Below are 72,089 nucleotides of genomic sequence, written 5' to 3'. Positions count from 1 at the left end.
TGGGACCCAATCCTATCCAGTGATGATGCAGCCACAATGCAGCCCCAAGGTAAGGGAACAAACATTTCCATATCTTCAGGAGGCCACCGTGACTGCTTCCTCCCACCACAGGATGCTACACATGCCCCATTTGCATGGGTGCATAAGTGCTGGATAGTTGGATCAGATTGGGCCCTTGGTCCTCCTACACGTGCATATCCATACATGCCTGTGCGTGTGTTGAACTGAAATAACAGCTTCTGGGGGACCTTGTATTGGCAACCTTCAGTCTCGAAAGACGATGGTATCGCGCTCTGAAAGGTGGTTCTGGAACAGCGTCTAGTGTGGCTGAAAAGGCCAATCCGGGAGTGACAATCCCTTCCACACCGGGAGGAAGTGCAGTCTGTCCCTGGTCTGTCTCCCTGGCTATGGGCCTTCCTTCTTTGCCTCTTAGCCTCAGACTGTTGGCAAAGTGTCTCTTCAAAGACACTTTGAAGTCTGGGGGACCAATCAGCATTGAAACCATGGTATTTCATCCTTTCATCCTTTCCTTTCATGCGTATTTCATCCTTTCCTTTCATGCTACAACTTCAGCAAAAACGGCTCCATGTTAAGCTGCTTCAGGAGGGAAGCTCACATTGGCACTAATGGGAGCTTCCATCCTGGAGCTCAAGACAGCTGGAGGGGCATTTTCATCAACAGCATGTAGAGAGAAAGGGTTAAATACCCCCTTCCTCAGGCACCCAGGTCCATTCTGGATCCCCCTGCAGCTGCTGTTTATGTGTTTTAAAATGAACATATCCACATTTAAATATGTGGTTTCACTCTATTGGTTAATTAGACAAATTCATGAAGTGCACATCTACAGGTTGAGCTGTGCCTCCACGGGCCTCCAGAGGCTCTTCCGAGGCCCGTGGAGGCTATGCCTTCACAGGTCTCAGATGCATTTGGAGCTCAATGGACCCTGAAATCCATGTGATTTGATATCATGCGGAATTTGGTACTCACAAGGGGTCCAGGAATGGAACCTGTGTTCCATTCCTGTGTTGCCAAATCTAAGAATGAAGTCTGTGCATTTCAGAAAACCTCTGATCAGCAGGAGTGTGAGGACAAAAAACAGCAGATGACTGTGGCTTTCATGGCCTCCTTGTGAGCATTCCAGAGTCATTGAGGTGGCTTTTCTCTCCTCTGCAGCATTCTGACATGTCAAACTGCACCTAGAGACGTCCTTCCTTTACACAACTATTAAAGTTAACTCTGCTTTAAATATAAAGAAACAGCACTGGAGCAACAGGAACCAATAGAGCTAGTCACATGAAAAGATTTGGCTTTACTGCACCTAACATCATGATAACTTCATTAGAATCTTTATCCCTTCTAGACAAACACCTCTGGAATTTATCAATTACTCTTTTGCCCTGGATCATCCTAGCATAACATGACAAACTCTGCTGACTCGGACCAAAAGCTAACATAAGCCACTATCTTTTTCCTACAATGGCCATCCTGATGGTTCTAGGAAACCTACAAGAGGTAAGGACAGAATAGCCTCCTCTGCTGTTGCACTTCAGTAAGTAATAATATACACTGCCTCTGAATCTGGAGGTTCAAGTTAGCCATCATGACTGATCGCAAATAGATCTCTCCTCTGTGAAATTAACTAATCCCCTTTCAAGCCATCTAGCCAATGGCCATTACCACATCTTGTAGCAGTGAATTCTATAAATTAATTACATGCTCTGTGAAGTATCTCCTTTTGACCATTCTGAACTTACCTCCATTTCACTGGGTGATGTTGAGTTGTAGCCGTATTCAGAGAAGACATATTTTGCAAATTAGCCTCTAGTTTTGATGTTGGTTGGACTCCTTCATTCTCTCAGTTGAAAGGTCCTACAGAACCCAAACGGAGCTACTGAGGATGACATGCCAAATTCAAACCTATTCATTTGTCTTTTGCCATTTCTTGCTGAAAGGAAAAGACATTTCAGCCTCAAGCTATGTCCCCGAGTATAGGCACATATGAAATTGCAGCAACCACAGTAGGGTCAGACAGTTCCTTTTATTCTCAAAAGACCCATTGGTGACATACTTGGACACATAAGAATTTATTCCTTCTTACACTGACTTACTTTTGTTCCAAACACCTATCACTGAATCTCATGCTGTTTGAAAGCTGGCAACACTTTTAAACAACTATCTGATGCTCCTGGATTACACAACCTATTGAAGCCTTTGTTAAAAGCTAATTATCACCACACACATCTGCACTCTTGATTTCCACAGTTTTTGACAAACGTGTGAAAATGGGCGCTAACCTGCAGAGGTATAGTTGTCATGGTAGGTGCAAATTCTTTCCAGACTCACAGCCCAGTCCTAGCTAACCCCCTCCTGCTGATGCAGCTGCATCAATGGAGTACATGCTGCATCCTGTGGGGAGGGGATCCTGGAGGCCTCCTCCAGATAATGAAACATTCATTCCCTTACCTTGGGGTATACACCTCCACTGCCCCAATGGGTCTCCCCTGATCTGCGGCAGCCATTTTGTTGCTGTAGAACTGTGGAGGGTAAGGGAAAGGAGATAGGATCCTGGCACATAAGATCCACACCTCCCTTCCCTGCCCACACCCTCCCCCACTCCTCCTCCTCCTCCAACCCATTCTGCCCCCCATCACCTGCCTCCCACAATAGCTCACCTGCCTCAGCACAGATCATGTCTTCAGAAGTGTATTGGGGCTGCCACCATCATTTGCAGTGAAATGGCCACTGACATTGCACTGTTTGCAATGTCATAAAGGTCTGTACACTGTCATACATGCCTTTATGACATCACAGAGCCTAGTTAGAATTGGCAGGGCCTAGGAGAGGGGGGTAAAGGAGGTAATTTGTACCCGGGCCCAGGGTCAGAAGGGGGGCCCAGGAGCCAAAGGAGGGGGCCCAGAAAGTTCCTGGGATCTTACAATTTCCTATCTCACCCAAATTCACTGCTTGCACATGATGCTGGGGGTACAACTGTGGGCATGCAGCGGCAACTGCTGCTGCAAGCCACACACACCAGAAAGCATCCATGACCCTCCTTAACACAGTGTCATATCTGGCAGGAACTGGCCTGCTAAGTTGCTCTTTGGCATGTGGATCAGATAACCATGAAGGAGTGTATAGGAGTTCAGGGACAGCACTGCTGGGCTACAGCTGCTGCATAAGTTCCTTTTGGTGCACTCAGCACACTGTCCATTCTAGTGTGAGCCCAAACACAAAGATGCAAATTTTCTGCAATGATTTTCTATATTTCAAAGATTTTAAAGAGAGTGTGTTTGGTTTACCATATTACTATATCAAGCTGCCAATGCCACCTGGTGGGGTAGACCTGGGCTCCGCATCAAGAAGCCTTGTATACCTGGGCTCCAAAGACAATTCTGGCTTTCAGTACCCTCCGCCTGCCCTATTTTGCCCTCCATTCTGCTTGACCCCATTGCCCTTTCTCCCTTTGGGAAGGGGCCCCAAAAGAAACTTTGTACCCCTTGATAAAATTCCTCTCAGAGGCCCTGAGGATTGGGCCCACAGTTTGGGTGATGAGGCAGAATGCCGGGTCACTGCAATTTGAATAGCTTCTGTCCTCCTTCATTAGCAGCTCCAGAAGCCAGGAAAGCGCTTTTAAAAATTTTTTAACACTAAGCAGTGCTTTTGCTTAAAGCCAGCTCTAGGTTTATGAAGCCCTCATTCTTCCTTTTTCCTTTTATTTCCCTAAATGTGGGCAGAAGAGAGAAGTACAGCACTTACCAGAGATTATCATTGTCAGCTCTAGATAATTATTATACAAAGGAGGCTTGCATCTTTTCCCCCTGCAGAAGGCATATTTTGTTGTATTTCTATGGAGCTCCCTGATCACCTTTGCACCAGCGCGTGCAGTTCAGTTTTGTGATCATTTCTGCACCCACTGTAACATAGAAAGCTGCTACCTCTAGTGAGTCATACCTTTGATCCATCTAGCTAAATATTCTCAGCACTGACAGGCAATGGCTCTCAAAAGTTTCAGAAATGGGTCTTTCCCAGCCCTTCCTGGAGATACTAATTGAACAGAGGGCTTTCTGCATGCAAAGTAGTTGCTCCACCACCAAGTGACAGACACCACTGTAGAGAGCCAGTACGGTGTGGTAGTTCTGGTGTTAGACCTGGAGGATCCAGGTTCAAATCCCTGCTCAGCCACGAAGCTTCCTGAGTGACCTTGGGCCTGTCACTATCTCTCAGTCCCACCTAACTCACAGGGTTGTTATGAGGACAAAAGGCGGAAAAGAACCACATACGCCACCATGAGTTCCCTGGAGAAAGGATGCTATAAAAATGTGAAAAATATATACATTGCATCTGTGAAAAACAGAGGAAGGATCGCAATGATTAGTTGGTTGATCCTAGTTGGTTAGGATCACACACAATGCTACAACCAACATAATGCTTGGTTCCTAGTTTCCAGTTCCTTATTCAATACAGAGACAAAGAGCTGCATGAACAGCATGAATAAGGGACTAAGGTTGCAATCATATCCTCACTTACCTGGGAGTAAGCCCCATTGCCTATAATGGGGCTTACTTCTGAGTAGGCATGCATAGGATTGGGCTCTAAGTGTTCATCCCCACTGCCAAACCCTAAGAACTCTTTCAGGAAAATCCATTTGGGGAAAGAGTGTGTGATATGGAATTGAGGAGTGGCAGGGAAGGAAGGAGAGACTCTTCCTCCCTGGACACCACCTCTCTAATCCATATCAACCTGTCTGAAGCCAGGGAGGTACAGCATCACCACCACCTTTTTGGGGGGTATATTGATTTCCCAGTGTTTGATTTTATGCCTGGGAGCCTTGTCAGTTGAAGGGTGGGGTATAAGTGCTGCAAATAAATACCAAAATGGACGTTAAAACCCACTGAGTTGCAGCCATTTGTAGTACATGTGCAGTTTGTGCATTTCAGGGTGGATGTGTAGATAGAAATAGAAGATATTGTCAATTACTGCACCCATAAAAGCTAGTGAAATGATTACTGGAGACTGAGTTTTATGCATTTCGCTAGTGTACCATTTGCTTATCTCACAGCCATAATATGAATGTAAAGCATAGACCAGAATGCATATTTACTTAATTCCTTCATCAGTCTGTCTCTCTCTGCACATCTCCCAGGTATTTTGCCCTGCCTCTGCTTACCATGTCTCAGAATGCTGACTCCTCTCTGATCTCCTTCTAATATCTTGTTGTATGTTATTACTTCCTCTCACCTCTGTTCTCCTCCCCTGCTGCTTCTTTGGTCAGTGCACACAGCTTTAGAATCTGTTGTTCTTTTTCTGTCCCAGAACTTACATTCTCTCTCGTAGTGACTAACCATTTAGTTAGTCAAATGGTTTCTGACCATTTCCCTCTTTGAAGGAAATGCAATAATGAAGAGCTGTTGACCAAACACATCACTTTGGACTTAAAAGAGGGTGAGAGGAACTGTCTCACAAGCTCTCTCACAGTGCTTATATTTTTAAGTGGGACATGATGCTCATAAATAGTGACATAGTTCCAAAAGTTGTCACATGAACATAGGTAGATTTCTTTGACTTTATATGTGCAAAGCAATATAGGGCAGAGGAAGGGGGAGACTTCTACACCAGCCTAAAAGAGTGTTTCGGTTTCCTGAGTTTCTCATACTAGATGTCTCCATCCTACCACAGATGTGTGTCTAAAGGTGACAGATATTCCCTGTACATTGGAAGTCATTTCAGTTGACTCACCAGCACAAAAGAGAACCAATAATATTTACAAGGAGGTCAATACCCTTAGAAAACTATCAAAGTGAGACCTAGAAATTATTACACATCTTGAAAGAAACAAACATCCCCAGCAGGAGCTAATCTACACGGGTTGAAATCAGGGTTATAGATACAAGTGAAGGCCTACTTGCACTTGACATAGCAGACTGTCATACATGCACCACTGTTTGCTGTGGTGAATGCTGCAAAGGATGCTGGGAAGGCACATATTCTGTCAGTGGGATGAATACATGCCAAGGAGCTGGAGCCAATGCTATATCTGGCATGTGTTTGTGTGTCCCTGTGTATTTACAGACACACATTTCCCCTTCACCATTCACACAATTCACAACAAGACACACCATGTACACACAACTACTGCGTCTTATGTATAAAGTGTGAGTCAGTCGTCAGACTGCTACTTGAATCCCAGTACAGTAACTTAAAAATAAAAGAACTGCCCTTCCTCTAATGTTTTACTTCAATAAGTGTTAGATCATGAGTCAAATTAGTCCCTGTGGAAGAACAAATTTGGCACAAACTGCCAAAATCATTAGATCACTGTGATAAAAAAAGTTGCACAAACAAGACTGAACAAAAGGAAGCTTAGCGCTAGTGATAGCCCTGCATCCTTTCCAGGTATGAGCAAAGAGCACTAAGCTACAGAATTTCTTTCCTTCTGTTTCTTTTTAAAAGTTTTATTCCTATAAAGGCACACATGCTTATGTTTCCAGGTGGAATCTCTTTTGCTAGGATTTCAAACCAGACATTAACCCCAAAATGACCAGGTGTGGAGATGGTAATAAACTCCACTGCAGCATACTGACCCCTAAGTAACAAGCTGTAGTAAAGGTGGATTATATGTTCCCCACATACTGTACATAATAGCACTAGACTGAATTGCAGAATTGTTATTAACCACTCTGTATCATCTCTCTGTCATTTTGCTTTATTTATTACACTTATAGCCACGTTTCTTCCTTAATGGAACTCAAGGCAGCATACATACATGTGGCTCCCAGGCAACTTCCCATTCAAGGCCCTGATCAGAACCTGCCTTGCTTAGCATCACTGTCACAGCATAAATCTTGGGTCCAGGCCCTCAGAGAACACCTACAAGCTGCAATGCAGGGTTCTCATAAACCCCTCTATGTCTCTCAGCCATGACCTTCCTCTCCCAGCCTCCAATATGAGGCTAATAGGTCAGTATTTTGCATTGGTAGGGCAAAGTTTAAGTGTTAAAAAATGAAAAAGTTCACTTGCAGGTAGTTCACTTGCTCTGAGACTTGGGCATGTAAGAACATGAACTCCAGCTTTTGCTTCTACTTTCCTTGGGGTTTGATGACAAGCTGCTGCAAAATCACAGCTATGATCAAATCCTGGATTTTTCCATTGTCTCCTATGAGCAGCTGTCAGTGGTACTCCACTAATGAGAATAAAAATGGCATCAGATGTAAAGTAACCAGGAAGCCTTGTCTCCAGGCAAAGGACTGTCAAGTCTGGTGCTTTTGAATGTTCATGCCAGTTACACGGTGAAGGTAAACTAGCTGAAGGGATTGAGATTGGACACAAGCTGAATTTTCATACTAGCTTGGCTTCTATTTAGCTCAAGGATTAAGCTGCCAATTTCAGCGAGCCCCGTCTACACTGGGAGTTTACCAAAAAGCAGTACTGAATGTTACCCAGCTGTTGTCACACTATACACTGAAACCACCTGGGAATAGCTACCATGGGAAGCTGTGTCTCTCCATTCACACTGTGCCACTCTGTAAAGAGGTAACGGTTCCCACAAACACAGGACGTTGTCTCAGTCTCAGTCAGGCCATTGGTCTAGCCCAGGGGTGTCCAAACATGTTGGCAGGAGGGCCACATCATCTCTCTGACACTGTGTCAGGGGCTGGGGAAAAAAGAATTAATTTACCATTTCAAATTTGCATAAATTTACATAAATGAATATATTAGAGATGGAACTTATATGAATAAATGAAGGTCTTGCAGTAGCTCAAGGCCTATAAAAGGCCTTGCACAAAGCAAGGCCAACTTTTCCTTCACTGCCACTGCTGCATCACAGACATGAAACAGCAAGTAGTGGAGGGAGCCCTCATCCCACAGCTCAGGTGAGAGGTCCTCTTGCTGACAGCAGTTGCATCTGGCCAGCACGGGATTCAGCAAGTCTCTGGAGGGCCAGAGGCTCATTGGAGACTGGGAGCCTGCGAGGGCCGCAAGTGGCCCCCAGGCTGGGGTTTGGGCACCCCTGGTCCAACCAGTTCCGCACATGGGCTGAAAGCAGTTCTTCATGGTTTCAGACAGGGGGTCAAAGATGCCAGGGAATGAAGCTGGGGCTTTTGGCAGAGAAAGGACATACTTGTCCACTAAGTTATGATGTCCGCTTCCCAAAACTTAAGCTACAAAAATCCTCAGATTAACTCCATGATCCTTTTTCCTTTTAGAGTTTCCCACTATTGAAACTACCATGCTTTGGCAAATGGGGCTATCCCTGTACTTCCCTCAGTGTTTCTCTACCCTTCTCTACCCAAGTGGCAGGGTGTGACAGTGACCTGGTGTTTTGCTACAGTCCCTTTCCAAGCTTGTTTTGGAGAACTTATGCCCACTTTAAACTAATTAGTCCCCCTGACTCAAAACCACTTTGCTCTAGTAGCATATAAAACTACTGCTGAACCCCAGCACCAGCAGGAAGGTAACTAGCAGATAGCTGGCCTGTGAGGCTGCAAGGTCCCTCTTCCCAGTTCTCCAAGCAGCAGATCTTGGGCATAGCAGCCACTAGTCTCCAGTGTCTCTAGCAGTCTCTGTTCCACTATTTTGCCAGGCCATCAGTTAGTTCATGAGTCAGTCCACCAGTTCAAAGTCCATCCATCAGTCAATTTAGTCCTCTTCTTTCTTTCTTTCTTTCTTTCTTTCTTCCTTCCTTCCTTCCTTCCTCCAAGCTCTTCTCCTTCTACTACACACACAGCCTTTCCAACCTCCAGGTGCTACTTTTATCCCTGAAGACCTTGTTGCTTCTAGTGGCTACAGCTGTGTAGCACACGCACTGCTGAAAGCCCAGGTTTTAACCCCATCTTTGCCTGCCAGAGCAAGGGGTCACTGTTGACACCACACCCTTTCTCCACCAGGGAACTTGCACATTTCCATTACACCTAGCTTCCACTGTGTTCATTAAGTTGAGAGGGTTAGTTGTTCAGAGGTCTTATGGTTCAGGGATGGGAACTCAAGTCAGGTGATTTGAGTCTGAGTCACAAAAATCAGCATTTTCACTGACTTGTGGAGACTCCAGTGACCTGTGCTGATGACTCAGGCACTGATTTGAGTCTGAGGCCACTTGACTTGGCACTGATTCCCTATGCATGTGCACTGGAGTCTGGGTGTGCTTGCTTACTTTTATCACAGAGTGAAAGACTTCATGGAGCCATCATTCAGACCAGGCAAGCAGCAGGGTAGTTCCAGCCAGGAGGCAGGGAAGGATTAATGTTTTGCTTTGGAAGGGGGGGAAGGCAGGAGCCTGCTCTCTTTTCCTTCAATGATCATTGGATGAAGGATGGACAGTTGGATTTTTTTCTCTGGCTGAGGTAGGGCAAAAGGAGGAACCCAAATGGGTTCTTATAATTGGCTGGAGAAATCCAGGGAGGGGAAGGATAGTGATCATGCTTTCCAGCCTCATGGCTGGCTCCTGTGGTCTCCAATAGTGTAGCTAGAGTGGGTGCAAAGTGCTAAGTTTTGCAGGGAGCCTCACCTCTGCTGGAAAAGCACTAAGTGTTGCCCAAAGTCTCAACGCAGGCGTGCAAGCGGCCCCCACCCCTTCAGAGCAGGGACATGCAGTGCAGGGATGGCTGGTGAGGCAGAACTGACCTGTTGTTGTCTGTGGAAAAACATTGCAGCTGCCCTGCCTGCTTACACCAGAGGAGGCTCTCCTTACACCTAAGAAAGCTGGTGCAAGCAAAGCCTCCTCAGGTGTAAGCAGGCAGGGCAGCTGGCTGTGGTGTTTTTCCATGAACTACTGGGCAGTTCTGTGTCACCTGCCACCCTTGCACTGCACGTCCTGGGGAGAGGGCAGCTTGCATGCTCTACTCTGAAGGGGAGAGGGCAGCTTGAACGCCTGTAGTGAGTCTCCATGCAATATGTCGTGCTTTGCAAGCCAAGGTGAGGCTCCCTGCAAAACTTAGTGCTTTGCACCCACTCTAGCTACCCTACTGGTGGGCTCCATTGTTACTGGGAGGAGGAAGCCTCATTAAACAACTCTTGCAAATAGAACTACTTCTGAGTAGAGCTGCCAAGGATTGGTTCATTCTGGCAAGCCTCATGACCCTTCTCCCTCTTGCCACTTCTGTGCCCACTCTCCTCTCACCTTGTTTACAGATGACATAGGACAGCAAGGGAGTGGTTAAAGAGAACTCCGACACACACCCCAGTAGCAGTCCTGGTTTTTTTTCCCCACAGCTGGGTTTGTTTTTTTAAGAGAATAAGTACCCCTGATAGGACTCGTTTTCGAGTTGAGTTGTGGGGGGCAGTGACTTGTGACTCGACTCAAGCCACGCTGGACTTGTCCATCCCCATTATGGTTACAGTGTAGTTCGAAAGCTAGTTTTGGTCAGTGGAACTTAATACTGAAGGCTGGATTTCACAAGACCGACACAGAGGCTGCAGTGATTTAAGGGCAGTGGTGTAGTGGTAAAATTTTAGCATTTAGAAACTCATCATGACACAAGGCCCCCATACCATAGACACACCCCATTAAGACTATTTTGTATATAAAATACCAACTTTCTATTTCTTCATTACAGTCTTTTTCTGCTTTCAACTTCATTTAAGGATCTAGCTCATTTCATCCCCACATTCTTAAAATGGCTTGCAATAGTGTAAAACAAATATAAAAATAAAATTGAAAAATGAGATTAAAAATATCCTACATAAATAAAAAAAAGGTATTAATGCAAGCCTTGCATATCTACACTGAAGTCCCACTGTGTTCAACAGAACTTACTCCCAGGTAAATATACATAGGATTGTAACCTTAATAGAACACAAGCACATAACATAACATTAGCCTATATCTCAGTTAGTCCTTGGGAAGAACAGTGGCTTAGAAACATTAACACATGCCCCTAGGCACATTTCTCAGTTAGCCTCATGCTTCATCTCAGCTGAAGTCCTTCAAAGAAAGGTTTAGGAGGAAGCATCTGAATGTTCCTGCTGATGATGACACACTTTAGGAGAAATCTTGGAGCTCTGCTCCATCTCCTCGCCTGCCTCCGCTACACCTCTGCTTAAAAGGCATAGACTGAGATTCCAGTCAAACCTCTGTTGAATCATTGTCAGCAGTTTCAAGCTGGAAAAAAATATATATCTGAACAACTGCTAGCAACACACTGGTTGGGAGGTGTAATCTCTTCACCATTTTCACTAGAATGGTGAGGCATTGACTAGGCAATGTTTCTCAAACTGTGGGTGGGGACCACTAGGTGGGTCGTGAGCCAATTTCAGGTGGGTCCCCATTCATTTCAATATTTTATTTTTAATATATTAGACTTGATGCTACCATGGTATGTGACTGCATTTGGGGAAATGTTACAGATCTGTTCTTTTAACAGGCTATTGTGTATATGATAACAAATGGGACTTACTTCTGGGTAAGTGTGGGTAGGATTGCTGCCTAGGATTGTTAAAAATGTTCCTGTTTGATGATGTAACTTCGGGTCATGACATCACTTCCGGTGGGTCATGATAGATTCTCATTCTAAAAAGTGGGTCCTGGTGCTAAATGTGTGAGAACCACTGGACTAGAGACATAAATCTAGGTAGCAACCCTATACACCTAGGAGTCAAAACAACTCTTGCCAAAGTTCTTTTTTTCCCTCCTACTTGTCAGGGGGTACTTGTGTACTCAAAGTGCACTTATGGCTGTTCAACCTGAAACAACACTACCCCTCCCAGGAATACAGCCTGACACAGGAATCTGGGTGGAGGGGTTGTTTAGACATACAAGTCTCTCATAACACCAGCTTATTCATTTCTGTCAGCAGACAACAGGATCAGGCCTGAAAAAATCATACTTTGCTGTTTGCCACCACCTGGTAAGCAGAGGACCTTAGATCCCAGAGCACTGTCCATCAACACCTAAATATACTTCAAAACAGTCTTAATTTCCTTCCCCGTCCTATTGGCCTAGTTAGATCAATTAGCCTGGCCTGGCTTACTTCTGGGATCTCATTGCCTTATTTGGTTTCAGTAGGATGTGTTGTTTTCCCTTTCCAGATCCTATCTTTAGTATGATTTCCATAAGTAACTGTCAGCATCGGCTGTTTTGCTTCATTAGAAAAAACAAAAAGCACTTGAATTAACCCAGCTGTAGCCTTCAAACTTTTCTTAAGAGGAGACACAAACAACAGCACAACTACTCCCACAGGCCCAGCTTTCATATGCGTAGGCAGTAATTGCCTGACTAGGCTCACAAGAGCATGTTGAGGCCTTACATAAACATATATTGTAGGCAGGAGCAGATTAGCTGGCATCCCTTGCCCATTACAGCAGTCATTTCTTTGGCTCAGGTCCACCCAACAGGGGAGTGATGATGGGGGGGGGACGACGACACTCCCTGACCTTTTCAAGTGATACATGCAGGCAGTCCTGAGTTAAATGCAACTTCATGTAATAAGAGGCTTGCCTTTATTCTCAGCAGGAGCAGCAGCCTGGTGCAAGGTTTTGGACTGGAACTGGGGCACAGAGGTATTAACCCTCTGTCGCCACACTGTTTACCACAATTCCATTCTTATTAGAGATGTAGGAAAGCCAAACCACGATGGCTAGCATGGTACCATGGACAGCATGTTGGACTAAGACTTGGAAAACCTGGATTCATAGCCCCCTCAGGTCTAATAGTCATAGAACGACCTTGAGCCAACTGCGCTTTCAACCTAGCCTGTCAATCTAGGATATTTGTGAGGATAAAATGGGTCAGGGAAGAACTATGTGCAGCTCCTTGGAGAAAGGGTGAGAATAAAGGTTTATCAGCAATAAACTTCTCTCCTACAGATGTGATCTTATTTTATTTGTTCTGGGATTTTTATCCCACCTTTTTGACTGCAAAAGGGCCCTCAAGAAGGCTTTACAAGATATGCAAAAAAAAACAAAAAACTATCATATAACAAAACAAAAACATTAGAAAGAAATAATAATAAAGCATCAAATAAAACCAGAACAATTCTAACCACATTTTAAAAACCCATCCAGTGCTGGGCCACTTTGTCAGTCTATCCTTGTGCATTTGGGAGCGAATGCCCTGGCCATGGGAATATTCCATTCACTTACCAGCAATTAAGGTAAAAAAGTTCCAGTATGTGGGCAAGCAGCATGCACACCCATGGCATGTTCACCCCATAAATGAATGGATAGAGAGAGCGAGCAGTGCATGAAGTAGAGCTTGAGCCATCCTCACAGATGACCAAACTACGTATTCTAGGATACACTCACCCCAGAATAGCTTGGTTATCTGTGGGCCCAATCCTATCCAATTTTCCAATGCCAACGCAGCCCTGATGTAAGGGAATAAACATTCCCTTATCTTGAGGAGGCCTCCAGGACTGCACTTCCACCGCAGGATGCAGTACACGCCCCATTGGCATGACTGCCTCAGCAATAGAAATTTGGATAAGATTGGGCCCTAAATCACTCTGCCAAGGGGTGAAGAATTTGTTCACATATCAAGTGCAAATGTGGCAAGTGGCTACATGTATGCTAGAATATGTGACCTCTTGGAAACTGGGTGCCTGGATTCATCTCAGTCATTCAGAGAATGTGGAATGATGTGTATGACTTACACAGTGTCAGCGCCAGCTTGTTGGGGGACCTAGGACAAAGCCGTACATTGGGTTCCCTGGTAGACATTACCACTACCCACTGGCGTCTCTAGGGGGTGCGGGAGACACGCTAACTTCGCGGTGTTAGGTGCTACCCTGTCATGCCATACACTGTTGGATGCAGAATTCCCAGCAGAGTGCAATGCAAAAAACAGAATTGAAATAGCTCCTTTCATTGAAAAGTTATGGCCAAAAACCCTGAAGGAAAAAATGCATGGAGCCCTATGGAAAGTGAAAGTGAGCCGTATGGCGCATTTACTCGTGAGTAGGTGTATTTGCCATAGTCTGTCAGAAAGGGCAGGCTGAGAGGAATCCAACGACACCAAAATGGTCCCGATCCAATGAATGCAGCCCCCAAAAAACAGCCAAGAATCTCCCCCCTCCCAGCTACGAGTCTGAGCCCAAAACGAAGCCACGTGGTTGCGTTCACTCACAAGTAGGCAGACTTGCCTTAGTCTAGGCAGGCTGAGAGGCAGGCTGAGAGGACTCCAAAGAGGTCAGAATGGTCCTGATCCAATGAATGCAGCACCCCAAAACATGGAGGAGGTCCCCCCTCCCGGCTGCGAGTCTATGGAGTCCTTTGGACAGTGAAGCAGACTCATGTCGCGTTTACTTGTGAATAGGCAGACGTGCCTTGGCTGGTGGTCAGGCCAGGCAAAGGGGAATGTGAGGACACCAGAATGGTCCTGATCCAATGGAGCTGGAGCGCAACAAATGTCCAGAGGCAGCCTCCCCCCCACTAAAAAGGACAAAAAAGTGGCTTGAAGTGCTAGGGGGCATGTTTTCTATTTTGCACTTGCAAAGCCAGGTGGGTCTTTATCTTGATATGCTTGAAATAAAAGAACTTTAAACTGGGCTCTGGGGAGGGCTGAAAATCTCAATGATTCTTTTTGGGGGGGTTGTTATTGCAGGCAGACTACAGAGTAAGCCCCATTGACCAATATGGGACTTACTTCAGAGTAGACATGCATAGGCTTGGGCTCACAGGCTGCAATCCTACCCACACTTTCCTGAGAGTAAGCCCCATTGACCACAATAGGACTTACTTCAGAATAGATTCACTTGGTGGAACAGGACTGGCTCCCCCATATTTAATTATTTTATTTTAATTTAATTATTTATAATTATTTATTTTAATTTGCTTGATGATGTCACTTCTGGCCAATACATCACTTCCAATGGGTCCTGGATAGATTGTCAGTCTAAAAAGTGGGTCCCAGTGCTAAAAGTTTGAGAACTGCTGCAATAAGGTGTTAGTAAGTTGACACAGGGTGTGCGTGTGTGAGACTCTACAAGTTTTCAAAATCACTAAAATCAGAGTTTGGAGGAATAAGACTATTATGTTATATATCAATCAATGCATAATTTCTGCAATGAAACAATCCACATTGAAATATCTGTGTTCTAACAAAAGGTACAGCCAAAAAACCAGTGGGGGCGGGGCAATGGTACATCACCACACCCACCTGGGGTGTTGCCCCGCCCACTACATGGGGTGATGCACAGGCCTCCCGCACCGGGTGACTCAAATCCTAGTGACGCCACTGCCACTACCACCAGTACTGAGGATTTAAGGCTTGGTCTGGCTGGCTCTCTGATGGGCATGGACACCCAGACTTGCAAGAAAATGTACATTGATGTACACTTACATCCAATTCTGGTCTAGTCAAGTAATTTATTAGCGGTGAAAGGTGTCAGAGTAGTGGCCGGCTTTGGGATTCTTGAGCTGATTATTTTCTCTTGATGCATGAGGAAATTTGGCAACCTGTGGGAATTTCATTAGAATGAGGCAGAAACAGGAATGCCTCCAGAGGGTCTCAAGATTTGCTGTAAAGGCCTTTCTGGGACAATTGTCCTTTGAATTAATAAGACAAATATGGAAAAATGGGTTTCCTTTTGTCAGCTCCATCTCATGGAAATCACAGAGAGCTTTCTCCAGCCACAGCTGACTTGACAGGATCGCACCATTTTCTGATCAGCAAATGCACTAGAAAGATACCACTTGAAGATTTTAGCAGTATTTGCACCTTTTCATTTTCAGGATAGGTCAGAGGGCTACAGGGAACATGAGAAGATAGACTTGCTGCAGAAGAGACTTGAGAACCATCAGGCAGATGACTGGGGACAGACATGGACACACTTCAGTGGGAGACCTGCAGCTGAATACTTCTATTGTAAAACACTGTATTTCAAGTGATGTGAGAGCTCTTTCTTCAGTGGTTGACAGCTGGTTCACATATGCAAGCTATCCTCACCTGACATTGCTATTTATGAGCATGAATTCATTAAGTCACCTTCCCTAGGTAGGAGTGAAAGATTTGCATATTATCCAGCATTTGACAGAGGGAACAAAGCATTCTGACTCTCATTTTGGATTAAGCAGATGTCCATTTAGCAGCTGCCCTGCTCCCAATTTGGAGTTGTTGCTGAATTATAAGCAGCATGGATGCCACATCTCTGGAAAAGGGTGGACTCTTTCCACTAGCACCCATATGCTAGTTCTGGCAAATCTGTTATCTAGACCACACATCACACACTGGTTCTAACATTATCTCTATGAACTTTATGAACAGGCAGAGAATCTGTGCCAGGATAAACCCTCAGGGCATATGGGATATCAGGATAGCACTCACTTCGTGAATACCATTTATGCCCAAAATAAACTTGTGAGAATACATTATAGTAAAGCAGTATCTACAGTGGTACTGTTTTGTCAATCAACTCATCACCTGTCATCTTAGTGTTACAGTGAGCTTGTCAAATGAATCAGATTCTTCCTGGAATCTATTAGCACGCTCTTCCAACAAATTTGTGGGCTGTTTCTTTTAAAATACACTATTACCTACACTCTAGAAAGCACAATTTTATATTTAGATCTGATAACTGTGTACCTTGTTATTAGCTGATATCTCACTCCCCAACATTTAAAAAAAGCTTTTTAATCACCACCTATTCACAAAATTCTGAGATTAGTTCCTCCCACATCAGAGAGAACATTAAGGCTGTCAAATCAGCATAAATTGAATAGCCTGAGCTACAAGAGACCAGTAATAAAATGATGGAAACCGAAAGCCAGCATTGTGGGATCCAGAACTGGGCACCCAGACTGAAGGGCCTCAACAGAATTGTTGTGTAAGTTAAGAATATAAGAGCATAAGAACAGCCCCACTGGATCAGGCCATAGGCCCATCTAGTCCAGCTTCCTGTATCTCACAGCGGCCCACCAAATGCCCCAGGGAGCACCCCAAATAACAAGAGACCTGCATCCTGGTGCCCTCCCTTGCATCTGGCATTTTGACATAGCCCATTTCTAAAATCAGGAGGTTGCACATACACATCATGGCTTGTAACCCGTAATGGATTTTTTCTCCAGAAACGTGTCTAATCCCCTTTTAAAGGCATCCAGGCCAGATGCTATCACCACATCCTGTGGCAAGGCGTTCCACAGACCAACCACACGCTGAGTAAAGAAATATTTTATTTTGTCTGTTCTAACTTTCCCAAAACTCAATTTTAGTGGCTGTCCTCTGGTTCTGGTGTTATGTGAGAATGTAAAGAGCATCTCTCTATCCACTCTGTCCATCCCCTGCATAATTTTTTTATGTCTCAATCATGTCCCACCTCAGGCGCCTCTTTTCTAGGATGAAGAGGCCCAAACACCGTAGCCTTTCCTCATAAGGAAGGTGCCCCAGCCCAGAAATCATCTTAGTTGCTCTCTTTTGCACCTTTTCCATTTCCACTATGATAATGGTGAAGACAAGGGGTAAGCAACATATTACAAAGCAGAACTGAATACTTGAGAAACTGAACACTGAAAGGATACTCTACAGCACAGGTGACCCTGAGAAGTGATCCACGAAGTCTCAGGGGGAAAAAAAAGATTTCCTTTAATCACTTCCAGTACAGTCCACCAGAGAGGGTGGAGAATGAACTGCCTACAGCCAGCAACAAAAGCAGCAACCCACAATTCTTCACTATAAATAATACATCTGAAAAACCTCTACTACACATTTAATTGTATTTTTTTTTAATTATGTGAAATTGTGGGGGTTGCATGCAGGGGCCATGAGGGGGGTACAGGGGGTAATTTTTACCCCTGCCCAGTGTCAAAAAGAGGGCCCAAGAGCCAAAGGAGGGCCCCCCAAAATTTCCACTCTCGCCTGAACTTGCTGCCTGAGTGGAATGCTGGGTGTATGGCGGCTGCAGCTGCCACAAGCCATGTGCTAGGCCAAGGAATGCATACATGACACTCCTGAACAGTGTCAAATCTGGGAGGAAACTGGCCTGTTATAGTAGCTCTTTGGTTTGTGGATCTGCTTACCATGAAGCAGTGTATCAAGAACACACACAGATGTGGAATTACAGCTGCTGCAGAAGTATGTTTTGGTCCACACAGGACATTTTCCAGTCTATTGTGAGCCTAAATGTGATGATATAATTTTCTGCAATGATTTTTTATATTTAAATTTTTTTAGAGATTTAGGAGTGTGTTTGGTTTTTTGTATTACTGTATCTCGCTGCTGGCACTGTTTGGGCAGGTAGACATGAGCTTTGCATTGGGAAGCCCAGTAGACCAGGACTCCAAAAACTCTTCCTACTTTGGCAACTCTCCCCCTGCCCTGTTTTGCCCCCCCCCCCACCCCTATGCTGCCAACCCTTGTGACTACCCTCCCCATTCTATTTATCTCCTTCTCCTTTTGGGAAGGGGCCCAAAAGAAACATTGTACTCTCTGATAGAATCTTGCTTCGAGGCTCTGGGTGCATGTGGTCTGTGCCAATTCTAATTTTCGTCTCAGTGGTCCATAGTCTTGTAAAGGTTGGGAAGCACTGCTCTACAGAAAAGGCATTTGTCCTTGTTACTTTGTAACCATTAAACCTGTTCAGACATTGTTGGAGCTCAAACTCAAATGAAATTCTTCCTTATCACTGCCCTCTTTCTTCCATTGTTTCTGGCAACTTGCATGCCTCTTTTTTCCATTCCCAACTTTCATCTCCCTTCAGCCCTCATTTAAACTATCCTGTATCTCTTTATGCTCTTTATGCTCCAGCTCAAATGAACATATAAATACAAGAGTTTTCAATATTGCATGTTATATTTTCTCAGGGTAGCTACTGAGAGTCCACCCAATAGTCAAAGTAATCATTATGTACAACTATAATTCGATGTGCTAATACAACAGCCACTGTTCCAGTCTGAATTGTGATCTTGGGTTCCATTACCAACAGACTGACCCATAAAACTAGCTCAGCTCATGGGCAAGAGCCAGTGTGAAAAGGGCTGTGCTCTTCACCTTTCACATACACACCATTTTCTTTCTGTACCACTGAAAACAAGCAAAATGTTCAGCTCCCACTCTTTGTGAGGAACATTCTGAAGCAAAAGTTACTTCTCATTATCCAGTCCAAATGCTCTACCTCCTTCCTTTATCTTCAGATGTTCTGCAGATAGTGCTCTAAGCAAGGGTGGGATGCTACCCCAACTCTTTTCAATGGATTTAACTGACTGGCTAAATTTCAACTGAAACCATCTTACTTTGACCACTGTCCAGATCATTGAGGCCACTCCATCCACATATGCAAGAAATTGAATGAGGGCTTGTCTGAAGATAAAGAAAGGTAGCCCACCAGAATAGATGTGGCATTGATAAAGTTGTACAAAACCTACAAGTGTACATTAAGCACTTAAAAATGGGACAGAAAGAGGAGCAAGCACTCCTTAAGTGTGTTATGTACATTTTTAGGTTTTACTCTGCCTTCCTCAGTGCCAGATCTATTCTGGTGAGTGAAGAGCTAGTTTTCTCTATCTTCAGACAAGGCTGATTCAGTTTCTTGCAAACTCATACCAGCACATAAAAAGCAGATGGGCAGCCCAATCCTGAGCTACCTGGCGCACAGGACTGCAGTGGTACCAAAAATGGCTGCCACTCCACCAATCTCACCCACCCCACTCCCTCCCCTGCCACACCTCTTCCTTCCCTCTGCCTGCCTTTCCTACCCTGGAACAATTCCTCCCCACCTCCCTCCACACCCCCCACTCACCTCTCCACCACCAGGTGGTTCAGGCAATGGCTTGTTGGTGGAACATGGGCCCAGTGCCAGAGCTGGCCCAGCACAGGCTCGTGCTGTTCCTTTGCTGGGCTCGCTCCTTTGCTTGGTCCACAGTAAAGGCTCACAAATGTGCCTTACAGCATGTTTGCAACAGTGCACATGGGTCTGGATCGGGCCCTAAGGCGCAAAAGTTACCTTTCTGGGTTGTACATGAATGCATGGGCCTTTTCCTTACCTCCCTAGTCTTTGAGACCAGTTTGAATGAGATCAAGTGTTTTCTCTCCTCCTAGAGACTGTCCTCTTGCTTTTGCTTAGTGCATCTAATCTGCACATCACTGATCCTAAAAGTAGGTCCAGAATTTTACCCCTATAACCTGTCTATGCTGCATTTTTTGACCTAGGATGAGAAATCAGGTGACACACAAAGGGTCATTGTATACACTCAGACGAATCAAGTGGTCAAGCTTCTCCTGGACTATAGCACTTCAGTTTGGAGGTTGTTTTTCTATTTCTACCCCATTTCTAAAACCACCTTTACCCTACACACAAAAAAACTAGCTTGTCAGGAAAAAAGATACAACCTAGTCATCACCCTGACATGCCACTTTTCTACATGCAGAAATGTTTATGAGGAATTATTCAAACATGAGATCTCCTTGTCATACTCTGTCACAGTGTGAACTGAAACTTGATTCTGTTGAAATGTATAAACCAGACCACAGTCAGCAGCACATTCCCTCTGCACAAAAGCTATCTGAACAGCAGTTTCTACTGCTTGATTAACAGAGTTCATTAAATGTATACCAGGGAGACTGGCAGCCCCCTATAATGATTGCAATGATTTAGTTTTAATTAAACCTGCCCCAAGTAGGGTGGGAAGGGCAAATGAGACAAGACCTTAAGGCTGAATCTTTTAATTTCACAGGTTCCAGAATCCTTTAATTCCACAGGTACAGATGGTAAATAAATGTAATTATATAGGAAACACCCCCCCCCCATAACAAATGCTTTAGTTCAATAAAAACAATAACTATTTGCATTTCCCAGTTTATTCATCTTTAGTCAGGCAGGATATTGCATTGCTAAAAGCCTTTTCCCCCTAATTTTCAGCATTTGATTCAGCAAAAGTATTATACATATATATAAAAGTTTCAGAAAATAAAAAGTGAATTCTCAGACATTATTAGGATATAAAAATATAGTAGGGGAGAGTGACAATTTTTTTTGTCCCGTTTTGTACCAAGTCTCTTGGTTAATAAGAACAGTGAATGCACAATAAAAAATAATATGAGTAAGCTATCCTGCACATTAAACCCTGTGACAAGATAGATTCCAGAGTATCATGGGGAAGAACTCACAGCATTTTGCTACATGGCTTAATACATTAAACTGGTGCATAAAAACAAGAAAATGTTGAACAAGTTGCAACTCAGGTCCCACCCATCCTTAAAAGGACACCTTTATTGCCCACACAAATATGATGGTGTCCAACACTTCTCCTTATATTAATCGCAAAAGGAAAGTAGTGTACTGTACACACTCCGTCCTATTCCAGGAGAAACCAGCTCCCAGTGAATTGTGGATAAAAGAACTAAGGACTTAAGGAACTGAAAAACAAAAGAAAAACAGTGCTGCTACAACATCCATGTGGAAAAACAATTGTCTTTTACACCTCATAGTGGCAAGAAACTACTTGGAGGGAATTTAAGGGAAGGAAAAGGGGGAGAACAAAGAGAAGCCCAGTTTTATCTGTTCCAGTTTGCCTCATGAAGCAAGTTTCATCCATCAGAAGGAAGGGGCTCACAGCAGGTGAGTGCCTTACTGCTGGATATTAAAATGTCCCCATTTCTGGAGCTGTGATCATTTCTCCCCATAAAAAGTGTAGGATAACTGGGAGCCACAAAGTGATAGGTGCCTGCTGACCACAAGAAAAACGAAGCCAGGTGTGGAGGGAAAACGTTTCTACTACAGAATGAGAGTCAATTTGAAGAAAGACAAACAAAAACTGAAGCCTATAGTCCTTGTCCAAGGTGGAAATCCTCAGCATGCTTCCTTGAAGTCCAGCTGAATTCAATGGGACTTGCAGCACCATCTTATTTACTATATTCATCTTTTTTCAGAAGGAAACCCCACTGATTCCAAAGGGACTTTTACACACAGGATCACCACCTTACAGTTCTATGTAAAGATATCAGAACTGGGTGACTGGAAAGTCTCAGACACTTTTCTAAAACTCAGGTGAGCAAACCCTATGCCAGACTACAATGCAAAAGGGGGTTGCCCTCCTGGGAATTCTGGTCACCTTTCCCAAACTCATCTCTATTGCCACCTCTTTCTATTGCAATAATACTGTATTCAAATATCCAGGTCACATAAGTGTTAAGGCATATGCACACTATCTATGAGAGGTCCTGCCTTGTTTTTATTCTGTTCACTAACAAAGGCATGGATGGACAGAGTTAAAAAAGTTCCAAGTCAGTGGACACAGACACAGTGAATGCCAAGTGGGTCCACACTCCAGCATGGTAATCAGTGAACCACCCGGCCATTTGAGGTGCACAGCAAAGGGGACAGCTCCAGTTGTTACTAGGAAGATTAGCATACCCTAGCATTGCAAGGTTTTTCTTATTAACAGAGGTCAAGTAACAGACAACTTAGAATGGACTACCTAGCAAAGATGGTGGCAAGAGGAGGAAGGAGGACAGAATGTGATGGGAATCATAAGGAAAAAAACTGAGAAAATGGCATTATAAATGGAAAGTCACAAGGCATCAAGGGGGGGTACACAAAAAGGGGGGCTATATTTCCAAAGTCCTGAATTTTTGCTTGATATTGCCCCCCAAATGTTTACCCACTGAGTAGAGTCTCCTGGCTGTCTGGACTCTGTTTGTCTTGCTGTGGCTCCAAAGCTTTTCCCAGGTGGTTCTGGCTGTGGCCAGAGGAATAACTGGCTGACTTGTCCCCACCAGCTCCTGTAAAATGGCCTGGGGTGCAGCAAAGAACAGCAGCACAGGCCTGTCGAAAGCGGGGATCAAAGAAGGCATAGAGGAAAGGATTGAGGCAACTGTTGATATAGGCCAAGCAAGTGCAGTAAGGGTGAAGGTTGCTAAGGAACACATGGAAATCACAGGACAAGGGCATCACCCCCCAATCCATCAGCATATAGAAGGTTTTCACCAGATGGTAGGGTAGCCAACATACAGCAAAGGTGGCCACAAGGACAATGATAATCGTCAGCAGACGCTTCCGCTTTCTTAGTCCTTCATTGCGCTCCTTTCGGAAGTGACCGGCAATGGTTTGGGCAATAAAGAAATAGCAGGTCAACATGATGGCAAAGGGAACCACGAAACCCATCAGGGTCGAGGATAAGCCAAGCCCTGCCTCCCACACTGCCTCTGTCTTGTTGGTTGCTACACTTGAGTAGTCCATGAAGCAGGTCACTCTGTCATCATCCACACTGAGTGTCCCTGTGCTCCGGAAGATCATGGCAGGCAAGGCTAGAAGGGCTGCCAAGGTCCAGAGAGTAATAGTCACCAAAAGCCCGCTAGCTTTTGACCTCAGCTTGGCATTTGCTATGGGCCGGACGATGGCCAAGTAGCGATCAAAGCTGAGTCCCGTGAGGCAGAAGACACTTGCATACATGTTGACAAAGACTAGGTAGCTACTGAGCTTGCAGGCAAAACAGCCAAAGGACCAGTGGTAGTCCAGGATGACATAGGTAGCCCAGAGTGGCAAGGTGACCACAAAAGTTAGATCAGCCACTGCCAAGTTGGCAATGAATGTATCTGCTGATCGCCGCTTCTCTTGGCCTCCTCGGACGATGGTCCATAGCACTAAGCCATTGCCAGTTGTGCCCAAGAAGAAAACCAGAAAATAGATGGAAGGAATGAGAACCACTGATGAACTCCATTCATCATAGCTGCAATCTTCATCTGCTGACTGGTTATTATCAGGGTCGTAGTTGAACTCCATGCCTGCTCTAGAAGGGCTGCTGGGTCAGGGATTCACCAGCGGTCCTGTATAATCCCTTCACAGTCCTGGATCCACACTGTTAAAATTGCTTCCTTCTACTGGGAGGAAAACTCTCCCAGTCTCTCAGCTCATTTGTGCCTCTCCTGTTGCTTCTCCTCTTCAAAACTTTAGGCAGCTCTGTCCAGTGCCCTGCTCAGGCTATGTGTCATCTCCCTCTCTTACACCCACAGACAACAGTTCCTTCTTTTAACTTGTCTTAAAATTGGTAAGTTCCAGCCCCCTTTCCCACCCCTCCTCTTGCCCCCACTCAACATCCTTATGTGAATTGGATGAATTGACCCCTACGGTGCTGGGCAGCTCCATTTGTCATTTGTATCCACCCACTTACACACACATCACATATGCATTTACCCCAAGTTTCCTAGAGTGAGAAAAGGAAGGCAGCTCAAGGCTGAGCAGAGATGCTTGGAGGAAAGAGGAGGGGGCAGGAGGAAAGCAGTGCCATAATTATCAAGTGAATGTGGTTGCCTTTCTAATCTCATCAGCCTTGTCTGCTCTGTCAGGAAGTTTCAGCAGCAGCTTTTCCCCAAGGCAGGAGCATTTGGGTCTGAGCAAAAGATTTATACAAAGCCAGAGTATTACTGCCCAGGGACACTCAGCAATATTTTACAGAAAAGCTGCAGCAAGGTAATACCTTTCTTGAGAGCAGGTAAAATATTACCAAGCAGCACACAAACTTTGGAGTCCTCCAGAATTCTTTTTCAGGCTAGATGTTAAGTAAAGGGGGGGGGGCGGCAGGAGAGCGAAAAGTAAGCACCATGTTGAGACCCTAAAGGCCGCAGTTTCCAACAGCATGAAGATGGAATGCAGGAAGCATTGGGCAGACCTAATTAGATTATGCTCAGCTTGATGCAAAACAAAAAAAAAACAATAATGATTATTTCCCATGTTTTTGAAAATATTAAATGGCACACTTAAAATCTGATTCCTATCTGTCTCAAGCACCAAGCAGAACAATGAGTCCCTTGTGAAGCAGAAGGAAATAAAAATAGTCTGGAGATTAATTTTAGCCACATGGGGTAGCACTGTCTCAGTGGTTAGCCAGCAAGTCCAAAAGGTATGCTTCTTTTACAGGCTGATGGAAGATCTCATGATATTTGTCTCCTTTGAGCAAGGTTTGTTCACACAAACAGACTGAGAATGGGGAGGCAATAATGTCAGCAGTGCACTTATGAGCAAGTCTCCCCCTATGCAACGGCCACTCCAAATTTTGAATACACTCAGCCTCAAGACAGGGTTCCTGGAAAAGAAGGAGCTTAGCAGGGGACTTTGACAAGCTTAGGGAAATTGCAGCTGCTGCCTGGTCTTCCAGCAACACCACAAGTGTAGCTATACTTTGCATGCTAATAGTGTGGGAGGTCACACATATGGGAGGAAGGAGGCCAGCATTTGTCCTGGCATGGTGTACAAAGGGCATCCGGATGGGGAGCTTCCAAGCTTCAAGCAGGAGGTGGGCTCAATGGAGGGCCTACCAAAACTTTGAAGGGAATTGTGGAAACAACAGTTTGGAGTAATAGAACCTCCCCCTCTCCCTCCCCCCCAGATACACACAGCAGATTATATTGATTTATCTAATATTAAGAATATTTATATACAGTATTTCAACAAAGTTTACAAAGCAGTTTACCACAGATTCCCTGTCCAAAGAGCTCACAGTCCAAAAAAGATGTTGCAGTAACACCAGCAAACAGCTGCTAGCAGAAACTACAAGCTGCTAAATCTGTATAGAAGGACTACCACTTTGAAAGGTGCCTCCTTCTTCAATTAGCTCTTTTACATTGTCAGAGATCAAGAATGGCACTGTTTGTTAATATAAAAATCATCTTTTTCCAAAGACATTGAGGGAAAACTGAATTACAATTGCAGTCCTGCAATCCAGATCATTTTTTTAAAAAGTGTTAAATCCACTCAATTGTCAGAAATTGTGGCCCAGATCAACTAGAGCCAGTCTCTTATCTAAAACTCTGCAATCTTGTGTAACTCTAGTTACTTTTTGCTGCAGGCGCTCTAGTGTTTCCCACAGCAAGAACATGAAGCGCAGATGACATTATTCATGCATATGCATGATGGCATCATCTTATTGAGGAATCCCAAAATGCGGTTTGTAAGCCTCTAAGATTGTATGCTGAGGTGCTCAGCTGAAGCAGCTCGGTTTGCACAAAGGGGGAGGAAGGATGATTTTTTTCAGATCTCCCTTTCCCTCTGCAGGTCCCTGCCCTCCCCAACTACTGTATTTGCTCCTGAGGGTTGAGGGATGAATATCCTTGCACAGAGTGGAAAAGACACCCGTGGTCACCATGTTTTGTTCCTTTTCCATCTGACAGGTGAATATCATAATTCACATGCAGAAATTTTGGAAGAGCTGTGCTTGTAGGAAATCTAAAATGTGCCCCATCCTTATGATCTGGATTGCCAGAAGGTCACATATGAAATCTACACTGAGGAACAAGGCAAAACAAGCCCAGAAAAGGACCAGACCCCTTTTACTATCAGTCCTAGCAGATACTTGCTAAAACAACAAGCATCTATAAAAGTCTCCAAAATGGCACTTCCAGCAATCTATCTGGCCTGTTGAGGAAGGTTTATCATCTGCTTTTCCAAGAACATCTGGACAACGGGACCAGAAATGGGCTTCTGTGTAGATCATAATGGTATTCCTGTTGGCCACACATGGTTTTTGCTTTTGATCTGGCTATTCAGTAATCAGTGTTTTGCAGGCCGACCAGATAACATATCTATTCTGGTCATCATCTATCCATCCTATGTTTGTATCACAGGGGCTTACACACTGTGATACTATCAATACAACAAAACAGCCACCAGGTCCTCCAGTACATCAGGCTAGCCTTTGATCACCACCATATTGGTTGTGGTTTGGAAGAGTATAATGTCTGGGTGCTTGTGCCTGTAGGCAGCCCATTCACTTCCTCACACCAGGGCACAAGTATGATGCCATGAAAAGTGTCAGTGGAAGACCTGAGCCCCTAATCATCATCATGCTTAGCAGTTAGCTAGCCTTTCAGAGTGTCCCAAACACCGGGACATACACATACAGTATTTCAGTAAACTTTACAACCACCCTCCTGTAAGGTAAGCTGGTGGTATTATCCCCCTGTTGTGCATGGTTGCAGGGTACAAGGGCTGATTTAGAGCTAACAGTTTGCCCAAGACCACCTGGGGAATTCATGTCAAAAGTGACCTTTTAATCAAGGAATAATGATGCTCCATCATTTAGCCCCAGTGCTACACTAGCCATTAAGATGATTAGGTGGCTTTGGGCATCACTGTTTTTCAGCCTAACAGGCTTGCTGTGGGAACAACATGAAGTGAAGATGTGGCAGTGAAAAGATCTTAAACGAACAGCTGCCTCTCCCCCTCTCCCTATGCTGCAGCCTGTGACTGTTACTGTTATACAGACACTTTCAAGTATACCATCTCAAAAGTTTATTTAGCTCCCTCAGATATGTAGGCCATATTATTTCTTAAGTTTTTGAGATTCTGATTGATGCCTTAAAACAACCAATGAATGGCTTCCTTCCCCACATGAATTTTTCCTGGACTTACAGCAAGCTTTTTATATTGTGGTTCAGTGTTTCTCAAACTGTGGGTCAGGACCCACCATGTGGGTTGCAAGTCAATTTCAGGTGGGTACCCATTCATTTCAATATTTTATTTTTAATATATTAGACTTGATGTTACCATGATATGTGACTGCATTTGGAGAAATGTTACAGACCCGCACTTTTAGCAAGCTAATATGTATATTACATAAAGAGCTAGAGTGGTGTAGTGGTTTAGGAGGTAGACTTAGACCTGGATGATCCAGGTTCAAATCCCCCCTCAGCCACAAAGTTTCCTAGGTGACCTTGGGTCAGTCACTTTCTCTCAGCCTTACCTACCTCACAGGGTTGCTGTGAGGACATGAAGGAGGGGAGCAGCTATGTAAACTGCCCTGAGTTCTTTAGAGGAAGGGCGGTATAAAACTGTGAAAAATAAATAATATTCTTTTAACAATGCTAGTAAATGGGACTTTCTCCTGGGTAAGTGTGAGCAGGATTGCAGCCCTAGGATTGTTAAAAAATTTTCCTTCTTGATGATGTCACTTCCGGTCAAGACATCACTTCCAGTGGGTTCTGACAGATTCTCATTCTAAACAGCAGGTCCTGGTGCTAAACGTGTGAGAACCACTGCAGTGGTCAGTCTACCCTACAGAGCTCAGATGCTACCTAAGCAATTGTCTGTTCCACACACACACACCCACAATTTCCACTGCTTACAGGCAAGCAGATCATAGCAGCAAAACACACTTGCCCATGTGTTCAGTTCTGGAACCGCCACACCTGCCACAGAAACCCAGAATACAGCAGAAGATTCTGGAGCATGTGTAAGATGCACCAGGCACTGTCCTCACCTCATTTGACCTGACAGTTTGATTTAGAGCAGGGGTGCTCAATAGGTGGATCGCGATCTACCGGTAGATCGTGAGGCAAAATGAGTAGATCTCAGAGTGCCGACCCCCCCCCCCTTCAGGTGCCTCTGGGAGGAAATGCCGGGAGTAAGGCCCATTGTACTCAATGGGCTTACTCCCAGGTAAGTGTGGCTAGGATTGCAGCCTCACAGCCTAATCCTAGGCATGTCTACTCAGGAGTAAGTCCTGTTATACTCAGTGGGGCTCAAGGTACACCAACATACATTGTACACATAAATGTTATATGTTATGATGGCGCAAACATTGCAAAAAAAACTCTGGTAGATCTCCGGGCCTTGCTGGGTTTCAAAGTAGCTCTCGAGTCAAAAAAAGTGTGAGCACCCCTGATTTAGAGCAAGTCCCTCCAGCTGTACAATGCCAGAGGCAAGCTGTCTTTTGAGGGTATTTATGTAGGACCCTCTTACTTCTAAAGAACTCCAAGTTTCCCCCAGCTGTAATGTAAAAAACTACTGCAGCAACTCACAGCTACTAATAGTCATTTCATATGACACATGATGAGATTTCCTGGAAACCAGCAAGACCCATATGAACTTCATTGTGCTTGATGTGTGTGTCTGTATCACTACATGCACACACAGGAAATTCAGCTTACATGATGCAACCCTCAGATACTACAAACACAGACACAGACACAGACACAAGACACAGACACACGCACGCAACTAAAAAGTCTTGTTCACACAAACACTTCTAAAAGCAGCAGCATATAGATCAGGGGTGTCCAAAGTTTTTGGCAGGAGGGCCACATCATCTCCCTGACACTGTGTCCGGGCTGGAAAAAAGGAATTAATTTACATTTAAAATTTGAATTAATTTACATAATTTACATAAATGAATATATTAAAGATGAACTTATATAAATGAATGAAGGTCTTGCAATAAAAGGCCTATAAAAGGCCTTGCACAAAGCAAGGCTGGCCTTTCCTTTGCTGCCACTGCTGCATCACAAATGTGAAACAGCAAGCAGTGGAGGGAGCTCTCATCCCACAGCTCATGCGAGAGGTCAAATAATCGCCCTCAAGCTGAGAGCAGTTACGTCGGGCCAGTGGGGGCTCCGACAAATCTCCAGAGGGCCAGAGGCTCATTGGAGACAGGGGGCTCCCTGAGGGCCACATTGAGAGGCCTCGAGGGCAGCAAGTGGCCCCAGGGCCAGGGTTTGGGCACCCCTGATATAGATCATAACAGGGCAACAAGCCTGCCTCTGTTCAGGGCTTGCTTAGAGAGCATACCTTTGGACCAGGGCTCCAGAGTTAGACCCCTCCGCCACACTTCTGCTTCCCCACTCTCTTCCTGAGAAGGAAAAGCAGCAGCAGGTGTCCCCTGTCAATCTTCTGCCTGAGGCAAATGACTGACAGCCCAATCCTATGCATGTCTACTCTGAAGTAGGTCCCATTATAGTCAATGGGGTTTACTTTCAGGTAAGGGTGGATAGTATTGGGCTGTGAGGGTCAAATTCTATCCAACTTTCCCACACCGGTGCTGCTGCAATGCTGCCCTGAGGTAAGGGAACAAATGTCCCTATACCTTAAGGAGGCCTCTGTGACTGCTTCCCCACCACAAGATTCAGTGCACACCCCATTGGCACAGCTGCCCCGGCACTGGAAGACTGGATAGGACTGGGCCCTCAGTCAGCCTTATAGAGGGCCCATCCCTGAACTCTACCTGCTTTAGAGACTGCTATCTCCCTTATGTTCCACTTTAGTCTTCAAATCAAAATGAGCATTCATGTTCCACAATTCCTCAAAGTAACACTACACAGGCCAATAAACCTTCTCACCTGAAGTACAGAGGCTGATATGGGCATGTCCTTGGACTAAAGGAGGCTGAAGAAAGAGTTGAGCAGGTGCTAACAATCCCATCCTGTCTTTAAAGAGCTTTAAAATGTGTCATAATTGTGTCTGACACTTGAGCTATTCAGGGAACTGCAGAGGAATGAAACCTAACTTCAGTTCCTGCATCCCAAACAAGATTATTTTAATTGGAGTTGCTACAGATAGCGTCTTTCACATCTGCACTGGCCCTTCAAGATTGCAGTGGACAACTGGCCATACAACTTAGGTAGAAAAGCAATTTGAACAGCCCATAGTATTGTTGTAAAGATGCCCAAAAAATTACAGACATTCACAGAAGCACTAAGATTTTATAACTGATACACTGCATTTTTTTACTTTATCTTTCCATTCAAGTTTCCAAACCCGTATTTTCATTTCCAAAAACAGTAGCTGAGATAAATAATATGCTATATATTGCACCCGTACAATGTTTTTGAAAGCTCACAGCACTTCACATATTATCTCACCCAACAACCTTACAACAACCCTAGAGAGGTCAGTATCCCCCAAATACACAAGTGAAAAAGCAGTTTGAGAAGGACGATTTGTGAGCTGGAAAAGGATCCGAGAGGAAAGGTTAAAGCAGCCTCTCCATCTGCCCTCTCTCTTCCCACAACTTGTTGTCGGTGCAGACTGATTTTAGTTTTTTAAAAAACTGAGAAAATAAAGCACAGATTCCCATGTAGTGTGTACTCTGCCGCTCAGAGAGAGACTTTCCACTTAATGAATTCATGGCAGAGGTGAAATCTGAACTGAGAAATTTCTGCTTCATAGCTCAGTTTCTATGCTACTAGTCAGTGCATTACTGTACATGCATGTACTCACAAGTAAATCCAATTGTCTTTAATCAGTCTTACTCTCACTGAAATGTTTATAGGATGGTATCCTTCAAAGTTTGAATTTTTTTTTTTTAATGGAACAATGGGGAGGAAGCATTCTGGAATAGCAAAATAGGCACATCATGAGACTTTACCACTGCAATTACTGTTTAAAAGAGATAGGTGATGATACTGTGCTAACTATTCACCTGGACTTAGAACAGCAGATTGCATTTTAACACATTTTCATGAAAGCAAATACGGAATCAGATCTAGTTGACAGACTGCGGATTCAAATCAAGCTCAGGGTGAAAGGACTCCTACATGGAAATCCTCTCAAGCAGCACAGAAAAAAGGAAATGGGGGGAGGGGGAGAAAGACAGCAAAAGGAGATAGAAAATGCAATAGAGTTTCAAGAGATGGCATCTCTAGCCATGCAATCCAATCACCTTCTGCAGGCTATCCATTTACGCCCAAGCTCAGTGACCTTGGTACATATATATAGTACAGTGCATATGTGCAGGTCTGCCCAAGGAATAGCACCAGTTTGGCACTGGGATAGGTGGCGTGAGGATTCTGCTTCTTTCTAACTATTCTCCTCATTTGATAGAATTCTGCCCTTCAGAAGTCAAGGGTTTTTGTGTCACATTTGCTTGTCACTTTTCCTTCAATATGCATGACAAAACAGATTGTAGCATGGTCACTGTTCCCCAATGGCTCAGTAACATTTACTTCTCTAACCAGGTCCTGAGTACCCACCTCTGGTGGGCGCCATGACTAGCTGCTCTTGACATTTAGCCTGTCAAGAAATCTGGTCTATCTTTCATGAGCAGAGCACAAATTGATCCAGTCAATATGAGGATAATTGAAGTTCCCCATGATTACAACCCTATGTCTCCTTGATGCCTCCCTAATTTGTTTCATTTCAAGGTCCCCTGTAGGTTTTTGGTCCAGAAGATGATAGCATGCCCCCAGTATTACATCAAGCCTGGTAATTTAACCCACAGCAATTCTATGGACCTGCCTTCAATCTCTACTTTGCTGGATTCTATCCCTTCTTTTACATAGATGGCCACACCACCTTCAACATGCCCCTCCCTGTCCCTCCTATAGAGTTTATAGCTGGGATTGTGGTATCTCACCAATTCTCTGCATTCCAACAGATTTCCATTATGCCCACTATATCAATGTCTTCCCTAGTCACCAAACGTTCTAGTTCTCCCATATTTGCTTGGAGACTTCAGACAGTTGCATAAAAGCACTTGCATATGGAGCCCCAAGATGGGCTGCTTCTTTTCTCCTTTATCCCTGCAACCTTTCATTCTGTTAGATAGGCTATCCCATCCCATCATGCTTCCACTCCCAATTCCTACTCTGTCACTGCCTTGTTGTTCTCTAACTTCCCATCCTCATTCCATAGGGAGGAGGAGCTCCAAACGGATACCTCTCAGCTCCCCCCCAGGGGTCAGTTTAAAAGCTGCTCTGCCACCTTTTTAATATTCTAAATCCTCCTCCTGACACCACTGTCTCATCCAAACATTGAGATCCTCGAGCTCCACCTACCTAGCTGACCCTATGCATGGAACACATTGAAATGAGGAAACAGATCAGGGAGGTGACAAGGAGGGACAGGGTTGTAATCATGGGGGACTTCAATTATCCTCATATTGACTGGGTCAATTTGTGTTCTGGTCACGATAAGGAAACCGGATTTCTGACGTGCTAAATGACTGTGGCTTAGATCAGCTAGTCACGGAGCCCACCAGAGGACAGGTGACTCTGGATTTAATATTGTGCGGTACGCAGGACCTGGTTAGAGATGTAAACGTTACTGAGCCATTGGGGAACAGTGATCATGCTGCGATCCGTTTTGACGTGCACGTTGGGGGAAGAATACCAGGCAAATCTCTAACAAAAACCCTTGACTTCCGACGGGCGGACTTCCCTCAAATGAGGAGGCTGGTTAGAAGGAGGTTGAAAGGGAGGGTAAAAAGAGTCCAATCTCTCCAGAGTGCATGGAGGCTGCTTAAAACAACAGTAATAGAGGCCCAGCAGAGGTGTATACCGCAAAGAAAGAAGGGTTCCACTAAATCCAGGAGGGTGCCCGCATGGCTAACCAGCCAAGTTAGAGAGGCTGTGAAGGGCAAGGAAGCTTCCTTCCGTAAATGGAAGTCTTGCCCTAATGAGGAGAATAAAAAGGAACATAAACTGTGCAAAAGAAATGTAAGAAGGTGATATGGGAGGCCAAGAGAGACTATGAGGAATGCATGGCCAGCAACATTAAGGGGAATAATAAAAGCTTCTTCAAGTATGTTAGAAGCAGGAAACCCGCCAGAGAAGCGGTTGGCCCTCTGGATGGTGAGGGAGGGAAAGGGGAGATAAAAGGAGTCTTAGAGATGGCAGAGAAATTAAATGAGTTCTTTGCATCTGTCTTCACGGCAGAAGACCTCGGGCAGATACCGCTGCCCGAACGGCCCCTCCTGACCGAGGAGTTCAGTCAGATAGAGGTTAAAAGAAAAGATGTTTCAGACCTCATTGATAAATTAAAGATCAATAAGTCACCGGGCCCTGATGGCATCCACCCAAGGGTTATTAAGGAATTGAAGAATGAAGTTGCAGATCTCTTGACTAAGGTATGCAACTTGTCCCTCAAAACGGCCACGGTGCCAGAAGATTAGAGGATAGCAAATGTCACGCCTATTTTTAAAAAGGGAAAGAGGGGGGACCCGGGAAACTATAGGCCGGTCAGCCTAACATCCATACCGGGTAAGATGGTGGAATGCCTCATCAAAGATAGGATCTCAAAACACATAGACGAACAGGCCTTGCTGAGGGAGAGTCAGCATGGCTTCTGTAAGGGTAAGTCTTGCCTCACAAACCTTATAGAATTCTTTGAAAAGGTCAACAGGCATGTGGATGTGGGAGAACCCGTGGACATTATATATCTGGACTTTCAGAAGGCGTTTGACACAGTCCCTCACCAAAGGCTACTGAAAAAACTCCACAATCAGGGAATTAGAGGACAGGTCCTCTCGTGGATTGAGAACTGGTTGGAGGCCAGGAAGCAGAGAGTGGGTGTCAATGGGCAATTTTCACAATGGAGAGGGGTGAAAAGCGGTGTGCCCCAAGGATCTGTCCTGGGACCGGTGCTTTTCAACCTCTTCATAAATGACCTGGAGACAGGGTTGAGCAGTGAAGTGGCTAAGTTTGCAGACGACACCAAACTTTTCCGAGTGGTAAAGACCAGAAGTGATTGTGAGGAGCTCCAGAAGGATCTCTCCAGACTGGCAGAATGGGCAGCAAAATGGCAGATGCGCTTCAATGTCAGTAAGTGTAAAGTCATGCACATTGGGGCAAAAAATCAAAACTTTAGATATAGGCTGATGGGTTCTGAGCTGTCTGTGACAGATCAGGAGAGAGATCTTGGGGTGGTGGTGGACAGGTCGATGAAAGTGTCGACCCAAGTCGACCCAATGTGCGGCGGCAGTGAAGAAGGCCAATTCTATGCTTGGGATCATTAGGAAGGGTATTGAGAACAAAACGGCTAGTATTATAATGCCGTTGTACAAATCTATGGTAAGGCCACACCTGGAGTATTGTGTCCAGTTCTGGTCGCCGCATCTCAAAAAAGACATAGTGGAAATGGAAAAGGTGCAAAAGAGAGCGACTAAGATGATTACGGGGCTGGGGCACCTTCCTTATGAGGAAAGGCTACGGCGTTTGGGCCTCTTCAGCCTAGGAAAGAGACGCTTGAGGGGGGACATGATTGAGACATACAAAATTATGCAGGGAATGGACAGAGTGGATAGGGAGATGCTCTTTACACTCTCACATAATACCAGAACCAGGGGACATCCACTAAAATTGAGTGTTGGGAGAGTTAGGACAGACAAAAGAAAATATTTCTTTACTCAGCGTGTGGTCGGTCTGTGGAACTCCTTGCCACAGGATGTGGTGCTGGCATCTAGCCTAGACGCCTTTAAAAGGGGATTGGACACGTTCCTGGAGGAAAAATCCATTATGGGGTACAAGCCATGATGTGTATGCGCAACCTCCTGATTTTAGGAATGGGTTACGTCAGAATGCCAGGTGCAAGGGAGGGCACCAGGATGAGGTCTCTTGTTATCTTGTGTGCTCCCTGGGGCATTTGGTGGGCCGCTGTGAGATACAGGAAGCTGGACTAGATGGGCCTATGGCCTGATCCAGTGGGGCTGTTCTTATGTTCTTATAGCACATCCAAGAATGCTACCTTTGGGGTCTTGGCTTTGAATTTCCTATCTAGCAGCCTAAATTTGTCCTCCAGACCCTCCCAGCTCTATTTCCCCACATCGTTGGTACTGACATGCCTCTGATCCCATTTCCAAAAGCTGTACTGCCAGGTACAGGCTCATTACCTCCAGCTGGATGCAACAGTTGGCCCTGTGCATGGAACAGGTAGCACTTCAAAGAATGCTACATTTGGGGTCTTGGCTTTGAATGTCCTACCAAGCAGCCTAAATTTGACCTCCAGGACCTCCCAGCTACATTTAAAGTCCTTGATGCCAACATGCCTCTACCCTGATCCCATTTCCAAAAGCTGTACTGCCAGGGGACACTGTCTTCTAACTGCTGCTAACTGCTAACTGGGTAAGAGGCACTTTTTCAAGTGGGTGCTCCTCTTTTATTTAGCAGGGGGAGAGTAACTGGCCCACCTCACCCCAGTACTGTCTGTTCTAGTGGCTGTCTGCTGGTATTCCTTTGCATCTTTTTAGATTGTGAGCCCTTTTGGGACAGGGAGCCATTAGATATTTGATTTTCTCTGTAAACCGCTTTGTGAACTTTTTGTTGAAAAGTGGTATATAAATACTGTTGTTGTTGTCGTCGTCTTATTAGCTCCAGTTGGATGCAACATTAGCATATTGTTTATATACTTATAACAGCTTCCTCCTCCCTAGCACTATCTACCAGCCTATCTAGACAAGACATGATGTCTGCAACTTTTGCACCAGGCAAGCAAGTCACCACATGCTCCTCACCCCTATCACAGACACACACACACACACACACACACACACACACACACACCCATGTTCCTGACAAGAAGTCCCTGACCCCCTCCTGCCAATGAGTATCCTTAATGTGACTGGATAATGTGACTGGCCCATTTCTGAAGGAGTTCCCACAGGGGATTCCCCCCCCCCCCAGAATGACATCCTCTAGCCCTGAAACTTCCTACCCCAGCAGCTCGACAGCTGGATAGATGGGAGGGCTTTTTCAAGTGCATGCTTTTGGGCCTTCTGATGCTGTTTATGTCGCATTCCTGGTCTTGCTGCCATGTGGCTGGTGTCCAGGGATCCTGTGAGTACCACCAGACACCACCTCAAGTGGTAATCGTACCACTAGTTGAGAAAGACTGCCTTAGATAGTGCAAGGTGGAAAAGACATGACTTGAGATACTTTACTTGAAGAGAGAAGGCACCTGATTTACTTATGCAAGAGGGAGAATGCTAGGGAAAGTTAGAGACGATGAAGGGAACTGGGGTGGCTTTCTAAAATGGAGTTAACTCCCCAGTTTATCAGGGTGAAGTGGAAAATCCCTGTATCCAGCTGGAGTGGATCAGGGCCCTTTGGAGTGAAATGTGCAGAAAAAGCTGTGGAGGTCTCACACCAAGAATTTGACTATCAATCACCCATTTCTCTCACCTTTCAATCAGCACTGCAAGTGTGTCTGACAACATAAGAAACGATGCCTGGTAGGTTGTCTTGGGGAAGGAAGTGGAGGGGAGACAGGAAGGGAAGGCAGGAAAAGAAGAAATAGATGCTAGGCTAAGAGTCCCGTAAGCAGAATATTTATAACTTGTCTCACTGTTAAACAATGAAAGGATGTGAGCATCAGAGAATCCCTGCTTGGATGGGGAGCAACTGGTGAATTAGGAAGTCATGGAACTCATGTACTGTATCTCCTTCCACCCAAAGTCAGTGGTAATTATGGAAGGCATTTTCAGCATAAACAAGAAAAAGCATGGCCCTGACACTTTTGTGGAACTCCACAAGTCTCTACAATGCTCTATAACCCTTGCAGTCACCGGAGATAGAAGGGGTAGTGACACTTTGGTCAATAGCCTCATTGGAGCAGCATTCAGAATTCTGAACAATGTATATTCCAGGAGGAAGAATGCCCAGACCCAAAAAGAGAAAGTACACTGAAACAGAAAAGAAGCTTTTCCGGATTTTGTGTTTCAATTTTCATAAGTACAGCAGAGAAACCAACAGCCTCTACAATTGTAAAAATTGAAAGCAAAAGGTGCCACAGGCCAGTGGAAGGGATTGCTGCTGGTCACCATTTCTGTTGTATAGCACTAAGGGCTTGTGTTACACAACAATTCTCAACAAAAATCAATGTTCTATTCAAAGTAATTGCACTTGCCTAACCTAGAAACCCTAATATATCAAGTTGCTCAGAAAATGCAATACCTCTGTTGTGGTGGTTCAATTGCATGGGAAGACTAGTTGATTAAATGCAGCAAATTAATACAGTTCCGTCCAGGAAATGGTTTGTCATCTTTGGATTTCCTCCAGGTACACTGGGGGGGGGGGGGGAATCTTAAGAAAAGTTGGCTCCTATGCCCTTTTTAGGGCACAAGTGACTATGATGGGCAGTGTTGCAGATGAGCAAACATTTTTGTGGGTTATTAATTTTACTGATATCTGTAATCCAAATCACGGTATCTGTATACCAAAATTTAATCTAACAGGTAGCACCTTCCAACAAGGTGCAGCTGGTCACTTCTCCACCAGAACATTGCCAACTCACAGATCACATTTTTCTGAAATGGAACCAGCACTGCGACCAATTCTTGTGCTTAGATCCACACAAAAACCATTACCTAAAACTGTGACAGATTCCTGAATTGCATCACCAAACAAAATCTCTAAATCCTGTAGCATGGTCAGAAGCAAAACAGGCATGACTCCTCGATGGAAAATGTCATTTTGGAGAGTAGGTGAAATGCATGACAACACTGAAGAGATAAAGAGACTACATCTACTGAATCTCTGCCACACTTTCATATGCTACCCATGAGGGCAGGAAATGGTGACTGAAGTGCTGTGCTCAGGCAAGTGGTTCCTTAAACTTAACAGCAGCTGTTGAAATCTTTTGTGGGTTATACAGCACAGATGGAGAAGCAGAAGGCTGCAGTTACACTATCAAGTGTCTTCAGACTTCTTGCTTCAGTCTCAGATCATTTCTGGTGGCTTCCACGCCATTCCTTTTCTATTCAAGGGACTGATGTTTTGTTCACTCCCTTCTTACAGAAATGTCATCAAATCATGTCATTGCATTGTTTTCTGAGTTGTCCTTCCCATATTGTTTTCTGTGATTTATGGTTCTGTGGGGATACTTTGCAACAACTGCAGGGTAAGCCCTCTGATGTCCATCTTGGGGGTGGAATCAAGGGGTGCGTCGTCTACTGTGCGGTCCAGGCCCGCCCAGTCTCTCCCTGATCTGCGCAAAGAACAGGGAGCCGCAAAAAGGGGTTTGTTGACCTTTTTTTAACTTTAGTTGTGGTTTTTACATTCATCTGAGGGGCCCTGTTTCATCACCGGGACCCCCGGAGCATCCCCCATACGGTGTCAGTTCCATAACAATCCCCGAAAAGGGTTCAGTGACCTCACGGGTCCCCTCTCCAGTAATCCTTACCACGAGTTGTGCCAGGTACGTTGTGCTCCCCGCTGGAAGGCAGGTACGTCAGGGCCGTCCCCTTGGGGGTCAAGATTGCGTTCTCGTCCCTTCCTCGATCCCCCAGGTAGTTTCTGGCCCAGAGGCCTCAAGGTTCCTTGCCCGGCAAGATGGGGAATAGTCCTCCCTCCAGGTAAGTGGGGTCTGGCTAGATGGGCTCCTGGGATCTCTTCCCGTTGGGGCTCTCCCATAGCCCTGGGGAGTGTCTCCCCTCTTTGGGCTGTAGATCCTGGCCTCAGCCGGCCTGTGGCTGCCTCCAGGCTGTGTCTGCCTCCAAGCTGCAAGGGGTCCGGTCTTCCTCCTTTCTTTTGCCTTATCTATCTCCTCCCTCCTGGAGCTCAGGAAGGTGCTTCCTCCCCTTTTGGCTGCCTGTTCTCCTCTTCTCCTCCTGGGCAGCCCTTCCAGCCCTGCCTCTTCCTGGTCCCACCTGGGCCTGAGATCTGGTGAGATCTCAGGTCTTCCTACTGCAGGCCCACCCCACCTGTTAAAAGGGGTAGCTGCACCTGGGCTGCTGTTTCTTGGGAGGCTCCTGCCCTGCCCAGTGGATGAGTAGGCTGCCGGTAGGGATGGCCCAGGAGCTTTACCCTCTCTGGCTGGCTCCGTGTCCTCCCAGGGAATTCCCCTGGAGGTTCCCTTGGACTGGGCTCCCCCTCCTTCAGCTCACCTTCCTTCGTCCTCCTCCTTCCCTGCTGTGGATCGCTGCCCAGGGTAAGTCCCTGGGTGACACCCTCCTAATGTGGACAGGCATAGTGCTACAAAGGCACTTTGAGACTTCTGCCCTTATCATAGCTTCCTGTTTGACATTGGGGGGGGGGGGAGAGAAGAGGAGTAGTGTTAATTGCTAGTGCTCTTGCATTACCCCCTTGATAGCAAAACACTTGAAATGAAATTCAATTCTAATCTTGAATCAATAATTCTTTACACAATTATTAAAGAATTGTGGGTCCCTTTAGGGAGAAGGGCAGGATATAAATAAAGTTTATTATTATTATTAAGATTGTTCCAAAATTAATTTCTGCTCTAATAATAAAGACAGGGATTGTGAAGTGACTTCCATATTCTCTTTAGCCCTGCTGGATCAGATGGTTGAAGGGAATGCCACACCACATCAGTCTTTATTTGCATATAATTGTGACGGGCAGCAACCTCATCCCGTCTTTAGGGCTGTGGACAGATTTGAATAACTGCTAAATGTTATATTTTAAAACTCCTAAAGAATAACCATTATTTTTTCTTCAACCCAGCAGCCCCTGATGCAACATGAAATAAGTTTTGCTCATAGCAGTCGAAGTGAATCTGCCTAACACTTTCTGCACTCCTCCTTCAGCTGGTACATACAGCAAACTTTGTGGCTTCAATTTCCTGCCCAGCTTTCTCTCTGACCACCATCACTGTCACCACATTGCCACAGTTGCTTTGTTCAACATCCAGCCCAAAGCAGAGTTCAGGAAAGCTTAGTCATGATTTCTGTTTAGTTAGCCCTAATAAAATTATTACCCTGTGGCTTTGGATTTTTTCCTAACAGACCAACATGGCTATCTACTACAATTTTGGAATCGTGAGCAGAAATTAAAAAAAAACAACTTGTTGGTGCTCATTTAGAAGGTGTCACAGTGTCCTCTAGTGGCTGCAAGGCATAGCTGCAGGCAAATCCTGAAATCCAGACATCAAATGGCACATCTAAAGGACAAACTAGACATGACTGAAAACATGTTTGCCTTTGGTGGTGTTGCTGTTGCTTTCCAAGTAGCAGCTGCAGGGACAGTGGCATGGGGAAGGGGATTTAATCCCTTGCCCCCACCACAGTCCTGATCTGGAGCCCCCCATAGCTTCTACAGACAAACAAAAACCAAACAGCAGTGTCAAACATTGCTGAGTAAAGTGATGTGTGAACCTTGTTGTTGAAAAGTGGTATATAGTATATTCTTAAATAAGTATATAAACAGTGTGTTAATGTTGTATCCAACTGGAGCTAATGAGCCAGCATCCCCTGGCAGTACAGTTTAGGAAGTGGCATCAGGTTAGAGGCACTTGAGACTGCGGGGATATTCAAATACACATAGGGTCAAAATACACCTTCCTGCTATGCCTCTGCCAAGTAACTAACAAATTATGTGCCCAACTCAGGGAGAACAAAGATAAGCTAAATTCTGTAGGCCCAAGTTTAACTCTTCAACAGAGAATGAATAGCAGACCAATACTGCGACTGCCCAACTCATTTGCACATGTACATAGCACTGCTACTTGCCAGGAGAATATGAACCCAGGCCAGCATCTGAATTGGGTTGATGGAAAGAGACGTCAGGTCCCACAGGCCTGGTTACACAGCTTGGTTACACAGGATACAGCTTGGTTCGTTCAAGCGATCTTACTCCTCCATCACCAAATACACATGTATTTGCTTAAAGAGAAGACTTGCCTTTTATTCATTTCTTTGGAAAAATTCCATGACCAGCCACTTTCCCTGCATAACAAATCTGAACCTGTAAAAGCCACATCCTGAGAGCTTTCTAACTTTGGAGCAAAGCAGTTAACACAAAAGGGAGGGACGCAGACTCTAGCTTCTTGTCACCAGCTCCATGGCCAACACTAATCAAGAACTGTATATTGAGGCCCTGACCCCTACAGCAAATCAAGAATTCATTGTCCTCTTCAAGCTGCAAAATAGAAGCATCCACCCATCCTGAGACAACAGTGAGCCATTAAGGGCCTCCAAGGCACAAAGGAATGGTCCTTTGATGCCATCATCTCACAATAACCTAAATCAGTGTTTCTCAAACTGTGGGTCAGGACCCACTAGGTGGGTCATGAGACAATTTCAGGTGGGCTGCAAAGCACCTAGCTCAGCCACCAATGAAAATTGAAAGCTGCAGGGCAGAGCAGGCTCCCCATGGGAGATGCCTGTTGCTTTGCCCTGAATAGCTGGGAAGATGGGATGCTGGAAAGGGGGAAAGGCTGTGTGGTTGGAGAAAGATCCAAGTCTGTGTTCTGCTTTGACTTCTGGACTGGAATGCTCCAATTCCAAGCTATACAAAGTAACAGCACAAGCATGCTGTGTAATGGGACCTTATGATGTCACTTCCAGTCATGTCATCCCTTTCAGGTTAATCACTTCCAGTGGGTTCCAAAAGACTGTCATTCGAAAAAGTGGGTCCAGGTGCTAAAACATTTGAGAACCACTGGCCTATATGCTTCTCTGTAGGAATTAGGAATATAAAGAATCAGGTCACAGACTTTTGAGTTCTTTCTGCATTCATTTACACGCTGTGTTAAGCAGCCCCATTCATCCAAGAACTGCTGTTCCAATAGGATAGGTAAGACTCCTCTTTTCTTTTCCAATCTTTCCCTCTTTTCTTCCACTTCCCTTCCTTGAGTACAATCAATAAGCTGATGCTCCAGTGCTTGCCAAGTAGCCATTCCTCTTGTAAGTCACTGCTCAAGCACTCCTTGAGCAGTTTCACAACCCCCTCCTTCCCAGAACACAATCTCTACTCCTTTGCATTGCTACCCTGCTTGGAACTAGCCTAGTACAGGTGCAACCTATTTATCCACAGATTTCTCTCAACTCAAATCAGGTGGGGGGAATTCAAAGAAGAACACACCTTTGCCTCCTTTGCCCTGTGCTGGCCTCTCGATCAGTTTCAAGGCAGCCCAAAACACTGCAAAAAGGCTCCACCACAAACAGGCAGGGAATAGCCATGGAGCCATGGAAGAGGTTCCCCTTGGAACCATAGAAGAGCCTTGGAAGAGGTTCCCCTTGGGGAATAAAATAGCCCCGCAAGCAAGGCATGAGATTTAGGCTACAATCCTCTCCACACTTTCCTGGGAGTAAGCCCCATTGACTAGAATAGGGCTTACTTCTGAGTAGAAATGCATAGGACTGGACTCTTAAAAGCTCAGCATTCCACCTGTGAAAGCAGAGACAGGAAGGAGCCGAGTGAAGAAGATGAGGGGGAGGTGATTGAGAACAGCTGCCTTAGTTTCCTTCCATCCCCAAGTGTCAGGCTGCAGTGTATTTGCATAACTCTATGCAATTTAGCACAACGTGTTTTTTCTTAATTGGGTCAGGGAATGGAACTCTCGTGCATAAATAGACTCCACCTGTATTTATTTTTTAAGCCCTTTTCTGTCTTTGCAATAGAAGATTGTTGTGCCATGGCACTCCTGCCCTACAATATCTGCAACACTTCAGACTACCTTAGCAGTTGTGAACAGAGAGCTCAGGGAGCCCCCAGTCTCCAATGAGCCACTGCCCTCCAGAGACTTGCTAGAGCCTGCATTGGCCTGAGGTGACTGCTCTTAGCATGAGGGAGACTGTTCAACCTCTTGCGTGAGCTGCAGACCAAGGGCTTTCTCCACAGACTGCTGTTTCACATCTGTGAAGCTGCAGCAGCAGCAAAGTAAAGGCCGACCTTGTTTTGTGCAAGGCCTTTTATAGGCCTTGAGCTATTGCGAGACCTTCATTCATTCATCTAAGTTCCATCTCTAATATATTCACTTATGTAAATTTTTTCAAATTTTAAATGGAAATTAATTTTTTTTTCCCGGCCCCCAACACGGTGTCAGAGAGATGTGGCCCTCCTGCCAAAAAGTTTGGACACCCCTGTTTTAAGGTATAGATCAGGGGTCTCTAAACTTTTTGGCCAAAGGGCCACATCAAATATCTGCCATGGTGTGGAGGGCCAGAAAAAAAAATTAAATATAGAATTTAATACATTAGAGATGGAACTTAGATGAATGAATGGGCTCAAATGTCCAGGATTTCTCCAAGCATCAACACAGCCCAAGAAATAAAGCGCACACTTCAATGGACCCCCATTCTCCCACCCCACAAGCACAACTCTGGTTGTGTTTGGTCAACTGGGCCAGAGGCTCTCAGGGGATCAGAGGCTGGCCGTGGGCCGGATAGAGGCTCTCCACAGTTCACATCTGGCCCCCGGGCTAGGGTTTGGAGACCCCTGCCTTAAAAAAAAGTCATGTAGTTTTTCCTCTTCCTGTCCAACAAGCCTAGCCTCTCCTGACTTCACAATGTAGTGCACATGGTCATCAATTTCCTTGCTTGATCCACTGCTATTCCTGCCTTGCCACCCAGTCACCCCCATATTTCAGGTGGCCATACAGCCTTTGTTTTTGCTTACATGCACAAGCAGTGCTTTGCTCAATAAAATCAAGAGTTATTTGTCACTTCAGCTCTCAGAAAAAGTGCTCTGGGGAAGGATTCATGCTGTCACAAAGAAGCAGCCCATCAGAACTGTGCACAACTGGCTTCTTTGGAAAAGATTAAATACACAATATAACAATGTGTTGAGCACAGTTCAAGAATGCAGGAACCCTTCTTTTTATGTATATCAGTGCTTAATGAGAGGAATAGTTAGGCCCCTCTTTCCCTCCCTCCAGCATATTCAAAGTCAGCAAGGAAAGCCAATTATGTCTTGTAATATTTCAGTACAGTCAAAATGCCTATATAGACAAATTAAATTTCTCTTTAAGTCACTTTTAAGAAGAAAAATTATACAGAATAGCCTTCTGTTTTGCCCACTAAAAGGCAAAAAAAAAAATTTCACCAGCATTTAATTACAAACCTTGCCTTCTCCCTATCTTAGGAATCCATTGCCAAGTAACAAGGTCAGGCTGAAGATACAGATCACAGAATCACACACAAACACACTACGACCACAGTCCTTCTGTTATCATAAAACCTTTATTTGTTTCAAGTGGTCAAAGAAAAAAATTCATTCCTCTTGTCTGAAATGCATTATATGGCAGCAGAGAGAGCAGAAGCCTCACCTCTTTACCCTCCCTCCTTATCACAGGGTGAAAGAAATGGGGCCACTGCCAAGCTCCTTGACTGATTACAAAAAAATAAAGACTTTATAAAATGGTATGCGGTATACAGGGGGAAAAAAGAAGGAAATACAGGACAGCGACAGAGAGAATCTGACCGCCATATGCATGAGTGAGTGAATGTGATACAAAGTGCATAAATGTGCCTCATCCTCCATCCCCCCCAAGTCCCCCGAAGATGTTAGATGGGGACTCTGAACCCACCATGCTGCCTCCCACCCATGCAAATCTCATTGGAACATCTGTTGTCAAGGTCCCAATGGTAAGACAGCAACATCTGCAACAAAAAGAACACAAACAGGAATTACAAAGGTTCTCAGATTTGCTTGCCACCATGTAGGGAATTCACTTGCAAAAGTGTGAAAAGCTGCCTACCTTAGGGTCAACAACACAGCATTTTTAAAGGTGAGTTGCCTCCTCCCCCTCTCCCCCCGGAACAGCATATCTGCATTATAGCAACTTTTGTAAATGTATAGCAAATATAAATTATGTTACACAAAATCCCCTACCAATTTTGCATTTAAGCATGATTCAAAAGCAAAAAATGCAACTCCATTTCCCCAAACCATCTAAACAGATGGAACATGTGGCCAGCAAAAATCCTAGAGACAGAAGGGTCGCACTCCACCCAGTTGTACACTTCTCCCAATGAAAAGGCTGGTCATACTCAACCATATCCACTAGGTGGCAAAAAGAGTTCCTAGAATAATCCAGTCAGGTTCCAAGACATTTCACATCACTTTTTTTTTTCATTTACAAGAGCAAGATTTCCCACCACAATTCCTATGTAAACCAGTGATGTCCTTACTGGCACCCCCAGGCCAGTGATGCCCTTACTGAACCAGGCACCCCCAGGCATGGCTTTGTACTGACGGAGAACTTTTCTCTTGCCTTTATGATTCACATCAGAATCCAAAAAGAGACCACGCTATAGTGCCACGCTATAATGAAGGAACCTCTGGCTGATCGCAAAAGGCTGCCTGTAGGGATTCAAGCAGCCAGGACAGTAAAGTCATCATGAACGTAAAGGGGATGGCTTTCGTACAAAGGATGCCAGGAGGCAAACTAACACATAGTTCTGCAGTGGGAGAACCAAACTACCAACCTCTACAGCAGCTATTTTCAACCACTGTTCCGTGGCACACTGGTGTGCCGCAAATGGTCCCCAGGTGTGCCATGGGAATTTGGGACAGGGTCATTTATCAATAGAACCATTGGGGATGTGAGCTCCCATTGAAAGCACAGTGTGCCTTGTCAATTGCAAAAAGCTGATGGTGTGCCTTGACCAATTTAGCGCCTTGCCAGTGTGCCACGAGATGAAAAAGGTTGAAAATCACTGCTCTACAGCCTCTTGAACGGATTCCATTCTACTATAGCTTTATCCTGAACAAGGCAGAAACCCTGGCTTTAACATCTGCACGAAACCACGGGACTTGGGCTGTGGTATCACCAGTTTATGTCACTCTGTCATCTAATTCCAGGGAGTCAGTGGATGTTCTGAACCAGTGTTTGGAGGAGGTGATGGGCTGGCCACCAGCTAACAAATTGAAACTAAATCCAAACAGAGGTGCTGATGACCTGCAGAATTGCTCATCCAGGAATGGGAGTTCAGACTGTTCTTGATGGGATGACACTTTCTTGAAAAGAATGGATGTGCAGCTTATGGATATTCCTGGTCTGGAACAGGTCCGGCCTCAGTCATTCATGCTTTTGGTCACATCTCAATCAAATTGCAACATGCTCTACATGTGGCTGCCTTGAAAAGTATTTGGAAACTGCATCTCAATCAGAATGCTGCACTACACTGCTGATGGAATCCATGCAAGGCAGACAGCATACATTCCCATCTTGGAGGAGTTACACCAGATTCCCATTCATGTCCAATTAAAGGTGCTTGGCCTTTCCCAGTTTGAAGAGACACTTGGCCAACAGTCTGAGGCTAAGAGGCAAAGAAGGAAGGCCCATAGCCAGGGAGACAGACCAGGGACAGACTGCACTTGCTCCCAGTGTGGAAGGGATTGTCACTCCCGAATCGGCTTTTTCAGCCACACTGGACGCTGTTCCAGAACCACCTTTCAGAGCGCGATACCATAGTCTTTTCGAGACTAAAGGTTGCCAACATCCAGGTTGTTACTTTTAAAGCCATATGAATCTTAGGCCCTCAGTATCCTAATAATCACCTTCTGCCATACGAATCTAATCCTCAGGGACAATTCTCACCACTCTGTGAGGTTTAATTGTATGAGGCAGAAGAGCTTTTATGCAATAGCTCTCCCCTCCCATGAAATTCTCTCCCTTAGATCATTTGAGAGTCCCTCTCATCATTTGCTACTAAAAAAGCACTCAAAACTTAACTGTTCTACCAAGCTTTTGGGCTAAGAAGATGAGTTGTTTCTGTACCTGCTCAAATGTTTATATACACACACACACACACACACACACACACACACACACACACAAAAACGAGATTAGGCTTCGGTTTATCAGCAGAAACACTAAAATTTCAAAGCAAACAGACAACACACGGAAATCACTTATCAGGCAGCACATACAACATAGCAGCAAAAACTTGCTAAATGAGAAAGGTCTTTAGCTAGTATCAAGGCACTGATAACAAATATGTCTGCTTCATCAGACAGAGAACTCCACAGGGTAAGAGCAACCACAGAGAACACTCCTTTGCAACTGCACTTTGGAAGAAGGTGAAACCTACAAGCGGACCTCTGTAAACAATATTCTATGATGAGCAGACTTGCATGGACTTCGCAGTCCTATAGATAGTTTGGTCCTAAGCCATGTAGAGCTTTAAAGGAAATGAAAAGTACTTTGAATTATGCTCAGAAACATTGGTAACCAAAGCAGCTGCATCAACAATGGTGAGACATGATTATACAATTGAGTACCCATCAGCACTCAAGCAGCTGCATTTTGCTCTAGCAGAAGTTTACAAAGGATCTTAGTGGCAGCCTCATGCAGAACACATTGCAATAAATTGTACATGACACTAAGGCATGGGTAATCATAGCTAAGTCTACCTCAGACAGAAAAGCCACAGTTGAGAAAGTGTACTCCAAGCCACAGCTGCCACCTGTACACTCAAGAACAACACTGGGTCCAGGAATACACCCAAACTGTATGCTTGAGCCCTCAGAGAAAGCACAACCCAGTCAAGAACAGACCAATACACCTCTGTGTTGTTCAGACTTAAAAGTTCACCTTGTTACCCCTCAATCCAGCGCTTCTCTGACATCTGGCACCAGATTACTCATTGTATACTCAATAGCCACTTTGAGACTATCCAGTGGGATATAAACAAAAATAAATAAATATTGGCATAACAGGCGTATTGGGGCAGGGGAAGACCCGCAGGGGGGTGGGGAGAAGATTGATAAAAGCATAGCACAAGTCTAAATTCAACAACCCTACTGCATTTACTACACTGACATGAGTCAACAATGTGTACAAGGACTCCACGGGCCCCCTTTCCCAGGAAAACACTGCAAACCTAAGAGAAAGTGTTTACTTTAAAACATACCTTTTACACCAGTGTGCACTGTGTGCACATGCACTGTGTGCGCTCAAGAAGAACAGTACTGAGTTACACAATGGAAGAGAATTTGGAGTAGATAGATACTGGTAATGAAGAAATTCACATTCTTTATATGACTCCTCCAAACATCAAGTCCACTACAAAGGGTGCCTTAATTTCTAGGATTGCTAACCACCCAATCCTCCTCTCTAATTAGCAGTTTGGAGGGGTCTTCTTGGTTGACATATGGCAGTCACAAGCATTGTTCTATGGATATCCTGGACAAGCTACCAAATGCCAAACTTTCCTTACAGCTACAGGCCCAAAGGCCAATTGTGCTGTGTGCATTGTACCTGGCAAGGTACAAAAATTCTATATTCAGAGCCTAGACCCTTACAGGAAGGAGAGACAAGACCCAAACTCTTCATCTGTGATGTGATACTTGCCTGAATGCTTCATTTCAAGATTTCTTCTTTTTCAGTTTCAGAACTTGCAGCCAATTAGGTGAGGATGTTTCTGACCTGGGGACGGTCAGGAAATGGTTAAAGCAATAAAGTACTACAACTGTATGGGGGGGGGGAGTTGCCTGCATTAGAGCAGTAAAAAATCAAAATGTATGTTTTCACCCCACATTCCTTGTCCCATGTCCCTATACAGTATTTTCAATTTTCTTCAGAAAAGAAGGAACTTTCCAAGCACTGACCCAAGCAGACAAGAAGAATTGGTTTTTTTGTGGGGGGAGGAAGGGAGATCTAGTATGAATAGCCACAAGCTAGTAGTCATTTTCTAATGCCCCCTGCATTATCACCAACACACACACCTACCCGGACGATTTCTCTGGCTTGGGTGGAAGCACGAGAGGCTTCCCGCTGACATTAGCAATCTTGCATGATTTAGAGCGCTGTACATGGGCCTCCTTGGCAGAAGTCTGCTTTGCCTCACCTTGTGTATCTCCTTCCTCAGCAGAACGGTTTCGACCTCTTAGCTTGGCCTGAGGTCAAAAACAATACAATTGCTAAGCAGGCAATTGGCAACGCACCTATCATTTGCTTACAGCTCCTGTCCCCCCTCTCCCCAGTCTTTATCAGTAACCTTCTGCATTCTCTCATACCTGTCCCCTGTAATACCTTTTACTGCCAGGCTCAGGAAATCAGATATTAACATACATGTTACCCATCTCCCCCAGTTAATACTTTGGTTCCAGTTGGGAAGGGAGTGCAACACATTCCAATTAGTAATCACCATGCTTGAAACCCATCCTAACACATTTTGTTCCCACTGTCATGCCTCATCCTACTTCTCTTTCCTCCACCAGGTACTACCTTCAATGCTGAGGGGTTGAGGCCAGGGAAGAGGGGCACCTTCACACCCTTGGGCAATGGAAAGTTTTGTAGCTTCCTGCTCCTTGGCTCCTCAGCAGCTTCTTCATCAGAGACTGCTGAAGCTATTCGAGGCTCTAAAAGAGGAGAGAAGAGACATCATAATCCAGGGAAACTCATGCTAATGCTACACAGACACACCTCAATTCATGCCACAACAGAGAAAAACAAAGCCACAACTTAAGACACAGTGCTTAAACATAGGCAACTTAGGGAAGTTCCGTCACAAATTTTTACCATAACCAGACAGGCTATTATCTAGCCCAGCTGCTAAAGCTGAGAGCCTGATTCTATTGCCCCTAGGTAGCAGACTGTGGGAACAATATTTTAAGCTGCTCTGCACTTCTTGTGAGGCAGGGTAGAAATAAGGCCTCAATATATAAATGACACATGTCAAATGGTGCTCATAGACACAACACTTCCAAAGCAACTTAGGTAAGAAGTGCAAATAATCTGGCAAGGAATGTCACATATATACTGGATGCCTTGCCCACCTTGTGGCATTTCCATCCTACCTGTGGAATCTTTGAACATCCAGCTGTCTCTGTCACTTTCAGAAAGGGCACCTCCAGACCTGGTTACTGGTGCCCGATGACCTCGCTTACGGCCCACATTAGCTCGGTCACGAATCATAGTGCTGTCAAGAACCTCTGTATCCTGAATGAAAAGAAAAGGTCAAAGAAACCAGCTTTTTTTCCCATGAATGCATCACACAGTTGCAACACTTCCCCCTCAGCTTTAGATCATTCAAATGGCAGAGCAGAAGGTGAAACCCCTTTGTAACGTATGGTGAACATGCTTAGCCTGCAGGACCATCTGCAATTAAAACTAGCATATTCCCCACCCCAATGACCACAGTCAACTGACATCTTGTCCATTAATAAGACACACAAAAATGGGGTTAGTACTTGCCAATTCTCTTTTGTTTCTTTCCTTCTTCAAATATCATGGTCTTTCTCTTTTTAAATTTAGCTTTCTGAATTTTAGGTGTACATTTTTTATATGTACGATTTGCCTCCACCGCTCTCCCAAAATCTCATCTTAATTAGAGAGGGATGAATATTAAATGCTGAGCGTACAGAAGGAGGCAACCTTATGAGGACATATGCTCCATTACTTTGGAGGTGCCTCAACATGCGACTCTGATCCACAAGTGCCAGTCTGCCATTTTCAGTCTAGCTGCTGACTGAAAATTCTTCCTGTGGCTTTCCATAGGAATGCACTCTTGACTTGCTTCTCCCCCACCCCTTCTCCTTGTGAAAACTCACACTGACAATACAGTTTAACGCTTATTCCGTCAACTTTTTAGTCTCCATTCCCTTGATAAATTCCCTACACGTTCCTAGAGTCCACGTGCTACTTTTGTGTGGGGGGGTTTGTTCAAATACCTCTATAATAGCCGTTCAAATCACTATTTCATATCACCGCACTTTATTTCCCCTCCCTCTTATTGTACATTTATTTGCACAATAATTGAGAATTTTTATTAGCAGTAAGAATACCACAGCTTAGTGCGACTTTGCAACACTCCGACTAGCAACAGGCCGCATATGTGACGCCACCACTGATCCCTGCACAGGCCACCCAAGCCTCTGAAGCAGAGAGGAGCGGCAGTGTGCGTACATGTGCTGCCTCTCCAAGGGAAAGAATGCCCAAATCGCACGGAAGATGTGACTTCCGTTTTCCTCGGTATGTGTGCTGCCTCTCCAAGGCTCATAAAAGCCTCCAGAGGCAAGGGGAGCACAGCTTCCCCTCATCTTTGGAGGTTTCATTTAGCATCAAGCCTTGCTTGGTGATGGGGATGCCAGTCCACATCTCTGTCGCTAAGCGACACGTGACTGTACTGTGTTTGACCTCATCTGTCTTTCTCATCTTAGTTAAATGCCAGTTTCCACAGGGGTGTGACATTAGTTTTCAGTCACAATTCCTACACACATGTTGCTCCCCCATGTGTAAATATTACCTTGTGTGTCACTGAGCATGCCTGGTAACAACTGGGAATCGCTTTGGCATTTTTCAACCAGATTGCACCATATTAGCCTGTTAGCATTGCCCTATAATGTAACCCAAGCAAGTGTTGGATGGGGCTTTTGACAAGTTGTTTGGACATACCAGCTAACTCTACCCATATAGCATGACAACAGCTTTACAGGGCTGTGTGATTGGACCTCCCACTTGTTATGTGTTGTCTGGCTGAAAGCCTCCCCTACAACCAATCTATGATTCACAAGAGCTAAAGAAAACAAAATGAAGATGACAGTTCAGATTAACTGCTTGAAATTGTAGATTAGAAAGATATATATTTTCTCTCTCTACTTCCCAAGTAACCAACTTGGTCCCCCACCTCCAACAATAAGGGAAACTGGCTCCATTATTCTTTAGAGCAATCATGAGCCAGCTTTCAACATCTGTATTAGTACCCTCAAATGATGTTCAAAATTCAGCAAAAGTAGGGCCACAGAAGCAAGGCCAGGCACTGCTCTGTATATGTCAAAATTATTTTAATCAAGCATATGAAATACAGCTCTGTAACAGAATAAGAAAGCATTATGAACTCCATTTCTACATCAAGACAATGATACACTGAAAATGTAATATAGACCCTTCCAAGTCTGTGCTGCCATAGAGATGTAAACCTGTATATCAGGGAAAGAGATACACATGTCTTAAGATGCAAATGGAGACCTTGGAAACATACTAGATTCTACCAGTGCATACCTCTAAAAAGATGAAGTTTTCCACTGGTGGTACTTCAGCACCTTCTGTAATGCTGCTCTCCTGGGAAATAGGTCGTACATCCTGGCTTCCATTTTGCTCTGAATGACTCAGCACCTTTGCTTCCAGAAGTGATTGACTCCCATTTGCACCATCCAACTGACTAAGCCCACCATCTCCACTGGGCCAAACCTTTTCATCCTCCTCCACAGAAAAAGGGGAGACTCGAGTCTTTTCAGTTGAAGACACATGGTCATCAGGCAAGCTGCTCAGTCCTTTCCCTACTTCCAAAAGGTAGCTGTGAAAAGAGGCAGGCCTATTCTGTTGGGGCTGCTCTTTGACAGCACTACTGGCAATCATCTCGTCCAGCAGGTGGCTGGGGCTGGACAGTCTCCGACTATGGAATTCTCTGCTTGAGCTGAAAATTTAAAAAAACAACATTAAATCCTACTTAATTACATCAGCAGTGTTCTCTCCGTTCTACCACAGATTCTCCCAATTCTTCTTTCCCCCACACGTATGCAGACCCATATCAGAACCTTCTTCCACTTCTCCAACTACAGTGCATGAAGTCCAAAGAATAACCAAGGTCCACTTTGAATGTTGTTGTGCACGTTTTTAAATGTATTATTCACACGACTCCACAGTGACTAAAATGCTGGAAGAAAACATGTCTGAAAGCATACAATAAACACACAGCCCCAAACAGGAGCTTATATTCTTCATAATATGTCAATCAGTTTAGTAACCAATGGTCAATCCTGCTGCTCTGGACTCAACTACCTGAAGCCCTTAGGAAAATATACAATGTGGCATTGGGGGCAGCATAAAGAGACCTAACAAATTCCTTTTCCATCTTATCTTATTTTGTTGCTATCTGTTTCACAGCCATAGCAGCTCTTCCAAAAGCACCAGCGGCTGTCAATTTTTCCCCAGAACCCCCCTCAGAATGACAATACATGACAACTATAAAGTAGTGCCTCGGAGGCAGGTTCTGGAAGAAAGTTGGTGACATCTACCTGGCTCCTGCTGGGAAGAGTGTGGCCACTAGCAATGCTCACAACACCTCTCCTCCCCTCCCCCAATCTCCCATGCTACATCACCAAAATGCTTATTTCACTGCCTGCAGTTGGGGCAGCAATAGGGGGACAATTTTGGATGAGCCCTAAAAGTACCTCCTTCCAACTATGCTTTTTTGAAACAAAAGCGACTGTCACAATTGTGCCACACGTATTTATGCATATGGCTTTTTTAGAAGATTAGACAAACTCATGGACGACAAATCTACTGACAACAATCAGTCATGATAATAGCTAAAGGGGACCTTCATGTCCAGAGACTGTGTACATCTGAATACTAAATGTTGGGGGCAAACAAGGAAGAGAAATTTCTTTCACATCCTGCCCATGAGCTTCCAACAGAATCTAGCCAGGCACTATTGGAAACAAACTGCAGGACTAAATGGACCTTTGGCCTCATTCAGATTTTTCTTATGTTCCTAACTTGCAGCCATCCCTGGAGAAGAGACAGTCATAGCTTGGGACCACAGCAGATTGCTTTGGGCAGCATTTCTCTGTCTACTCTGCCCGCCTGTGCTATCACTTGAGTCACTCAGGACTCAGGCTATTGTGATTCATCTTTCTTGAGGCTTCTTCAAATTAAGGCTTCTTCAAAACACAGCATGAGAACAAGCCCTGGATGAACCAAGGGATAGTGGAGGGAGGGACAAAGTGGGCACTGTCCTAATCAGTTTGATTCTTCCCTGGCAATCTCTTTCTCTCCTCCCTTCAAAGAAATGATTGGTACAAGCCCTGCCAGAACAAATCGAGTGCTAGCAGAGGCGGACTGGACAGACAGGACAAGCATGGCCCCAGTCTGCATGCAACCTCCACGTGTCTCAGAACACCTCCCAGATGTGACCAGAAGGCATTTCTGGTAATGGCCGGGAGGTCCTTGAGGCCCTCCAGACTTTGGCTCAGCACCCACATTGAGTATGCAGGTGCCGAACATGCAGATAAGGAGGGTCCACTGTATATTCATCATAATAGGAAAGGGTATTGGGGTGGGAAACCTCAACAAATCTACAGAATAATAAACTGGGAAGAGAATGTGAAATATTGTCATTCACTCCACACTCATCAAAAAGGAGTATAACAGCCTGACAGGAGGCAATAACTACAGAGCAAACTAAATGAGCATGCTGATAAGACATGGGACATTGCTGAAGCAAGGCAGTTAACTGAAATCAAACATTAAATGCAATTCATAAGAGAATCAGTATCCTTGTTCTCTGCCCCACTAGTTCTGGCAGCTGCACAGGAAAAGTCATGGGTAGATGAAATGGATGTGTAACTGACCAGATAAGACAAAGGGAGCATCTCTTGCAGAACAAAGATGAACAACACTTTTGCAATTAGGCATTTGCCTAGTCACCTAGGGCAGTGGTTCTCAAACTGGTGGGTTGCAACCCACCAGTTCATGTAAAGAGTCCCCCATCCCTTAAAGGGGCAGCAAGGCGATCCCCAGAATCGTTTCGCTAAGGCTGGCGCTTTTTACTTACTTTCACTAACTTAGGGCTGCTCCAGCCTCCAGGAAGTGTGGGGAGCCCTCCGCAGCCCTCCACAAGGCTTCCCGTTGTGTGGAAAGTTGAAAAATAATCACGTGCGAAGAACTTCCTCATTGAATCGGAAAGAGGAAGTGCTTTGCACGTGATTATGTCTCACCATTCCAAGCATTGGGGAGCCCTATGGAGGGCTGGGTGGGGCTTCCCGCATCTCCAGGAGATTGCAGCAGCCCTACATTAGTGAAAGTAAGTAAAAACCACCCCCCTTAGCAAAATGATCCTGGGAATCGCCTCGCTGCTCTGGCCCCTCTCCTGCAAAAACTTAGTTAGGGAGTAAATCTCCATAAAAGTTTGAGAACATCTGACCTAGGATCATGTAAAAATATACCTCCAGGCAACCAGGCACAGTCTCACCACTGTTACCCACAAACTCATTCTGCACCAGCCACAGGACAATGCTTTTTTCCAACCAGCAACAGGCCAAGTACACACTATGCATCCATAGTGTGCGCCCTCTCCCCTGACTGAAAGGGAAGGGTAGACATTGAAGACTGCTGGGTTTCCCGTCCCCAAACACAACAGCACTCTGCAACTACTCCACCTATGGCCTCTCCCCGTCCCCCCCAAACAAAGGAGTGAGAGACAGACCACATAAAAATACTATCCCAGTCCAAAATGGAGGGAAATGCAGGTCATCCTGGCTTCGTCACTGCTTTTGCCTTTAAGAAGACAGGAAAAGCTTTCTTAGCCTTGAAATGTATTATTGCAGTACAATTCTATGGCTACTATCTACCATGACTCTTTTATCCTGACTTCCCCACTACTACTCATTTACAAGGGTTGATTACCAGAGCAAGGATGGAGGAGCAAGATCAACTTGACAGAGAAACTAGTTACATTCATTCAACCCTTCTTTATTACTTTTATTAGAGGAAGATTACCTCTCTCCTGAATATTCACTTGCTTCTGGATGTTGAATTTTATCAGCATTTAAGCCAGTGGCCTCAGAGTGATAGCTGAAATGCTCCATCTCAGTTTTGCCAGTCCAAACCATTTGTATTGGAGATACTTCCTCAGACGCATCCAAACCCTTGGGCTGCAAATCAGACACATTCATGCCTTCAATGCCAGATCTGTAGGGCAAGTCTGCTTGACCCACACCAGGTTCTCGAGACTCCTCAGGATTCAGAGATGTTGTATCTGATGAGGCAGATAAGTTTTCCAAGCCCAGGTCAGGGAACCAATCAGGTTGCTTTTCTGTAGGTTTTTTACATGCATCTGGGCTCCCAAATTTCAAGTCACTGGATAAATCCATACCTCTGAGACCAAGATCTTGAGGCGAGTCAGGTTGCCCCTCTCCAATTCCTCTGGGCTCATCCATGGCCATAGTTCTTAAGTCTCCAGTCTGGTCTAGCAAGCTGTCAGCCGTCTCCACCAAATCTATAGTCACCTTTAGACCTGGCAAATCCAATGGGCCGAAAGTACCAGCTTGATCATTCCCTGGGGCACCATAAGGGGTTTCCCGTTTAGTTTCTGAGACATCAGTGTCTTTGGCCCAGTCTCTTGTGTCAGCAGGGAAGTCACTACTGTGTGGACCACTAAGGCTGTATTCATCAGTCCATACTGGCTTCTGAGCACAGAACTCAAGATTGCCAGCCTCATACTCAGTGGTGCTGTGTCTACTTCCAATTCCCAATTCACTTTCCCAGTCTATTTGGCTATCATAATGTTCACTGGTTTCATCTGGCTTCTCAGTATTGAACTCACCATCCTGGCAGTGGGTAACCCCCAAGTCATATTTGCTGGGCCAGTCAGGCTGTTTGATGCTCAGTTCAGATTCCTGACCGCCAACATCACCAAAGCCATATGTATTTGGCCGGGTTTGTTGCTTGGTGCTAACCTGAGATTCCATAAGCTTAGTATTATAGTCACTAGATTGCTCCACATTCTGGACACTGAACCCTGTTGACACTTTGTTGTCACTGCTGTCAGCATCAGATTCACTAGGCCAGCCTGACTGTCTTGCACTGAATGCAGTATCATGAGAGGTTATTTCAACAGTGCAATCATCAGGCTCCTCTGAATGACTGGCACTAAGCTGTGTATCCTGGTGGCTGACAGTACTGTATTTGCCAGACTCATCTGACATTTTAGTGGTGATCTCAGATTCCGGACAGTTGGCATTTTCATCACTGTATTTGCTGGTCCAGTCAGTCTTTTCAGCAGGGTCAACAGGATATTGGTTGCTCCAATCTGTCTTCTTAGATGCAAATTCACTATTCTCCTCATCAGCAGTGACAGCATTGCAGAGTCTGGGCCAGCCTGGCTTCCTTACATAGGGCTCCCTGTCTTGACTCTCAGCAGTATCAATGCCATACCCGCTGCTCCAGTCCAACTCCCCAATCTGCTGGGCAGCACAGCTGCTGCCATAGGCAGTTAGCCAGTCTTCTTGCCCTGCATTGGAACTGCTCAGCAATGGTGTCCCTCTAGTCCAGTCTTGCTGGCTGGTACCAAATTGCATATCCTGCTTGTTGGTGTCATCAATGCCATATGAACTTAGCCAGTCCCGCTTGCCAGTGCCGAACTCTCGATCTTGTTCTGTTTCAACTGGCCACTCCACCTTGCGCGCATCAGACCAGTCCATGCCAAAAGTTTCAGACTGACTAGCTTCTACAATGCCAAACTCACTGGAAAGGTCTTTCCGTGACCATCCAAGGAGATTCTAGTAAAAAGGAAAGCCATAGGGGGAGGGTGGAAGAGAGAGAAGCTTAGAGGACTAATGAAGATATCCTTTTTCCTTCCCACCCACCCAAAATGAGAAAAATGTGAAGGAAAGTGAAACTCCGAAGTCTGAAACTCAAGACATCATCAGGGACTCCCATTTTCCAAAAATAAAAAAGGATACCAAAAAATCAGATTGAACGCATTCCTTTCTCTTGCATAACAGAGTGTAGTGATTTTGGAAGTTGGAAAGACCTGGAAGATCCAGGTTCAAATCCCTGCTCAGCCATAAAGCTTCCTGAGTGACCCTGGGCCTCTCACTATCTCTCAGCCTAACCTACCTCACAGAGCTGTTGTGAGGACAAAAGGAGGGAAGGAACAACGTATACCACCCTGAGCTCCTTGGAGGAAGGGCAGTACATAAATGTAAAAATAAAATGAATGTTCTTTCAATGGCTACTTTTCAAATGATAAGTTCCCTATACAGAAAGCCATTGACAAAAATGTGTCAACTTATTTGTCAATCATGTGGAACCATCCTACATACATATCCAATTGTGCATAGATGCAACAAGTACATGCGTTCAGAACAAAATCAACAACAGTGTGAGTTATGTTCATTTTCCTATCAAAGCACTGACTGTTTAAGAAAACTGTAACATTAAATGTGATCCTAAAAATTCAAGTTTAAGAAAATACTCTAGAAATGTTGGCAAAGCAAATGGGAAAAGTTTTTGTTTGTTTGCTTGTTTTTTAAAAAGGTACCCCCGGTACCAGGGAAAGAATAGCAGCTACTGGAAATAGCCAGTTAACTTTGCTGTACAAAGAAATCCCAAGCAGCCGAGCCTCCAGCAGTACTGCCTATATAATCACCTTGTGAATGGTTAATTATGGGTCCCCAGTGGAATAAAGCCTCTAACTGATGTAAGTATCTACAAAGGCCTAATAAACCATTCATTTTCACTCAGAGTCTGCTGGAACTCTCAGCATAGCTTCTTACTGGCCAAGGGATCCAGTAGGAACAGGCAAGAATAACTTTGAAAAACACTGGCAGGTTCAATTTGGAAAGGGAAGGGCATCTTGGGAGGAACAAGAGAATTATCGTATGTGGCAGCACCTTTTGGCTCAGACTTCACTCTTGCACGCTTTGCAGCCATCCAACCTGTTTAACCACTTTGCGGCTTACTTAAAAACCAAGACCTGCCCCTCTCAAGACAAGCCCAGTCTCTGTTATCCAACTGGGCAGGAATGCACACCCACCTAGCCATGTTTGTGTCCATTTAACTCCTTGCATATCAGGTCCTAAAAGCACTAGAAGGGGGACCAGAAGCATCTTCTACCCACAATGCCTCTATTCAGCCTTAAACAAATTTTACTTACTGTGGGTATACGCATTACCTCTGGTCCTGTTGGGTCTTCTGACTTGGGTGTACTCCTCCTCTTAGCATCATCAGCACTGGGTGGAGGAGAAGCCAGCAGTTCATCCAGCCAGTGTGAGCCAGGATCAGGCTCAACAGCCCTCAAGGAAACAGAGTCTCCTGTTTTGCCTTCCTGTGCCAGGCCCAGAGCACTATCATCCTCCTGGCAAGAAACCTCTGTCTTCACCTGGGCATCCTTCAAGAATAAGATGCAAGGCTGTGCAGGAGGGGCAGTCTGCTCTAGGCTTGGCAATGGCTCCATTGCTCCTAAAGCCCCCACTTTGTGGACTGGGGCAAGAGGTAGTAAGCCATCATGATCCTCTTCAGAACTACTCTCTGAAAAGCCCTTTAGTTTGAGGTTAGTAGGCTCCACCTGTGCAGAGGGACCTCCAGGTGCAGGCATCCCCATGGCTGAAGGAGACTCTGGTTGCTCCTCAGCCTCCTCCTTCGCACACCTAAGGGAATTGTTGGATTCCTCAAGGAAGGGAGACTTCCCATTAGGCTCAGTTTCATCTCCTCTCCTCTCCAGCCCATCTGAATCTCTCTCCTCATTCCCTTTTAAACTGGGGCTCTCTCTGTCCAACTCTGCCTCCAACGAGCCAGTATCCTCAGCCTCCTTAATGGGAGACCTGGGTGGAGACCCTAGTCTCCTCCCACCCCAGTCATAAGACCGGTTAGGGAAAGACCATTCAAAAGACTGTGACAGGCTCCAATTGGAATCTCCCCCTGTAGTCTGTTCTAATGGGCGGCCACCTCCTTTTGACAGAACAGCCAAGGACCCTCCTAGTTCTTGTCCGATCATTCCTTTGCTTTGTGGTTGCACTACTCCTTCAGAGGCACGTCGTAGGACCAGCTGTGAGTGCTGGGGGCCCTTGTCCTCAGAAAGCAATGTTTGCAAATGGTTCTTGTTGGGGTCTTGGCCCCTAATGAGTAAAGGATCTTGTATGCGAGAAGGGGAGCCAGGAGGCTGATCAGAACCTAGACAATACTCAGAAAGAGTACTTGGGGAACCAGGGGATTCAAATACTCCTAGGAGACAACTGGGACGTTCCAGGCTGTGCTCAGTAGGAGAAGCTGGGGTAACAATTGAAGATGGCTCAGGAAGCGGAGAGACTTCAGAGCACCTTGCAGAAGGACTGGCAAGACCTGGAGTGTGTCCCAGGAAAGACTTAAGGGATGTACTAGGGGATCCTGGAGGCCAGTGGTCTGCAAGAGCCACAGGTGAACCTGGAGCCTGGGCATGATCAAGGGATATCTGCACAGGTGATCTGAGGGGTTCACTGGGTGCATCAGGAGAGCCTGGTGGAAGCTGAACTTTGGTGCTGGGGACATCTGCTGAATGATATGGGGAACCTGGAGGTTGAACTGGTTGAGCAGGGGCATCAGGAGACCCAGGTGCAATTCCAGAAGGTATCTCAGAAAGGGGCTGATAGAGCTGGGGGAAAGAGGCCTGCAGAGAAAAAGGACAAACAGATTAAAATACAAAAGCTACTTCGAATCTTCACAAGCATCCCAACTAGATCTTGAATCTGCACCCTAACTCCCAAAGTTCTTCCTTGAAATACAAGATATATCCCCTATTCTTTCCCCTGATTTATCCTGCAGGGGGAATCTCTCAATTTCTACAGCTCACCTACAAGAACCTCAGAACCTCATTCCACTGCCTTGGAAGTTCTGCTTTCTCACGAAGTTCCCAACTTCATCCTGTAACACCCTCCCCACCCAGCCACCCACCAATAAAGCCAGAAAGAAATGAAATGCAAAGAGGAAGAGGAAGGAAAGAAGAGAACCTGAAGAAATCAGTCAACACACTGCAGTAGATTTTGTGCCCCACCCCAAGCCTTGCTGCTTTTCCAACCAGGCCTACCAGGAAGGGGAAGCAAAGCCAATGTGGGTGGGTCACACCCAGCAGGCCAATGGCCTTCCATAATCCCTCCATAGCAGCAAAGCATGTTAATCATTACCATCACACACGCCTGATTTCAGCTCCAAGCAGCAAGAGGGTGCTGTGCTTTCCCTGCCCGTGGATTTGGCCACAAGCCCAGCACAATTGGGAACTGCCTCACACATACCTTAGAGGGAACTGCACTGTATGTGTTGAGTCACAGCTGCTCCCACCCCTCCAGCTAAGGGCCCAGGACTCTATATTAGTCAGTCATGCCTAGACTTGGCTCTCACAAACTATTTAATGCCAGATCAGGTTTTGTTCTTTAAATATCTGAAAGGACATGGATTCATCTCTGAGATTTTCTTTCTTTCCTCCCCTCCCCCCCAATAAAATGATATGGGGACAAGATTTTTTAACATGGTGGGGAAATGTATGCATCCCAAGACCCAGTGTCAAGAAGTCATTGGCTAACCCCCCCCCTGCACAGAACTACATATTTCAACAACCAAAGGACCAGCAACAAGACACTTGGGTTATCCACTGTCTTAAGATTTTTACAGCCCTGATGCCATATCCAGTGACTGATAAACAACCAACAATACACTTCGCTTAGGAAATCCAGTAGCAAAGCCCTGTGGTGCATTGTTTCCTTGGATTATCAATTTCTTCTTGAAGAGAAGTATCGGCAGAGAAAGAAAAAGGAGACACGCACCCTACAGAAAGGGAGCCCGGAAGGACAGAAGTGGCAGATACCCCTGAGACAGAGGAAAGCCAGGAAGGAGAGAGCCCAGTGGAGGAATTGCCGTGCTGCAGATAACTCACGCCAGGAAGAGACTGTGGACTGCTAGGTCCAGGTTGGCCTCCATCACAGCTCACGTTACGTTGACCAGAGCTGCTGACAAAAAGACACATTGCTTTCAGGAAATGCTATTAGTCATTACCAAATCCACGATTCCTCCAAGGAACAATGTACTACTTCTGTCACAAAGCCCACTCACACTGTATAACAGGGATGGCCAAACCATAGCTCATGAGCCACATGTGGCTCTTTGACATAAGATGTGTAACTCTAGGTATGCTGGCTGAGCTCCTTTTTGCATCACAGTTAATATAAAAAGTAAATAAGAAATTTTCAAACTTCACAATTTACCAGGAATAAACCAGGTATAATTTACCAGGTATAATCTAAAGTCCACTGGACTAAAACAAGGTATATGCCATATTTCTAGGGAGCCACAAGGAAGAAAATGGAACAGTAGGGAGCCACAGTCAGTTTCTCCACTGCCAGAGGTATGATGCATTGAGGTTCAGAATTGAACCATAAACAAAAAAAAAAGGTTGAGAAACCTTCGTCTAGCCCAACTCCCTGCTTAGGCAGGCAACTGCTAGAGCAATGGTTCTCAAACCTTTTTGGTCTGCGAAGCCCTTCCACATTTCTAAAAATTATTGCAGAATCCAAAGTTTTAATCATGGTGAGTAGAGATATTTAAGAATTTAAATACTTCTTAAATATTGCAGCTTTCAAACATCTGAAATTTATCATATGTGGCTCTTACATTAAGCAAGTTTGGCAACTCCTGACATATAAGCTACTAAAAAAGGGAGACTTTTTCCCAAAACGTGTTCACATGACTAATCCAATTACTTGAATACAGAGGGTACCAAGACCTCCAGGTCCCACTGAAAGCTCTGAACCTCATCACATTCTACCGATGGTTGTTTCTTCTTCTGGGTCAACTGCTTGTCTGCAAAGATGTTCTGAAAATTGCCAGCATTCACAATGGTATCCTAGAATTTATGGTTTTGAGAAACCCCTAGAGCTGTCCATAGTGAGATAAAAACCAAATTCTAACCACACCTACTCAGAAGTCCCAATGAGCTGAAAGTACCTGATTTCCAAGTAAGCAATTGCTTAGGCTCACAGTCTTAAATTCTTACAATTTCAGTTATCAATCTTAATCATAGGAAAAATTTGAGTGCCATTAAATCTGAGGGTGTAAAAAACCACTAAAATAATGGCTGGCAGGTTACCCTAAATACACATTAAAGCTGCAATCCTATGCCCACTTTCCTGGGAGTAAGCCCCACTGAACACAATAAGACTTACTTCTAAGTAAACATGCACAGGTGAAGTGCATTAGGGTACAATCCTAACCAACTTTCCAGCACTGGCATAGCTGTGCCACTGGGGCATGTGCTGCATCCTGCAGTTGGGGGGTAGTCATGGAAGCCTCCTCAAAGTAAGGCAATGTTTGTTGCCTTACCTCAGAGTTGCATTGCCCTTACCTCAGTGCTGGAAAGTTCATTAGGATTCTGCCCTTAGTTTCACTTTACTAGCACTGAGGCACTAAAGAGTTGCTGATCTTTATCCCATTTCAGTTTCTGGCATTAGAATGCACTCTGTGATACACCGCAAACATAATCCTTTCACAGTTACCCAGAATATCCTACTGTAACCATTATGAAACTCACCTGTCCTTAGAGAGAAAATTTAAATCTCTCTCTGGTGTTCTTGTCAGTTGCTCAGATTCAGGGATATGCTGACCATTCGAGTGTGTAGCATCTTCTTTGGTCCTTGCTAATCTGCTGTCTTCAACCTCATGAGAGCTCTTGTACGTAGCACCCTCCAGCTCTGTTTCTCCCCCTTCCCCTCCACTGGAACATCTCCGGAATGCAGTATAGCCTTTAGGCCCCAAGTGAACAGCTGTACCACCATCCAAGCTGAAGAAAGACCGTACCAGCCGAGGTCTGTCAGGACTGTTCACCCCTTCCTTATTAGGCTTCTCTATCTTGGCCAAGATCTCCTCCACTGTGGTCCCAGGAAAACGCTCTGGCTTGGCTGCCACTGGCACCGGCTTCACTTTGAAGGGGATAATACCTTTGCGGATATTGGAGGATTCTCCACACTCCTCCCCAGAAGTTCCTTCCATAACACTGGATTTCTTTGCAGGTCCAGTTCCCTCACTACCTCCAGATGGTTTGGCTGCAGTGGAAGAAAGAGATGAGGTCTCTTTCCCATTGGTAGCTTCTCTAGGGGGGCATCTAAGACCAAAAGAGAGGCGCTTAACAGCATTCCCAGCACCACTGCTATATGGCTTAGGACCAGCCAACAAATTGATCTTTTCAGCAGAGGGCACCTCCGAGAGGGCTGAACGTTGTGCAGGGGCAGGCTTCACTGGCACGGCTGGTTTCGGTAGCACACATGGCTTAGGTTTCACAGGTGGCTTTGGACGGGCAACTGCTATGAAAAAGAAAAAGAAGGCTTTCACATAGAGTTCAATCTCAACAGTAAATATATACATGGATTCAAGAAGAGATCTCACTGCTTAATCACAAACTAATAAATCAGCTTTGACAGCAGGGAATGATAGTAAAATATCTCCAAAATATTCTTCTATGAACAGTTTTTAACAGTAAACAGTCAACAAAACCTTTATTAGGCATAAACATTTGATAGGTGAGAACTCTGTACAGAAATCGTAGGAACAGTTTTTAATCAGCATCCTAGACAGAGAAAAGGATATCTAGCAAGTGCATGCTACATGCAAGTGCAGCTTACTTTGGTTCCAAAACAAAGCTTTTCAACAGCAGAAGCCTGTTCATAGGTTATGCAGATTTGTGTTTAGGCACTTAGTACAAAAACAAAATGGTGTATACATGCCAAAAATCAATAGTTTCTGCTCATTAAATGGTTGCAACGAGTGACAAACCAAACAGGAGGGCATGTTTCACCAACATATGCTCCTCCACTTCAGTTTTTTTTTTTTCACCCCCTTCAGAAAGGGTGCAAAACAGTTCATGGGGAGAGGGAGCAGAGAATGGGTATATTTAAAATATTTATATATCTCTTATAATAAGGTAATAAATTAACACCAAAACAGCTTGTGAAGACGGAAATGTTTTCAGGACAGACAGCAGGTTTTCAGCTTTTACACTCAGCAGAATCGCACAGTACAGCTCTTGCTGGACTGCACCAACTCCATTTGAAGGTAGGTATCTTGTTTGAATCTCCCTAAGTCAAAAAGAATGCTGCCTGTAGGGGAGGAGGACCCTAGCATGTCAGGAAGAATAAGTCTTTCCTAATCTTCTTCTCAACCTACTAGCTTTATATGTGTCATGAGGATTTAACACACCACTACCCATCACAGAAAGGATCATTCAAGCATGCCGTCTTCCCCGCCATCTGAAATAGTATAGCCCAGCAAGAGCTCCATCATGCAATTCTGCTTAGCATTTGAGCACAGGTTTTGCTCTCATGCAAACAACTTTTATCTAACAACAAAATTAGGGCCTCTGCAAACTTGGCATACCACCCGAACCCATGCTTATCACTCTGCAACACTGCCCCATCAGTTAAAGGTCAACATCCCAAAACATACCTGTCTCATGGCTGCTTGATGGTTGTTTGGGTTCCCTACTACCATTGGCAGCAGTACAGGGAAATGGGGAACACAAGGATTTGTGCTTCGAATCCATCACATCACAAGGTTGGGACTCTGATCTCAACATATATGCCAGCCCCTGGAACACAAGGAAAAAGGAGAGAGAAAAAAGAGTTTAGTCAGTTTGCAGAAGCCTATAAAGATGACCAGAACTTCTTACCATAGTCAGAGCAGTGGTGCTAAGCACACAGAATGCAAGTTTCCCAATACCTCGAATTAGCTTACCTTGCTTTTTTAAGGTGGATCTTTACCAGGAAAGAGCCTGAATATTAGGAGTCATTTCTCTCCATCTCACACATCTCATGTGAAGCCACTCCCAGGGCAGGCTGGGACAAGGATGAAGGTAGCAGGTCTCCCACAAGCACTGAGGGCTATGACTCACATTGAACGATGAGAAACTCAAACCCATGAAGCTTTGGCTTTCTAACCAATGCTTGTGCCCTACTCTGGGCACTATGGCCTCTACTCCACCTCTGTCACACCCTACCGTCCCCAACAACTCATCTGTTTGTATCACACCAAATCTACCCCTTTCACTCCGCTGCTGCCTCATTTCTTTTGTCGATTCCTGTCACTTCCACCTAATACTCTTGTTTGGCCACTTTTCCAGGCAGAATTTCCCTCTGCTTTCCATGTTCCTCCCTGCTCCCTCCCCTCTGAGCCGCCAGAGAGTTTTTGCTCAGTCCCATCCCAGCTGAATATTCTCCCGACCCGGATACGCAGGGCAGAGAGTAAACATCTGGAGGACCTCCCCCCTCCCGATTTCTCAATCACTTGGCTCAGCCACTGGAATTCAATGAGGTAAAGCTGGGGCCTGCTCCCGTCACTATGGCAACGGCCTCCCACTAGATTTCGGGAGAGGGCCAAACCCTGGCTAAGAGGAGAGAGAGCCAGCCAGCATCTTTGTTACAGGGAAGGAGTGTCCCTGAGATCGCTAGCAGGGCAATGGCCAGCTGGAATGCTGAGGAACACAAGAGAGCCCTAAGATGAGGCAGAAGGGCCCACCGAATCCTTCCTCTCAGAAAGAGCTGGCACAATAGGCTGAGACTGAGGCACAGCCTGTAAACACTCATCCCCAGCCTGCAGCTGTACAGTAAGCTGAAGTAGCTGAAACCAGCAAGTTTCTCCCTCCACATTCTCTACGAAGGAGGTTCAAGGTGGATAGAGAGCTTGTGAAGGCAATGGCAGTAACAAACATCCCTGCTTTTGTTGCTCACACCCTTCATTTTATTAGTTTACTTCTACAAATCATATACCACAGATCTATCCCCAGCTCCGAGACTGCCAAATCTAAACAAAACCAGCTTCTATTACATATATCAACATGGAGCTCTGATTTTTGCCTAACCTACTTGCCCATACACTGGTGACTCCCCTCATATTAACTTCCTTAATCCTTGTCCTAACTGTTTAATCTTCCACCCCTCTGAGGTAACATGCTAGTTACCCAGTGTTTCAACCTTCAAAAGGTTTCATAGGCAAGGACAGCATGATTAAACACCTTTTGTGTTCTACATTCCCCATGCAAAAAATCTCCTGAGACATCTATTATCTCAGAATTCAAGATCTGTAGGTGCTACTGCAGAGAGCAATACAGCTCATTTGGAGAGCAGAGAGAGCTGAAGGAGGAGAAATGACTGAAAATCAGCAGCATGTTAGTCCAACACAGTGCTATTCAAACTGGGGCCTTGTGACACCCCAGCCTGAGGGCCCTGGTCTCTGCCCCCTTAAGGGGCAGGGGCAGCCTAGAGGCAGGGGGAAGGCAGCTGGGCGATCCCCAGGATCACGCCACTCAAGGGGCTGCAGGGGCTTGGGTGCACTTACCCAAGCCTCCTGCAGCCTCCCTGGGGTGTGGGCAGCCCAGCACAACTTCTGGCAGGGCTCCCTGCAGCAGGAAAAGTGGATGCGGAGCGACTGCGCTCCACTTCTGCTTTAGCGGGGCGCGATCACTCCGCATCCACTTTCCTTGCTGCGGGGAGCCCTGCCAGAAGTCACGCTGGGCTCCCCGCACCCCAAGGAGGCTGCAGGAGGCTTGGGTAAGTGCACCCAAACCCCCGCAGCCCCCTGAGCGGCCCGATCCTAGGGTTGCTGCCGCTGCCTTCCCCCCCCCCCCCCCCGTCGCCTCCTCCCCCTGCCCCTGCAAAGACTTACTGGCTCTCAAAATCTCCCAGAGAGTTTGAGAATCACTGGTCTAACAGAATCCTATCCACATTTATTAAACTAGCAGAGATTGATCCCGTAAAATATGGAAGACTGTTGCTAGCTCTGCTTTTGGAAACAGACTTAGGAAGCAAAAAATACCAAATCTAGGCTGAATCCTAATTTTTTTTCCTGAGAGTAAGTTCCACTGAAGAAAATCAACTTTACTTCTGAATAGACAAGTATAGGATTGTGCTCCCAGAGATGGACTATAGTGTGTAACCTGTAGAGAAGAGGTGACTCCAAAACAGAAAAGTCCTTTCAACTAATGTCCCAAACACGAAGTATACAAGCCATATTTCATCAATTAGGACTACTTTGCACATGACTTGTTATTCAACACAGATATTACCTTCCTGTTGGAAAATGCATTCATGTCCATTTTGTTGCGTACACATGTGAAGAGACAAAATATGCATTTGTCACATGGTATACAACATGCGCTTTTATCCCTAATGAAGTGGTGCAGGAAAGTTGTTGAGTATGAAGCAACTTGCAGAAACAAAGTGCATGTCTCGCAAAAACCACAATCAGTTAAAAATATATGTTTGATTTCTGGAGGACAAAGAAAGAGTCATGATTTTATGACAAAAACTACCACATTGTCAGAATTCACCGAGTCTTCAAAGCAGCATGAAACTCCATATCATACTGGAACTTCCAAATTGATTTTGTAAGAAGCCTTCAAGGAGAGCATTCTTTCACACTTGATTCAAACTTTAGCTTGTACAACTTATCAAGTATCAAGCAGACATTCCCTTCATGGTCTGCAACCCCTTCTCAGATACAAGACCTAACTGCACACCTGTTATGAAGGTCACTAACGTCACACCCTTTCTACAAAAGTCATGCTATCTACCCACTCACAAATGTAGATCGATACCTGTCTACAGTTTAACAGCAATGCACAAATAAAGATGATATCCAAGGGAAGCAACAAATAAGGAGCTGAATTAGAAACTGTTACACAAGGAAGTATATAATTTTTTTCCAAATGACCCTTGGGCTATAGTGATGAAACAGAGATATGAAGGAAAGCAGTACTTAAAGGTAAAGAGTGAGCAATGGAGGACAGAAGCAAGTTCAAAACAAGAAGAACAGAAAGGAGTATCTGAAGTAGAATAAACTATTATTATATCATAATGCTTATCCTTCTGCCTAACACTATGAGATAGGACAGTACTATTCCAATACTGCAGATGGTTAACTGAGGCTGCAGAATAGTGATTTATTCAAGGTTACTTAGGGAGTTCATTGCTGAACAGATGTTCCAACAAAGTCCACCTCTCCACATGGACTTCAAGATGTATGCGAAACAACCAGAAGAATGCATCACCATTGGAACCTGCAGAGTTGCCATTTAGAAAGACACAAGAAATAGTTCAAGAATGATGAGGGGATGAGTGCGTGGCAAAGATACATGGGAGGAAGAAACTTCAGTCTTCAGGACCACCAAAAGGCACATGTAGAAGGCAGCAACTTGGTCAAAGACAGTGGAGATGAAAAAATGCCCAAACGGCATTTCTGACTTGTATGCAGAGGCTACTCTTGCTAAGCATTTATACCTACAAACACTCAACACTTTTTGTACCAAGAGTAACTGAAGAGGAAGTTATCTAACTCTTCAGAGTTAACTGAAGAGGTTTTATCTAACACCCATGACTACTTTCCCTACATAACGCGCTATCTACAAGCTCACAGGTAAGATGGAAAATAGCTTTAAAGACAAAAAATTGAATCATGTGCCATGAACAAAAAGAGCCACCAATGCCATGCATCAGCATGCTAGGGGTGCTTCTACACCTGCCTTTTTCTCCAGTACCAATATTATTTGCTTACTCGCCAACTAGGAAGACAACAGAAGGGTAGTCTAGTCTTTAGTAGGCAAGGTACTGCAGCAATGCAATTCTAGGAACTCCAGCTGCAATACCAACAAATCCAGGCATGTCTTCTGCCATTTTTGGGATCTTGTTTCCCATGTGATCCCTCTAGCCTGAAGATCAGCTCCTTGCAGCTGTTATCTTCCACTATACGACTTTACAATCCACATATAAAGGGGACCTTAATCTCAGCATGACCATAACATTTGTACACAATACAAAGTTGTTACAGTAAAGAAAGGATGGATCAAAAGTCTCATAGAATGATTAAAAAGGAGGGGCCACCTTCAGGAAAGAGCAAACAGCCCTAAGGACAGATGAACTCAAAGAAGCTTGCAATGATGAGTTCATATCCCAGTTGAACTGACACATGCTTACTACAAACTGAAAAATATGGATGTACCCCAGTGATGGATTGCCCCCCACCCCCACTTACACCTTCTTCTAGTTCAAATGAATCCTGTCCATGCAGGGAGGCTCAAAGAAAGAATCCCAACCAGAAACTAGGACACAGATAGGAAAAGGTTATCAGCATTTTAGAAGGAAAGAAGAAAAGGCAGGGTAGTAGCCAAGAGTCAAAAGTGTCAATTATTCTATTAGGCATAGTGTACAGTATGCATATGGCTGCAAGACTTGGGAGCTGTGCAGGAGAACACCGACATGTGACTCAAGAGCATGGAGAAGTGCGTTTTTCCTATTAAAGAAAAAAAACTCACTGAAAACAAGAGACAACCACCACAGCCCCTCACAGAACCTTGGAAAGATGCCATTTGGAGTTTTCTTACAGTCTTACAGACACAGATCATGGTTTTCACAAGCGAGACAAAAATACTGCGACAGCAGACAGGTGGTGCTGGGGCAAGAGATACCATTTGGGGCTAAAAAAAGAAGCAGCTAGGTACAAAGATAGGTCAAAAAGACTATTTCAGGGACACAGAGCCTGATGAAAGTGACTGGTGTTTAGCAAGACTGCAAAGGGAGGGAAGCATTTCCAAGCTGGGTGTACATAACATGGAATCACAGCCAAGAGAGAGAGAGGGAGTGGTCAGAGGCAGGATTGCGAAGGAGAGAACTCCAGCCAGAAGGGGGTGGAGACCCAGTTCAGAAAAGCATGAAGTGCAGAGGTTACAGAGAAGGGGACACGGGTGCCACCCACAAAGCAGGGAGCCAGGTTGAGGATCTCAGCAAGCGACAGAGGACTGGCAAACTCGGTTCTCAGCAGCATATGCGCAGACCATATGGTCCCAATTGGCCTTCCCACGGGAACCATTCCCCCACCCCACCCTGAACCCTCCACAAACGAGGCCTGCTGTAATCCCTACTGCAGCACTCTGGGGATGCAAAGCACAGCCGATGCCGATGCCGCCGCCCTCCCTCCCCCCTTCCCCTCCCCCTCCCTCCCACCCAGCACGCACGATGGGTGGGTGCTCAGCCTCCCCCCAGGGGGCCTCCAGTGTATATCCCCGCGCAGCTGCCCCCCTCCCAGGCTGCTCCAGCGCAACGCCCCTGCTGGGAGCCCCGGGGTTTTCCCCCAGCGTTGGGGTCTCGGGGGGCGGGGGTGGAGACCTACAGCTCTTCCCACTTGCAGGGGCGGCCGCGGAGGCTCCTTACCCGGCTTGGCGATCCAGAGCCCTCCAGAGGCGCGGCCGATCCTCGCTCTGTGCATATTCATGACGCTCCCAGCCAGGCGAGGCTCGCCACACCCACCGCCATGCATAGTCATGAGGACTTGCAGATACAGGCAGCCACCCAACCCCACGTGTCACATTCACGAGCCCCCCCCCCTTTCCCGGGCAGGTCCCCGCTCCGAAGAGGCCGGGCTTGGGAGCGGAGCGTCAGCGCTGCTTTGACCACAAGCCCTGCCCTCCCCACCTTATTAAGAGAAAAGCTGGCTACAGAGGGGCTGACCCATGGAGGGGCCTCTTCCTCTTCCTTCCCCGCCCCTCGCTTGCAAGGAGTCTTTACCCTGCAACTGCGTGTCATTTTTGTTGCTGGAGAGCATGCAATCAATGCTCGATCTTCATGTTTGTTTGTTTCCTTTGGCTTTGGTGGAAATAAAAAAGACTTGAACAATCTCTCCTCTCCCAGCCTCACCCCCGTTCTTTGCAACCACCGAATCTACAGCCCAATCCTATGCATGTCTACTCAGAAGTAAGTCACATAGTCAATGCAGCTTACTCCCAGGTTAGTGTGCATAGGATTGCAGCCTCACAAGGCGGTGGTTAATGTTTAACTTTAACCACCTTCCCCCATTCATAGCTCTCCAGAAGCTCTACTGACACTGATGGTCCACCCCTAAAAGTTTCAGATTAGGGAAAGAAGTTGGTAGGCAGCTGTAGTCACTTCTCAGCCTTTTGGTTAAGATCAAGTGAAACATTCTCTATTAAAGTTAATCTGTTCTTAAAACATCCAGGTGCATGCTACCGTTATTATATTACAGTACATCTATTGTATAGCTGCATTTGGAACAGTGTTTTCTCAACCAGTGAGTGGTACTTGTACCACCAGTGGTACCTGAGGTGGTGTCCAGTGGTACTCACAGGACCCCCAAACTCCCACCACCTGGCAGCGAGACTAGCAACACAACGTGACAAGCAGCAGTAGGAACCTCAGCAAAGCCAACAGAGCTCCAGTGTGCACTCTTCCCATGCTTAAAAAAGTCCTCCCATCCACCCTAAGCCTCCCATCCACCCTAAGCCTCGTACTGGTGTTTATGGCATTGTGACTGGCCTGCCTGCCTGGAAGTGACAACATCATCACCAGTTACTTCTGGTGGTACTTCCAATAGGTGGACCATGCAAAGTGGTACAATGAGGAACAAATGTTGAGTGATTTAGAATACTGCACGCAGAGTTAGTTATTCCCTCTAAAAAGGGTAACGTGGATTATTACAGTTGGAGCATCTTTCCTACCAGGGAAGGCTAAAAGCATTTGATGATTGTTCATTTTA

General features: G+C 45.3%; 2 protein-coding genes across 5 annotated transcripts; both read right to left on the bottom strand.

Annotated features, from left to right (window-relative positions):
• Positions 1 to 22,517: 22,517 nt before the first annotated feature.
• On the bottom strand, positions 22,518 to 23,642 carry APLNR (apelin receptor). Its single transcript, XM_066636818.1, has one exon. The coding sequence runs from the start codon at positions 23,640 to 23,642 to the stop codon at positions 22,518 to 22,520; it is 1,125 nt and encodes a 374-aa protein (XP_066492915.1).
• Positions 23,643 to 44,243: 20,601 nt separating this feature from the next.
• On the bottom strand, positions 44,244 to 70,854 carry TNKS1BP1 (tankyrase 1 binding protein 1). 4 transcript variants are annotated; one of them, XM_066611396.1, is made up of 12 exons: positions 70,751 to 70,854; positions 64,998 to 65,139; positions 63,091 to 63,859; positions 61,441 to 61,513; positions 58,711 to 60,180; positions 55,533 to 57,313; positions 52,032 to 52,446; positions 49,829 to 49,970; positions 49,257 to 49,390; positions 48,759 to 48,925; positions 48,381 to 48,455; positions 44,244 to 44,682 (listed from the first exon to the last, which is right to left on the bottom strand). In XM_066611396.1, exons 2-11 carry the CDS (start codon positions 65,125 to 65,127, stop codon positions 48,395 to 48,397), a joined length of 5,142 nt encoding a protein of 1,713 aa, XP_066467493.1. In that variant the 5' UTR covers positions 65,128 to 65,139; positions 70,751 to 70,854; the 3' UTR covers positions 44,244 to 44,682; positions 48,381 to 48,394. The 4 variants fall into 4 exon arrangements, with proteins under 4 accessions (XP_066467493.1, XP_066467495.1, XP_066467496.1 ...); XM_066611398.1 differs by having other exon boundaries at positions 61,441 to 61,510; XM_066611399.1 differs by having other exon boundaries at positions 63,091 to 63,856.
• Positions 70,855 to 72,089: the final 1,235 nt, after the last annotated feature.

The sequence above is a fragment of the Tiliqua scincoides genome, chromosome 1, assembly GCF_035046505.1.
Source record: "Tiliqua scincoides isolate rTilSci1 chromosome 1, rTilSci1.hap2, whole genome shotgun sequence".
NCBI lineage: Eukaryota > Metazoa > Chordata > Lepidosauria > Squamata > Scincidae > Tiliqua > Tiliqua scincoides.
Note: the sequence above shows the minus strand (reverse complement) of the source record. Positions and strands in the feature narration are given on the sequence as shown.

What these genes read in the sequence shown, in the direction of transcription:
- APLNR (XM_066636818.1), bottom strand. Translation starts at nt 23,642, where the DNA reads ATGGAGTTCAACTACGACCCTGATAATAACCAGTCAGCAGATGAAGAT.
- TNKS1BP1 (XM_066611396.1), bottom strand. Translation starts at nt 65,127, where the DNA reads ATGTTGAGATCAGAGTCCCAACCTTGTGATGTGATGGATTCGAAGCAC. An exon ending in GTCCACAGTCTCTTCCTGGC is followed by an intron (nt 60,181 to 61,440) that starts GTGAGTTATCTG and finishes TTTTCTCTGCAG; the next exon opens with GCCTCTTTCCCCCAGCTCTA. An exon ending in GATGTTCAAAGATTCCACAG is followed by an intron (nt 49,391 to 49,828) that starts GTAGGATGGAAA and finishes CTCCTCTTTTAG; the next exon opens with AGCCTCGAATAGCTTCAGCA.